Source organism: Salmo salar, chromosome 06 (genome assembly GCF_965601325.2).
Source record: "Salmo salar chromosome 06, fSalSal1, whole genome shotgun sequence".
Lineage (NCBI taxonomy): Eukaryota > Metazoa > Chordata > Actinopteri > Salmoniformes > Salmonidae > Salmo > Salmo salar.
The window spans coordinates 20,274,240-20,346,328 of NC_138296.1; the positions used below are offsets into that span (position 1 = coordinate 20,274,240).

Consider the following 72,089-nt stretch of genomic DNA (forward strand, 5'->3'; position numbering starts at 1 on the left):
TGTTAGATTACTTGTTAGATATTACTGCATGGTCAGAACTAGAAGCACAAGCATTTTGCTACATTCGCATTAACATCTGCTAACCATGTGCATGTGACAAATAACATTTGATTGGATTTGATTTGAACCCAGTTTATAATTCTAATTATGCCACCATGTGGTGCACTTGGATACTGCAGCAGAACACAACTAACTTGACTTGTCCACCACTAACATACCAATGTGCACAGATGTCAATTCAACGTGTATTCAACATTGGTTCAACGTAATTTCATTGAAATTAAGTAGAAACAACGTAGATTCATCCAGTGTGTGCCCAGTATACATATGACTGAATGCCAGATGAGGGAGGATAGAATTACATTTCTCCTTATCAGCAGAATTTCATGTAAACTCACAGACTCAAACACGTCCGCAAGCTGCTTTAATAGAATGTGTTGATTATCTGTGAATAACTTACAACAGCTCCTTAAGTAACTGTTGTACATAATTCATATGTCATCTGAGGGTCTGTTTCTTTTAGGAATCTGGCAATATGGCAATATGGATTCTTTCTACCATGACAACAACCTGGTATTTAGTGTTGCTAACCTGTTTGGTGCTGGTACCGACACCACCGGGACAACGCTGCGCTGGGGTCTGCTGCTAATTGCCAGGTACCCCCATAATTTGGTGTAAGGATTGATATAAACACACACAGTTCTTGCCATACAGTACCTCGGCACAGCACTGTGATCTATCAATCCACTGGGCACACACACTGGTTGAATCAACGTTGTTTCCACGTCATTCATATTTCTACACCCCACTAAAGTGTCAAATGTGAAAGCCCCCAAAATGTGTGCATTTGAGAAAAAAGATTGGAAAAATGTATCTAATAGTTGCTAAATGACATTCAAAAGATAGTCTTTAACACAGTCAAACCTCAAAGGTCTGTAAATGTTTATTTTTGCTCTTGCTTTCAATTGTATCTAGTCTCATAGGACGATGACCTTCGCATAGATAAGATCATTTTTTTCAGAATGTTTAGCCCCTCCCCTGAGGCTGTTCCATGTTCTATAAAAGGTGAGCCTCCATTGGCAGGCAGATCAATGAGCAGGAAGTAGTCACTATTTTTAGCCCTGTGTAGGTATAAGAGCTGTTTGAAGATGTCTCTTTTAGAATGTCTTCTCCAGACATCGAGCACAGTGACACTGCTGGGGGCTCTGCTGTTTCTGCTGGTCCTTTACCGCCTCTCCTCTGGTTCCAACTCTGAGGAACAGGGGAAGGAGCCTCCAGGACCCAGGCCTCTGCCCCTGCTTGGTAACATGCTCCAGCTGGATCTCAAGAGGCCCTACCGCACCCTCTGTGAGGTGAGAGGAAGTTCTGAGATTAAACTATGTTATGGTTGTTGAGATGATATGTGACATTGTTTTATCTGGCTAAATATTTTCAAAATGTTTATTTTAGCAGTTTTAAAACTTCCAGTTAGTTTCAATAGGCATGTATTGTCAAAGCAACATATTAATATATGTTGAGTACATGGTGTTTCAACCAGTTAGCAATAGTTTTTGTCAACACAGGAGCCCTCTAAAATGTTTTTATTTTGATGTGGCCCTACTTACCACACTCGCTCTGAGTTTATGAATGTTTTCAGAGAATGTTCCTCCGTTAATGTTCCATTTCAGTTTTTTTAAATGCCAAGTGTTGTCAAATAATACAGGTGAAATGATGACCACCGTGCATTCACTCACATAATAGAGGCATTTGGCTTGAGAATCGTATCTGTCATAAATGCTTAAAGGGATTGTTTTTTTTTGTGTGTTTTTACCCCAATCTCAATTGTTTTCATTTCACAGACCAAACAACTCACCAAAATAGCTCACACATACTTCAATCCAACTTATATTGCAACGATATCACTCCAGAAGATATGTATCAACAGAATTATACATTATTTGTTACAGAACTGCTTCCAACAACCTTTAGTTCAAGTTTATATTTACATTTCATGCATTGTTAACTTCACAGGGCTTTTTGTAGCACCTGCATTTTATTAAGTCACACACTGATCTCCACAGTCTGTTTGGTTAATTTATTTTGAGTAACTTCTAGATGCTTTGAGAGCTTAGTTAAAGGTACTGTCACGTCCTGACCAATATTTAGGTATTATTTCTATTATATTTGGTCAGGACGTGGCAGAGGTATATTTGTTTTGTATTATGGGGTTTTGTGTGTGTGGTGTAGTGGGGTGTATTAGTTTGGTATAGGTTCTAGGTTTGTTTTTCTATGTGTAGTTTTGGGTGCTGGACTCTCAATTGGAGGCAGGTGTTTCTAGTTGCCTCTGATTGGGAGTCCCATAAGTAGGTGTGTGTTTGTTTGGTTTTCGTGGGTAGTTGTTTTTGCACGGCGTGTTGTGTGCCTGCAAAACTGTTCCTGTCGTGTATATTGTTTTCCAGTGGATGCGTTACTCCTTTTTTTGAATTAAAACATGAGCATCCATATTCCCGCTGCAGTTTGGTCTATTCAACACGGCTCTTTTTGTGACAGAACTACCCACCACCAAAGGACCAAGCAGCGGAGAAGAGGACAGAGGCAAGTGAGGGAGGAATGTTGGAGGCAGCCCCAATAATTTTTTTAGGGGGGGGCACAAGGGCTATTTGGCGGGGCGAGATTACAGCCCCAGGCCAGCTCCCCGTACCCTTGTAGGGCAGACTGGACAGGTCCCGTGCTTTGGGGTTGGGGCTGTGGTGAGGCCTGGGATTTTCAGGCCGGTAGAAAAGGTACCAGCGCCCCGCATGTGCCAGGGCGAAGTAGGCATCGAGCCGGAAGGGGTGATGCCAACCCTGCGCTCAAGACCGCCAGTGCGCCCTTTCGGTCCGGTGTTTCCCGCCAGACGCACTAGCATGGAGGTGCGTGTCTCCAGGCTGGCACGTCCTATACCAGCCCCACGCATCAGGAGTCTAGTGTGTCAACCCAGCCTCGCCAGTCAACAGTCGTCAGTGCTGCCCGCCAGTCAACCATCACCAGAGCTGCCCGCCAGTCAACAGTCGTCAGAGCTGCCCGCCAGTCAACAGTCGTCAGAGCTGCCCGCCAGTCAACAGTCGTCAGAGCTGCCCGCCAGTCAACAGTCGTCAGAGCTGCCCGCCAGTCAACAGTCGTCAGAGCTGCCCGCCAGTCAACAGTCGTCAGAGCTGCCCGCCAGTCAACAGTCGCCAGAGCTGCCCGCCAGTCAACAGTCGCCAGAGAGGTCAGACTGCCCTGAACTGCCGGAGTGGCCAGACTGCCCTGAACTGCCGGAGTGGCCAGACTGCCCTGAACTGCCGGAGTGGCCAGACTGCCCTGAACTGCCGGAGTGGCCAGACTGCCCTGAACTGCCGGGGTGGCCAGACTGCCCTGAACTGCCGGGGTGGCCAGACTGCCCTGAACTGCCGGGGTGGCCAGACTGCCCTGAACTGCCGGGGTGGCCAGACTGCCCTGAACTGCCAGGGTGGCCAGACTGCCCTGAACTGCCAGGGTGGCCAGACTGCCCTGAACTGCCAGGGTGGCCAGACTGCCCTGAACTGCCAGGGTGGCCAGACTGCCCGGTTCTGCCAGAGGTGCCCGCCTGCCCTGATCTGCCCGAGTGGTCCTCCTGCCCTCCGGTCCAGCCCGAGTGGTCCTCCTGCCCTCCGGTCCAGCCCGAGTGGCCCGCATGCCTTCCGGCCCAGCCCGAGTGGCCCGCATGCCTTCCGGCCCAGCCCGAGTGGCCCGCATGCCTTCCGGCCCAGCCCGAGTGGCCCGCATGCCTTCCGGCCCAGCCCGAGTGGCCCGCATGCCTTCCGGCCCAGCCCGAGTGGCCCGCATGCCTTCCGGCCCAGCCCGAGTGGCCCGCATGCCTTCCGGCCCAGCCCGAGTGGCCCGCATGCCTTCCGGCCCAGCCCGAGTGGTCCGCCTGCCCTGATCTGCCAGGGTGCCCGGCCTGTCAGAATCAGCCCGAGTGGCCCTCCTGCCCTCCGGCCCGGCCCGAGGGGCCCTCCTGTCCCCCGGCCCGAGGGGCCCTCCTGTCCCCCGGCCCAGCCCGAGGGGCCCTCCTGTCCTCCGGCCCGGCCCGAGGGGTCCGTCTGCCTGGCGCAGCTATCGGCTCCACCGAAGTGGGCGACGCCGAGGGTGGAGCAGGGTCCACGTCCTGCACCGGAGCCACCTCCAGGATAGGTGGGTTGGGGAGGGAGGGTGTAGCACAGTGCCGTCGTTGACGGCAGCCACCCTCCCTTCCCTCCCTTATTGTTTAGGGGGTATTGCTTTTTGGTTTTGTTGGGGTAATGGGGATTTTTTGTGTTTTCTTTTAAGGTGCATTCCGGGGTCTGCACCTTTAGGGGGGGGTAATGTCACGTCCTGACCAATATTTAGGTATTATTTCTATTATATTTGGTCAGGACGTGGCAGAGGTATATTTGTTTTGTATTATGGGGTTTTGTGTGTGGTGTAGTGGGGTGTATTAGTTTGGTATAGGTTCTAGGTTTGTTTTTCTATGTGTAGTTTTGGGTGCTGGACTCTCAATTGGAGGCAGGTGTTTCTAGTTGCCTCTGATTGGGAGTCCCATAAGTAGGTGTGTGTTTGTTTGGTTTTCGTGGGTAGTTGTTTTTGCACTGCGTGTTGTGTGCCTGCAAAACTGTTCCTGTCGTGTATATTGTTTTCCAGTGGATGCGTTACTCCTTTTTTTGAATTAAAACATGAGCATCCATATTCCCGCTGCAGTTTGGTCTATTCAACACGGCTCTTTTTGTGACAGGTACAATCTGCAGTTCAAACCAAATTCGTCATCTCTCCCATGTCCTATTCAACTAGTAGTTGATCTGAAATGTTTATTACTTGCCTACATTTTACTCCCTCCTCTTCATTCATTCACCTTACCGTGAAATGCTTACTTACAATCCCTTAACCAACAATGCAGTTCAAGAAATAGAGTAAAGACAATATTTATTAAATAAACAAAAGTAAAAAGTAACACAAAATAACAAAAACGAGGCTATATACAGGGGATACTGGTACCGAGGCAATGTGCAGGGGTACAGGTTAGTCGAGGTAATTTCTACATGTAGGAATCGGGTAAAGTGACTATGCATAGATAATAAACAATGAGTAGCAGCAGTGTAAAAACAAGGAGCAGTGGGGGGGGTCAATGTAAATAGAAGCTGTTAATGAGCCTTTTGGACCTAGACTTGGCGCTCCGATACCGCTTGCCGTGCGGTAGCAGAGAGAACAGTCTATGACTTGGGTGACTGGAGTCTTTGACAATTGTTTGGGCTTTCCTCTGACACTGCCTAGTATATAGGTCCTGGATGGCAGGAAGCTTGGCCCCAGTGATGTACTGGGCCGTACGCACTACCCTCTGTAGCACCTTATGGTCAGATGCCGAGCAGTTGCTATATCAGGCGGTGATGCAACCGTTCAGGATGCTCTCGATGGTGCAGCTGTAGAACCTTTTGTGGATCTGGGGACCCATGCCAAATATTTTCAGTCTCCTGAGAGGGAAAAGGTGTTGTCATGCTCTCTTCACTAAAATCTGAGTCCAGTTCGAGGTGAGTAATCGCTGTTCTGATATACTGAAGCTCTTTTCGGTCATAAGAGTCGGTAGCAGGAACATTATGTACAAAATTACCAACAATGCGAAAAAACAAACATTGTCTCTAATGAAAGTATCTGGGGCAGGCACTCTCGAAAATCCCATCTGCCGCTGGTAAAAAAAAATAAAAATTGTCTGTGTCACCACACAGCCAGACTTAATTCTGTCACGTATCTCCCGCCCCCATAGGGAGGGCCAGAGGGGTGTTGAGAGAACACTGCAGTTATTGTCTGAGCGAGAGATAAGAGAGCAGTGCACCTTGTGACAAGTTTTTACCAGTTGTAGGTAGGCTATTTAAATAGTCATTATGGAGACACCTATTTCCAACCCTTTTTCCATAAAATGTGTTAATCTGTTATTTTTTTTATTTTTTATATTTTATTTTTGCATTTTCCAATTAAGAACATTCAAAACAAAAGTGAAAATATGTTAGACAACAAAGGACAAAGTGACGGTAACAGACGAGCGTAATAAAAAATTAAAATTATATATACGGGCATACATAATACATAAAAAACATACATGATACATAAATCATAATAAAATAAATATTAATAATAATAATGAGACATTGATTCATATGGTCACCTGCTGTAAGCTACATATTATACATTACGTGTGAAACATTACATAAGAATTATATAGAGATTCAATCAATGTGGTGTGAGGGGAGATTCTCCATATAGTCAATAAAAGGTTGCCAAATTCTGTAAAATGTCTTTAACTTATTCCTCAAGCAGTAAGTGATTTTCTCCAGTGGGATACAACTATTAACTTCCGATAGCCACATTGCCACTGGTAGGGGGAATCCGATTTCCATTTCAAGGCAATACATTTCTTGGCAATCGCTAGCAATATTTCTGTTAGCTTTATAGTATGACTTTGCCTAAGATTGGTGTTAGTATAGTTACCCAGTAGGCAGACCTCGGGATCTAAAGGGAATGCAACCCCGTGGATTGAGGATATGGTATCGCATACCCCTGCCAGAAACCATGTAGTTTTGAACACTGCCAAGTGGAATGGAGGAATGTTCCTTCATCTGAGCCACATCTAAAACATAGGGAGGAGATATCAGGGTTGAACTTGTGCAGTCTAGATGGGGTGATATAGAGCTGATGGAGGAAATTAAACTGGATCAATCTGTATCTGGAGTTCAATATGGATGTAACACCATCCCTGCATAGGTCACTCCATAGGCCCTCATCAAGATCAATACCCAGATCTTTTTCCCATCTAAGTCGGGGTTTATCTAGCTCAGGCAGTGTTAGTGCTGACATTAGAGCATTGTAAACACGGGAAATGGTCTTGAGTAGTGGTTGGTCTGCATGGCAGAGTTGTTCAATAGGTGACATCTTAGGTAGGTTCCATTGTCCCTTGAGAGTCACCCTAATAAAGTCTCGTAGTTGTAGGTAGCTAAAGAAGTCCCTGTTAGACAAGTGGTATTTCTGTTTCAGCTGTTCAAAAGACATAAGAACTCCCTCCTCATAACAGTGTTCCAGAAGAGTGATCCCCTTAACAGACCATGGTCTAAAGTTACTATTCTGGAAAAACATAGGGATCAATCTATTGTTCCATAGAGGGGTTTTAGGGGAGAGAAATCCCCCTCATCCGAACAGCTCATGCAGTTTACACCATGCCAGGACAGAATGTATGATTAAAGGGTTGTCTGTCCTGGTTTTTATAGATTTTCTGTCCCATTTGTAGAACAATTCTGCCCCCGTGTCATCATTCATCTCAAGCTTTTCAATGTTCAACCATGAGGGGGAGGGACCATTGTCAAACCTCTGAGCCAGAAACCTAGACTGTGCAGCCCAGTAGTACATTCTAAAATTGGGGAGGTTTAAGCCCCCTTGACCGTAATCCAGGGTCAGTTTGTCCAGGCTAACCCTCGGGGTTTTGCCATGCCAGATAAACCGTCTGGTCAACTTGTTGAGAGAGGAAAAGAATGCTGCGGGCACAGGGATAGGGAGAGATTGAAACAAATATAGAAATCTGGGCAGGATATTCATTTTAATCACATTGATTCTACCCAGTAGGGTGAGAGGCAAGTCCATCCACCTACACAGGTCACCCTCCACCTTCTGCAACAAGCCGGCCAGATTGAGTTTATAGAGGTTGTTCAGGTTACCATCCACCATTATGCCCAAATATGTGAAGCCCAGAGGCGACCATCGAAAAGGAAACTTGTGCTTGATGGTATGATGGTTAAAGACAGACAGCGGTACGATTTCGCTTTTATCGAAGTTAACCTTATATCCAGAGAAAGAGCTATAACACTGTAGTAGGATCTGCAAGTGAGAGAGGGAGTGTTCTGGGTTTGTTAGAAATAAGATAAGGTCGTCCGCAAAGAGTGATAGTTTATGGGTATGGGGGCCCACCTCAAAGCCATGTATGTCAGGGCACGATCTAATAGCCTCAGCCAATGGTTCGATGGCGAGGGCAAAGAGGTGGGGGCTAATTGGGCAACCTTGTCTGTTCCCCCTATAGAGAGGGAAAGAGGAGGAGGTAATCCCATTGGTAGCAATCCTAGCTTTAGGAGATTTGTAGAGTGATTTTATCAAATTTACAAAAACGGTACCTAAACCAAACTTTTCCAAGACGCGAAAGAGGTATGGCCATTCAACCCTATCAAAGGCCTTTTCAGCGTCGAGGGAGACTGCGACACTAGGTATTTTGTTTTTGTTAGCAAGGTGAATTATATCGAAGAACCTTCTGAGATTATTGGAGGACAGTCTATTAATTATGAAGCCAGTCTGATCTGGGTTGACCAACAGGGGAAGACATGACTCCAGTCTCTTAGATAGCATCTTGGTGACCAGTTTACAATCTGTGTTAAGGAGAGAGATTGGTCTATAGGAGGCGCACTTTAGCGGGTTTTTCCCTTTCTTGTGGATTACAGTAATCACTGCTTGAGAGAAAGACTCTGGAAAGCAGTTGTCTTCCCCGGCTTTTTTAAGTACCTCCCTAAATTCTTTATAGAACTCTGGAGGGAAACCATCCTCCCCAGGAGATTTATTAGAAGGTAAGGATTTAATGGCTTCCACCAATTCAGGAACAGAGAAGTTTTCACTCAGGCGCTCTCTGTCTTCCTCTGACAGCCATGGGAGGTTGAGAGAGGAGAGAAAGGAGTCGATCTCCGACAGATCATCGCTTGATTGGGAAGTGTAGAGGTCTTCATAGTATTTCTTAAAGGTATTATTAATTTCGGTAGGGTCGAAAGATATCTCATTAGTAAGGGTTTCTATAGCATTAATTGTCCTCTTACTTTCCTCTGCTTTCAGTTGCCATGCCAGTACTTTGTGAGCTTTCTCTCCAAGCTCGTAATAACACTGTTTTGATTTAGTGATGGCCCTCTCAGCTTGATATGTGTTCAGAATATTATATTTCAGTTTTTTATTTACCAAAAGCCTATATAGATCTTTAGTCGGGCCTCTTTGGTAGGTTTTCTCCAGCTCAGAGATTTCAGATTCAAGGACATTCAGTTCCGCACCGTATTTTCTCTTCAACCCTTTAGTATAGGAAATGATCTGTCCCCTCAGATAGGCTTTCAATGTGTCCCAAAGAATGAAACTGTCAGCAGCGGAGGGTTTGTTTGTCAAAGTAAAAATATTGATCTGCTCTTTGATAAATGCACAAAATTCTGGTTGCTTTAGGAGTGTAGGATTTAGTCTCCATCTATATGCTCCGTTTACCTTGTTAGGAATGGAGATTGATAATACCAGAGGAGAATGGTCGCAAAGCAATCTGGGGAGATACTCGATATCTAACACTCTATGAAACAGTTGGGTCGATAGTAAAAAGTTATCTATGCGTGTGTGTGTCTTGTGTGGGTGTGAATAAAAAGAGTAGTCCCTATCCTGTGGGTGCAACTGTCTCCAGATGTCTAGTAAATTAAGATCTTTCATGAATGACATGGTGAGCTTGGCGGCTTTGGTAAGAAGGGAGGGTTTATCAGAGGACCTATCAAGGACTGTATCTAAACAAAAATTTAGATCTCCTCCAACCAGTAGCCATCCTGGTGGTGCTTGAGCGACCTGAAGGAAGACATTCTGTATAAACATATGGTCATCGAAGTTAGGAGCATAAATATTCAGCAGGGTCCAAGACTCTGAAAACATATGCCCCTGCACCAAAACAAACCTGCCCGAGGGATCAGAGATGGTGTTGTTGACGCAGAAGGGGATGTGTCTACTTATCAAAATTGCAGTTCCTCTTGCTTTGGAGTTAAAAGAGGACGCAAAAACTTGTCCTACCCATTCCCTCTTCAATTTCTTGTGTTCGCTGGCTGTAAGATGTGTTTCTTGTAGAAACACAATATCAGCCTTTAATTTCTTAAGGTATGTATAGACTCTTTTCCTTTTTAATCGGGCTGTTAAGGCCTTTTACGTTGAATGTGACATATTTTAGTGGATTAAGCATAGGTTGGGTTTGAAATATGTAACCGAATGGAAATCTCTCATATGGAAATAGTCAGGAAATGTTTCAACTTTGGTTTGAACACAGAAGTGACCTATGTGCCTCTTTAGGAAGGAAACAACAATAAACATGGAAAAAAAGGGGAAAAAAAACCCACCCACCCCGATTGTCAGACTAAAACAACAATCCCAACAATCAAACATGAATATACTTGTAGAGATACGTTGCTGCTCGCTTTCCACCTTACTCTTACTAGCTAAACCTTTGCGTAAACTAAAACCTGCGAGCTCTCTAAATTGAAAACAAACGTTGTGAATAGGCATTTATGGCTGAATAATTACTGCCCACGGTAAGGGCTGTTTGAGTCTCTTTTCGGGAGAGGAGAAACATAAATGGGGGGGAAGCGGTGGGCCTAAACCCACTTATTGCTTCGCCCAGTGGATATTGACTAAACCAAAATATAGTCTCCTGTAAATGTAATAGAACTCACCCCGGGGAAAAACGGTTAGTTGAAAATGTACAAATCAATTATAGCGACCGGATAGCGGGGTAAACGGATCCGATATCAGCAGTTCAGCCCAGATAAGAGAAAACAAACAGATTGGATCTTATCCCCCAGAGAGAGCGTTTTTCAGTCGCGGTTCGGTTCTTTGAGAAAAGTGAATACTTCTCCCGGTGTGTTGAAGATATGGCATCGGCCTTTGTACTGAACTTTCATCCGCGCAGGGTGGATGAGGTAGCCGGTGATGTTCTGCTCCTTCAGTGCATTGGCGGCAGGTCTGAACTGCTTGCGACGTCTGGCGAGATCGGCACTCATATCCGGGAAAAGGCTGACCCTCTTGCCATCGATGGTGATGTCCCCTTTGGCTCTTGCGAGTTGCAGTATCTTCTCTCTGTCTTGGAAACGGAGGAACCTGACCAGAACGGCACGTGGGGGCTCCTCTGGCCGGGGTTTCGGCGCTGATGTTCTGTGGGCGTGTTCGATTTCCAGCGGCTTGGTGAAGTTGATTATGCCTAGGACATCCGGGATCCATTGAGTGAAGAAGCGGACGTGTTAATACGTTTTTAACTAGGCAAGTCAGTTGAATACCTACCAGTATTTAAGAACAAATTCTTATTTACAATGACGGCCTACACTGGCCAAACCCGGGCGACGCTGGACCAATTGTGTGCCGCCCTATGGGACTCCCAATCACAGATGGTTGTGATACAGCCTGGATACATTAAGAAAAAATGGAGATGAAGCACTGGAAAACGACTCAGTGGGGGTTTAAACTGCATTCTAGTGTTGACTGCTTAGAGAAAACGATATCATGTGAAGTGCTTTATGCATGCTTAATTCTTGGGTCTCAGGGGCTGCCCAAGTGGAAATTAAATGGAAGTTTTGGAACTCCCTCGCGTGGTTCTTTTTAATGGAAATCCTCAATGAAACTGACATTAAATATGAAGAATGATACATTTGCCTCTGTTGGCCATCAAGTAGCCTATTCATGTATATGCCATTGTAGGCTACCATTTTGATACAATAAATATGTGGAAATGACGATATCACTGGAGTCATTACAAATCAATGTGTGCCACTTGTGTAGCCTATCTGGTCCTGGAAAACCAATTTATAGAAAAATTGCTCGTAGGCGCGTGACGATGGTGACAGGTGTGAGGGATAATGAGCAGCCTGATGACCTAGAGGCCAGAGAGGGAGCACACTTGACACTGCATCTTGTCTAGGCTACTTTAGATTATCGGAAATGAGATGTAGGCCCATCATAGGCTACCTGCCTTTATCTAAGCAAACCATGGCAAAATTGAATTACAACCATAAACCCAGATTTTAGTCTGGAGCCTATGCCTACTGAAATGACAAGTCAATCTCACAAATGGGCATTTAACAGTTTGTAGTCTTAACATTTGGCACATAGTAACAGCACAATTGCCAGAAAATAGCCTAGCATTCTTTTTTAAATGTTAATCCAAGTATTTCTTGCTTAGAGATTTCAAGATCCTCTGGCAAACTTTCATTACTCAAACTCCTGTCAGATTTATCCATAGTTATGCACATGCCCAAAGGGGATTTATTTCCAATTCTAAACCTGGTTCGAGCCTTGACTGCTGATTGGTTGAAAGCTGTGGTATATCAGACCATGTACCACGGGTATGACAATATTACTTTTTACTGTTCTAATTACATTGGTAACCAGTTTATAATAGCAATAAGGCACTCCGGGGGTTTGTGGTATATGGCCAATATACCACGGCTAACGGCTGTATCCAGGCACTCCGCATGCATAAGAGCAGGGAGACAAATCCAGCTATAGCCTCCTACTTGTCAGGTCTCTCACACTGGGCATATAGGGGTCCTGGGATGGACAGCTCGCACAACTTCCCCACATACGGCGTTGGATCAAGGGTGACCTCGTTGAGGAGATCCAGGAGCCAATCTATGTAGCCTGTAATGTTTTTTTTTTTTTGTGATAAACTTTTTATTGAGTTTATTTATTTTTCAGAGGGTTACAGATAAAAAAATAAATGCATATAAAGATGGCCACGACACATTCCCCCTTTAGTCACATCCGCCCGCCCGTGTACCCCCACCCCCTAATATTAAGCACACTGCTTACCTTTACAACAGGAGTATAGACTACCTGATTGGCATGAAAATGAATCATGGGAAAAGTGCTCTCCATCCGCTCTAAGTGCATAGATGAAATGTATTTTTTCCGCTGACCCTTGTTTCGAGACAGGTGTATGATAATGGTCCATTCTAAATCAAAACAAATTTCTAACATACATATTATTTGGTATATCTAAAGACAATATTCAATCAAGAATAGTCTGATAGGTCACAATATTAGCCTATCACTTGTGAGTTATGTATTATCACTTGTGAATGATGCCCAGCAATAGAAACAGCCTTTTTGTGCGACTTTTTCGAATCATAGTTGCACACCTCATGTAGCCGAGCTCATAGGCCTATATGTTTTGATAAGTATTGTATCACAACTAAAGTTGCCAAATAACTTCTTAAATTTTGAGCCCATTAATCCACTTTACAACGGGTGTAGAGCCTAAATGGCATACATAAGCAGCGCGTAAGTTTGAAGTTTGGGGAAGATCATTTTCTCCAAAGAAATGCAAATGTATAATAAAAGCATTACATGCATAATCGCATTTGCGGTCACTTTTGATAATGGTGTTTTCCTGCTAATGGAACATTCCAGCTTATAGCCTGCTGCCATGAGCGCATTTTGTTTTAGAATTTTTGTTTTATTTAACCAGGTAGGTCAGTTGAGAACAGGTTCTCATTTACAACTGCGACCTGGCCAAGATAAAGCAAAGCTGTGCAACAAAAACAACAACACAGTTACACATCGGATAAACAAAAGTACAGTCAATGATACAATAGAAAAATCTTTATACAGTGTGTGCAAATGGAGTAAGGAGGTAAGGCAATAAATAGGCCATAGTAGCGAAGCAATTACAATTTAGCAAATTAACAGTGAAGCGATAGATGTGCAGATGATGATGTGCAAGTAGAAATACTGGTGTGCAAAAAAGTTAATTAAAATAATGTGGGGATGAGGTAGGTAGATTGGGTGGGCTATTTACAGATGGGCTATGTACAGCTGCAGCGATCGGTAAGCTGCTCAGATAGCTGATGCTTAAAGTTAGTGAGGGAGATATAAGTCCCCAACTTCAGCGATTTTTGCAATTCGTTCCAGTCATTGGCAGCAGAGACCTGGAAGGAAAGACGGCCAAAGTGGGTGTTGGCTTTGGGGTGACCAGTGAGATATACTTGCTGGAGCGCGTGCTACGGGTGGGTGTTGTTATGGTGACCAGTGAGCTGAGATAAGGTGGAGCTTTACCTAGCAAAGACTTATAGATGACCTGGAGCCAGTGGGTCTGGCGACGAATATGTGGCGAGGGCCAGCCGACTAGAGCATACAGGTCGCAGTGGTGGGTGGTATATGGGGCTTTGGTGACAAAACGGATGGCACTGTGATAGACTGCATCTAGTTTGCTGAGTAGAGTGTTGGAGGTTATTTTGTAAATGACATCGCCGAAGGCGAGGATCGGTAGAATAATCAGTTTTACGAGGGTATGTTTGGCAGCGTGAGTGAAGGAGACACAGCATTGCTGTGCTTATAATGTGAAGAAATAGCCTAATGGTTTAACATTTTAAGCTAAACGTTCTGACCTGTTGCGTCAGCCACATTGCGTAAAAAAATTATTTTGTTAGTGGTTGTATTAATTTGGGATCTATTGCATCCCACAACTGTCCGGAATATTTATTTCTAGAATAGAATAGGTTGACTTTTGTACTATGGGGAAAGTAGATTGACATAGGCTAGTGCTTTTGCCGTTCGTTAGGCCTACTCATCTTGTTGGCTGATGAAAAGTAAATGTTGACTGTTCTTCCAACATCTTCAATATGCATCACGGAATTGGATAAGGACGCAAGCAGTTGCGTCCCCGATGTCTGTCTTCACTTGTAACCTGTGAGAAAGACCCGATCACGTGATGGAGAGCATGCAGCACTCAGAAGGGCACAACAAACGCATTAATTTTTTTTAGGGTGCATACCGGCCACAAAGGGGATGCTGCTGTGAAATTCAAGACGTTATCAAGTGCTTGTCAAATTGTGAATGAGAGCCTAATGAAGTGTGTACAAAGCAGAGCTCATGCCTTTCAAGCACCTTTGTTCAAATAAGTCTCATCATGCAGCCTTAGTGTATTAAAAATCAAAACATATAGCTCGTGTTTTGTAGAACAACTAAAGAATATCTAAATGAAGCATATAGGAGTACCTATTTCTTTGTTAACCGCTCAACACAGAATATCCATGTGTGCACTACCTCAAATTGTTTGGAGAAAATATTTATATTCAGCTTTGTTCCGTTGTATTCGTCATACTATAACATATTATAAAATAATGCCATGGAATTCTAAGCAAATCTTGTCTGCTAAATGAACTAGTGCAGCCCACAGCCATATGGCATAGCCATATCAGGGCCTAACATAAGGACAACTCAGAGTATGCTATTCTGTTTTTCTGAAATAGACTACATTTTCTTCATATCATGCTTCTTTAGACCTGTCTAAAATAAATAATGGATTTATTGTGATGGTGTAGGCTGTATTACATGGATTTATTAGACTTTTTAAAATGTAGATGTTCCAAAGGTCTGCATCAGTGGCTTATAGGCTGTGTGGAAGCCAGGAGATGCTAAATGTGTTTATGTTAATTAACCACCATTACCATTACTACATTTACTTGTGTGACAATCACCGGCTAAAGCCTACTCTATTTAATTGATACCAGGTGTGCACCTGATCTCGCTGGTATGGCTACTGAACTGGAAGCAGCAACAATGACGGCTACACTTGCTACGTTTTGCATAGTCTTATAGGTTACAGTCTACCTTTTTAGGAGAACAATTTGCAGGCAGAGACAAATGAGTAATCGATACTTATTGAAAATGAAAAGGCGCAACGCTCGCTCACCATAGTAGCCTAACCTATGTGCACATTGTGCCTTTTCAATTACATTTTTTTTTTTAAATGTTGTGTCCCTCTCACTACTTAAACTCAAGTTGCACTCCTGACTATACTCCGTGTGGACAACATTCCTTCATGTCAGCTATATGTTGGCAGTTCTCAGTCTCAATGCAGGGGGCTTAGTCTATGGTTTTTGTTCTTCCATCGCTATCAGGTGTGTTACAGAAAATATACCGTTCACAAGTCAAAACAGTTACAGCAACCGCATCAGACTACATTATGGACAGCACTTGAAAGATCCACTGTCAATGATGGTACAGCATCTGTCTTCAGGAGTAGCATCCTGACAAGACCCATTGAATGTTCTCCCCAATTGATAAAGCAACCTCGCTCGAAATATGCACTGCACTCACGTGACATGATTGTAACTTTCAGTGCAGCCAATGCTGTTGGATGTCTTCATTATTTGGAAATCAGTGTAGTTAAAATGAACACTGACATGTGGAATTCTGGTAAGTAGCTTACTAGCTAAAAGCCACATCGCAGATGAAAAGGGGTTAGTTACCAGTTTAGTTCTACCAAGTTCCGCTTAAGCTATGTTACGGTTTGTAAACAAAGCCGTATGATGCATACATGTGATGATGGTTTTAAGGTGTTACATATTTAAATTACTTAAGATTATAAGACTCTACCATTGGTGTATAACATCTCCGGCTTTATGTGACATGGCATAAAGCCAGAAGTAATGCCTGCCTCATTAATCCAAGTGTTTGACATGAGGGAAGGGACCAGTAACTTTATGATCAACTTTGTCAATGTACCAGCTACAGTAATTCTTTCATACTTGGGTCAACCTACTATGAACTAGTTACATTCAAATATCATCCAATTTGACGAACAACATGATTTTCACTGTCCGGGACCTTTAATAAACCATGCATTTAGTCTTATTTTATGTTCTACAGCTGTCCAAGAAATATGGGTCTGTTTTCACGGTTCACCTTGGACCCACAAAAGTGGTCATCCTGGCAGGATACAAGACGGTCAAGCAGGCGCTGGTCAACCATGCAGAGGAGTTTGGGGACAGGGGCATGCTCCCTGTGTTGTATGATTTCACCAATGGACATGGTAATGTAGGATATGTGAAACTTGTAATCCCGGTTAACTGTTGCATTCGACAATATTCTGTCAAGCAAGCATATTTGGGGCTGTAACAACAGCCCCAAATATTTGACAAATTTGTTATTTTCTCCTGACATGATTAATTCCTGACACCTGCACAATATTACTTTTCAACAGGGATTCTGTTTGGCAATGGAGACTCATGGAAAGAGATGAGGCGCTTTGCCCTGACAAACCTTAGAGACTTTGGGATGGGCAAGAAAAGGATTGAAGAGAAAATCTTAGAGGAAATTCACTACCTGATTGAAGTGTTTGAAAATCACAAGGGTAAGAATTTGTAGTTCTGATTTGAAAACCAAAAAACAGGTTACATAATTTTTTCCCCTTAGGTTTGCTAATTCAATATCTGATGTCCTTTGTAACAGGTAAAGCATTCGACACAACCCAGCCATTGCATTATGCTGTCTCCAACATAATCTCCAACGTTGTGTACGGCAGCAGGTTTGAATACTCTGACCCCAAGTTCAAAGCCTCTATAAAACGAGTCGATGACAACCTCCAAATTAGCGGCTCCGTTTCAATACAGGTACATTATGTTTCATTTGTTTCTCACTCAGAGAATAATGGAAAACTGGTCACACTTGACTAAACCAGGAAAATTTGATAATTATTCAAATTTGTACTAGGCTACTGGAATAATAGAGGGTAATTCATGCTTTACTTTTTGTTTATGGGGAGATAGTTGTACAACATGTTCCCCTGGCTGGGCCCTTGGCTGAAAAGCAGGAAGCTTTTGTTGAAGAATATTGAGAAAAGCAAGAAGGAGATGGAGGAGCTGGTGAGGGGGCTGAAGGAGACTCTCAACCCTCAGATGTGTAGAGGCTTTGTGGACTCGTTCCTTGTCCAACAGCAGACCCTGGAGGTATGAAATCTCACTACAGTTAAAAACATCTCAATTAAAAACAAGATAACTAATGTAAAATATACTGTGTTGGTAAAATGTATATAGGTTCAGAACTTTTGTGAAACAGCACAGTTATAAATATATGGCAAATAGAGATCAAACAATGGTCTTCAGAGATAGATGAGTTGGGTTGAGGATAGCTGAAGGATGGGATTAAAAACAAACAAAATATTACTATTTTAAAATACATTGTGTCCATAAAATGTATATAGTATGTACTGTATAAACTGGAAGTAGAAGCCTAAGTGTTGTTGTCCATTAGTTGACTCCAATTAGGGGAGGGGTGGTAGGGTTAGGGGAAATAATAAAGGAAAATGTATTTCAAAAAGCTCTCTCGCTCACTTGCTCTCTCGCGCTCTCTCTCATATAAACTACTTGTCAAAAGTTTTAGTCCTACTCATTCAAGGGTTTTCTTCATTTTTACTATTTTCTACATTGTAAAAATGATAGTGAAGAGATCAAAACTATGAAATAACACATATGGAATCATGTAGTAACCAAAAGTGTTAAACAAATCAAAATATATTTTATATTTGAGATTCTTCAAATAGCCACCCTTTGCCTTGATGATAGCTTTGCACACTCTTGGCATTTTCTCAACCAGCTTCTGTCACACCCTGATCTTTCACCTGTCTTTGTGCTTGTCTCCACCCCCCCTCCAGGTGTCACCCATCTTCCCTAATATCCCCTGTGTATTTATACCTGTGTTCTCTGTTTGTCTATTGCCAGTTTGTTTTATTAATTCATACCTACCAGAGTTTTCCCCCTTGCTCCTATCCTGTCTATAGTGCCTGTTATCTAGTTTTCCCGGTTTTCACCTTTCTACCTGCCCTGGCCCTGTCTGCCATCCTGTACCTTTGCCCCGCTACTCTGGATTACCAACCTCTGCCTGACCTGACTCTGATCCTGCCTGCCGTCCTGTACCTTTTCATGCTCGTGTTCGAATTAATAAACTTTTGTTACTTCGACATTGTTTGCACCTGGGTCTTACCTTCAAACGTGATAGTACGAACTGGCCATGACTGACCCAGCAGCCCCGGGCCAGCTGTGCAACGCCATCTCCTCCCAAGGAGCCACCATCGATAGGCACAAGGAATTGCTTGGTGGCCTTATGGAGGGGGTCCAAATGCTGTCTGAACGCCATGACAGGGCGTTGGACATGTTGCTGGAGAAATTACACGGGTTGTCTGGGAGGCAGCCTACTACGGCGGTAACCCCACAGCACCTCAGTAACTCAGCTGGGAGTAGCGCCGTCTCATCGGTCACTCCACCTTCTCGGGAGCCCCGCTTACCTCCTCCAGAACGCTTTTAATGGAGAGCCGAGCACCTGTCGGGGGTCTCTGGCTCAGTGTGCCCTCATTTTCCAGCTTCAGCCCTCCTCCTTCCCCTCGGACCGCTCCAAGATAGCCTACCTCATCAAGCTGTTGTCCGGGAGGGCTCTCACCTGGGCTACTGCTGTATGGGAACAACAGCCGGCCATATTCGCTAGTCTGGAGGGGTTCATGGGAGAAGTGAAAAAGGTTTTTGATTCACCGTTTTCCGAAAGAGAGGCTGCCCGGAAGTTAATTCAGCTTCGGCATGACTCCCGCAGTGTGGCAGATTATGCGGTGAATTTCCGCACATTGGCTGCGGAGAGTGCTTGGAACCAGGAAGCACTGTTCGATATGTTCCTGCACGGTGTCTCGGAGGAGGTCAAGGACGAGCTTGCTGCTCAGGAGTTACCTACGGATCTCGATTCCCTCATCGCTTTGACCACCCGAATCGATGGGTGATTACGGGAATGACGGAGGGAGAGAGAATTTGAGCCTCCGAGTCATCCTGGAAGCCCCCGACGGTCTCGTTGCCAAGAGAACCCGAGGCTTACCTACCGACCTACCCCGGGAGTTGCCGAAGACGGCTGATTCGCCGCATCCCGAGCATAGGCAATTAGGCAGAGCTGGGCTTGCCTTGCTCACACCCCTTTTCATGCCATTCTGCTGTGGGGAGACCAGTCCAAATCTCTCCGGGTCCTCATCATCACTGACCATTTCGAATCCCACCGTACCTTCTCCGCTGTGCAATCCGGTTTCCGAGCCGGTCACGGGTGCACCTCAGCCAGGCTCAAGGTACTAAATGATATCATAACTGGCATCGATAAAAGACAGTACTGTGCAGCCGTCTTCATCGACCTGGCCAAGGCTTTCGACTTTGTCAATCACCGTATTCTTATCGGCAGACTCAATAGCCTTGGTTTTTCTAACAACTGCCTCGCCTGGTTCACCAACTACTTTGCAGACAGAGTTCAGTGTGTCAAATTGGAGGGCATGTTGTCCGGACCTCTGGCAGTCTCTATGGGGGTACCACAGGGTTCAATTCTCGGGCCGACTGTTTTGTCTGTATATATCAATGATGTCGCTATTGCTGCGGGCGATTCCCTGATCCACCTCTACGCAGACGACACCATTCTGTATACTTCTGGCCCTTCCTTGGACACTGTGCTAACTAACCTCCAAACGAGCTTCAATGCCATACAACACTCCTTCCGTGGCCTCCAACTGCTCTTAAACACTAGTAAAACCAAATGCATGCTTTTCAACCGTTCGCTGCCCGCACCCGCCCGCCCGACTAGCATCACCACCCTGGACGGTTCCGACCTAGAATATGTGGAACACTACAAATACCTAGGTGTATGGTTAGACTGTAAACTCTCCTTCCAGACTCATATTAAACATCTCCAATCCAAAATCAAATCTAGAATCGGCTTTCTATTTCGCAACAAAGCCTCCTTCACTCACGCCGCAAAACTTACACTAGTAAAACTGACTATCCTACCGATCCTCGACTTCGGCGATATCATCAACAAAATAGCTCCCAATACTCTACTCAGCAAACTGGATGCAGTCTATCACAATGCCATCCGTTTTGTTACCAAATCACCTTATACCACCCACCACTGCGACCTGTATGCTCTAGTCGGCTGGCCCTCGCTACATATTCGTTGCCAGACCCACTGGCTCCAGGTCATCTATAAGTCTATGCTTGGTAAAGCTCCACCTTATCTCAGTTCACTGGTCATGATAACAACACTCACCCGTAGCACACGTTCCAGCAGGTATATCTCACTGATCATCCCCAAAGCCAACACCTCATTTGGCCGCCTTTCATTCCAGTTCTCTGCTGCCAGTGACTGGAACGAATTGCAAAAATTGCTGAAGTTGGAGACTTATTTACCTCACCAACTTTAAACATCAGCTATCTGAGCAGCTAACCGATCGCTGCAGCTGTACATAGTCCATCTGTACATTGCCCACCCTATCTACCTACCTCATCCCCTTACTGTTTTTATTTTATTTACTTTTCTGCTCTTTTGCACACCTGTATCTCTACATGCACATCATCATATGCTCATTTATCACCCCAGTGTTAATCTGCTAAATTGTAAATATTTGCTCCTATGGCCTATTTATTGCCTACCTCCTCATGCCTTTTGCACACACTGTATATAGACTTTCTTTTTTCTACTGTATCATTGACTTGTTTATTGTGTTATTGGCCTGTTTATTGTTTACTCCATGTGTAACTCTGTGTTGTTGTCTGTGTCACACTACTTTGCTTTATCTTGGCCAGGTCGCAGTTGTAAATGAGAACTTGTTCTCAACTTGCTTACCTGGTTAAATAAAGGTGAAAGAAAAAAAAGAAAAAAAAATTGACTCTGGGGCCAATGAGAGATTTTTGGACGCTATCCTGGCTTCCGAGCTGAACATCCCCACTCAGCCCCTCTTCATTCCCATGGATGTTAGAGCCCTGGACGGGTGCTCTATAGGCCAGGTCACACACAATACCATTCCCATCCACCTACAGGTGACAGGGAATCACAGCGACAAGATGCAATTTCTGCTCATCAAGTCTCCTCAGATTCCCATAGTTTTGGGATTCTCCTGGCTCCAGCGACACAATCCCCTCATCAACTGGTATACTGGTGCCATCATGGGCTGGAGTCCATTCTGCCACACACATTTCCTGAAGTCAGCGCAACCTGCCATGGGACGTCTTCCTGGGGGCTCGGAAGGTGCCCCGGACCACTCCACTATTCCCGCGGAGTACCAGGACCTCCGGGAGGTGTTCAGCAAGGCCCGGGCCACTTCGCTTCCGCCGCACCGACCCTATGACTGTGGGATTGACCTTCTCCCGAGCACCACACCGCTCCGGGGATGGCTGTACTCTCTGTCGGGACCAGAGACCAAGGCTATGGAGACTTACATTGGGGACTCCCTAGCTACAGTATTCATCCGTCCCGCTTCATCTCACACCGGCACAGGGTTCTTCGTCGTGGAGAAAAAGGAAAAGACCCTGCGCCCATGCATTGACTACCAGAGACTTAATTACATTACTGTGAAGAACAGTTACCTGCTACCACTCATTTCCTCTGCCTTCGAGCCCCTCCAGAGGGCCACTGTTCTTTCCAAGCTGGATCTACGGAATGCCTACCACCTGGTGCGGGTACGAGAGGGGGACGGGTGGAAGACCGCCTTCAACACGGCCAGCGGCCACTATGAGTGTTCCAGGCACTGGTAAATGATGATCTCAGCGACATGTTGAACTGGTTTGTCTTCGTCTACATTGATGACATCCTCGTCTTCCCCCGCTCCCCCCAAGAACACGTACTCCACGTCAGACAGCTTCTTCAACGCTTTCTGGAGAATCAGCTGTTTGTGAAGGCGGAAAAGTGCGAATTCCATCATTCCACCATCCCCTTTCTGGGTTACATCATCGCTGCTGGGAGTGTCCAGATGGATCCCAGGAAGGTGAGAGTGATGGTGGATTGGCCTCAGCCTACGTCCAGGGTGCAGCTGCAATGGGTCTTACCTTCAAACGTGATAGCTTCACCTGGAATGCTTTTCCAACAGTCTTGGAGGTCCCACATATGCTGAGCACTTGTTAGCTGCTTTTCCTTAACTCTGTGGTCCGACTCATCCCAAACCATCTCAATTTGGTTGAGGCTGGGTGACTGTGGAGGCCAGGTCATCTGATGCAGCACTCCATCACTCTCCTTCTTGGTAAAATAGCCCTTACACAGCTTGGAGGTGTGCTGGGTCATTGTCCTGTTGAAAAACAAATGATAGTCCCACTAAGCCAAAACCAGATGGGATGGTGTATCGCTGCAGAATGCTGTGGTAGCCATGCTGGTTGTGTGCCTTGAATTCGAAATAAATCAGTGTCACCAGCAAAGTTCGCCCACACCATAACATATTCTCCTCCATGCTTTACAGTGGGAAATACACATGCGGAGATCAACCGTTCATCCACACCGTGTCTCACAAAGACACGGCGGTTGGAACCAAAAATCTACAATTTGGACTCCAGACCAAAGGACAAAGTTCCAACTTTATTGCTTGTGTTTCTTGGCCCAAACAAGTCTCTTATTCATGTCCTTTAGTAGTGGTTTCTTTGCAGCAATTTGACCATGAAGGCTTCATTCACAGTCTTCTCTGAACAGTTCATGTTGAGATGTGTCTGTTACTTGAACTCTGTGAAGCATTTATTTGGGCTGCAATTTCTGAGGCTAGTAACTCTAATGAACTTATCCTCTGCAGTAGAGGTAACTCTGGGTCTTCCATTCCTGTGGGCATCCTCATGAGAGCCTGTTTCATCATAGCGCTTGATGTTTTTGCGACTGCACTGAAATTTTCCGTATTGACTGACCTTCATGTCTTAAAGTAATGATGGACTGTAGTTTCTTTGCTTTTTTGAGCTGTTCTTGCATAATATGGACTTGGTCTTTTACCAAATAGGGCTATCTTCTGTATACCCCCTACCTTGTCACAACACAACTGTTCAAACGCATTAAGAAGGAAATTAATTCCACAAATGAACTTTTAAGAAGGCACACCAGTTAATTGAAATACATTTCAGGTGACTACCTCCATGAAGCCGGTTGAGAAAATGCCAAGAGTATGCAAAGCTGTCATCCAGGCAAAGGGTGGCTATTTGAAGAATCTCAAATATAAAATATATTTTGATTTGTTTAATACTTTTTTGGTTACTACAGTTGTGGCCAAAAGTTTTGAGAATGACACAAATATAAATTTTCACAAAGTCTGCTGCCTCAGTTTGTATGATGGCAATTTGCATATACTCCAGAGTGTTATGAAGAGTGATCAGATGAATTGCAATTAAATGCAAAGTCCCTCTTTGCCATGCAAATGAACTGAATCCCCCAAAAAACATTTCCACTGCATTTCAGCCCTGCCACAAAAGGACCAGCTGACATCATGTCAGTGATTCTCTCATTAACACAGGTGTGAGTGTTGACGAGGACAAGGCTGGAGATTCCTCTGTCATGCTGATTGAGTTCAAATAACAGACTGGAAGCTTCAAAAGGAGGGTGGTGCTTGGAATCATTGTTCTTCCTCTGTCAACCACGGTTACCTGCAAGGAAACATGTACCATCATCATTGCTTTGCACAAAAAGGGCTTCATAGGCAAGGATATTGCTGTCAGTAAGATTGCACCTAAATCAACCTAATAACACAGCCATGAATAAAGAATGGTACCAACACATCCTCCAAGAGCAACTTCTCCCAACCATCCAGGAACAGTTTGGTGACGAACAATACCTTTTCCAGCATGATGGAGCACCTTCCCATAAGGTAAAAGTGATAACTAAGTGGCTCAGGGAACAAAACATCGATATTTTGGGTCCATGGCCAGGAAACTCCCCAGACCTTAATCCCATTGAGAACTTGTGGTCATTCCTCAAGAGGCAGGTGGACAAATAAAAATCCACAAATTCTGACAAACTCCAAGCATTGATTATGCAAGAATGGGCTGCCATCAGGCAGGATGTGGCCCAGAAGTTAATTGACAGCATTCCAGGGAGGATTGCAGAGGTCTTGAAAAAGAATGGTCAACACTGCAAATATTGACTCTTTGCATCAACTTCATGTAATTGTCAATAAAAGCCTTTGACACTTATGAAATGCTTCTAATTATACTTCAGTAGTCCATAGTAACAACTGACAAAAATATCTAAATACACTGAAGCAGCAAACTTTGAAAATTAATATTTGTGTCATTCTCAAAACCTTTGACCACGACTGTACAGGATTTCATGTGTTATTTCATCGATTTGATGTCTTCACGATTAAAATAGTAAAAATAAAGAAAAACCCTTGAATGAGTATGTGTTGTAAAACTTTTGAGGGGTGTGTGTGTGTGTGTGTATATATAAACAGTTGAAGTCGGAAGTTTACATACACTTAGGTTGAAGTCATTAAACCACTCCACAAATTTCTTGTTAACAAACTATAGTTTTGCATGACACAAGTAATTTTTCCAACAATTGTTTACAGACAGATTATTTCACTTATAAATACCTGCATCACAATTCAAGTGGGTCAGAAGTTTACATACACTAAGTTGACTGTGCCTTTAAACAGCTTGGAAAATTCCAGAAAATTATGTCATTGCTTTAGAAGCTTCTGATAGGCTAATTGACATCATTTGAGTCAATTGGAGGTGTACCTGTGGATGTATTTTAAGGCCTACCTTCAAACTCAGTGCCTCTTTGCTTGACATCATGGGAAAATCAAAAGAAATCAGCCAAGTTGTCAGAAAAAAAATTGTAGACCTCCACAAGTCTGGTTCATCCTTGGGAGCAATTTCCAAACGCCTGAAGGTACCACGTTCATCTGTACAAACAATAGTACGTAAGTATAAACACCATGGGACCACGCAGCCGTCATTCTGCTCAGGAAAGAGACGCGTTCTGTGTCCTAGAGATGAACGTACTTTGGCGTGAAAAGTGCAATTCAATCCCAGAACAATAGCAAAGGACCTTGTGAATAAGCTGGTGGAAACAGATACAAAAGTATCTATATCCACAGTAAAACGATTCCTATATCGACATAACCTGACAGGCCGCTCAGCAAGGAAGAAGGCACTGCTCCAAAACTGCCATAAAAAAGCCAGACTACGGTTTGCAACTGCACATGGGGACAAAGATTGTGCTTTTTGGAGAAATGTCCTCTGGTCTGATGAAACAAAAATAGAACTGTTTGGCCATAATGACCATCGTTATGTTTGGAGGAAAAAGAGGGGGGCTTGCAAGCCAAAGAACACCATCCCAACCATGAAGCACGTGGGTGGCAGCATCGTGTTGTGGGGGTGCTTTCTTGCAGGAGGGTCTGATGTACTTCGCAAAATAGATGGCATCATGAGGAAGGAAAATGATGTGGCTATATTGAAGCAACATCTCAAGACATCAGTCAGGAAGTTAAAGCTTTGTCGCAAATGGGTCTTCCAAATGGACAATGACCCCAAACATACTTCCAAAGTTGTGTCAAAATGGCTTAAGGACAACAAAGTCAAGATATTGGAGTGGCCATCACAAAGCCCTGACCTCAATCCCGTAGAACATTTGTTGGCAGAACTGAAAAGCATGTGCGAGCAAGGAGGCCTACAAACCTGATTCAGTTACACCAGCTCTGTCAGGAGGAATGGGCCAAAATTCACCCAACTTATTGTGGGAAGCTTGTGGAAGGCTACCCAAAACTTTTGACCCAAGTTAAACAATTTAAAGGCAGTGCTACCAAATACTAATTGAGTGTATGTAAACTTCTGACCCACTGGGAATGTGATGAAAGAAATTAAAAGTTGAAATAAATCATTATCTCTAGTATTATTCTGACATTTCACATTCTTAAAATAAAGTGGTGATCATAACTGACCTAAGACAGGGAATTTTTACTCGGATTAAATGTCAGGAATTTTGAAAAACTGAGTTTAAATGTATTTGGCTAAGGTGTATGTAAACTTCTGACTTCAACTGTGTGTGTGTGTGTGTGTGTGTGTGTGTGTGTGTGTGTGTGTATAATATATACTGCTCAAAAAAGTAAAGGGAACACTTAAACAACACATCCTAGATCTGAATGAAAGATATAATCTTATTAAATACTTTTTTCTTTACATAGTTGAATGTGCTGACAACAAAATCACACAAAAATAATCAATGGAAATCCAATTTATCAACCCATGGAGGTTTGGATTTGGAGTCACACTCAAAAGTAAAGTGGAAAACCACACTACAGGCTGATCCAACTTTGATGTAATGTCCTTAAAACAAGTCAAATTGAGGCTCAGTAGTGTGTGTGGCCTCCACGTGCCTGTATGACCTCCCTAAAACGCCTGGGCATGCTCCTGATGAGGTGGCGGATGGTCTCCTGAGGGATCTCCTCCCAGACCTGGACTAAAGCATCCGCCAACTCCTGGACAGTCTGTGGTGCAACGTGGCGATGGTGGATGGAGCGAGACATGATGTCCCAGATGTGCTCAATTGGATTCAGGTCTGGGGAACGGGCGGGCCAGTCCATAGCATCAATGCCTTCCTCTTGCAGGAACTACTGACACACTCCAGCCACATGAGGTCTAGCATTGTCTTGCATTAGGAGGAACCCAGGGCCAACCGCACCAGCATATGGTCTCACAAGGGGTCTGAGGATCTCATCTCGGTACCTAATGGCAGTCAGGCTACCTCTGGCGAGCACATGGAGGGCTGTGTGGACCCCCAAAGAAATGCCACCCCACACCATGACTGACCCACCGCCAAACCGGTCATGCTGGACGATGTTGCAGGCAGGAGAACGTTCTCCACGGCGTCTCCAGACTCTGTCACGTCTGTCACGTGCTCAGTGTGAACCTGCTTTCATCTGTGAAGAGCACAGGGAGCCAGTGGCGAATTTGCCAATCTTGGTGTTCTCTGGCAAATGCCAAACGTCCTGCACGGTGTTGGGCTGTAAGCACAACCCCCACCTGTGGACGTCGGGCCCTTATACCACCCTCATGGAGTCTGTTTCTGACCGTTTGAGCAGACACATGCACATTTGTGGCCTGCTGGAGGTCATTTTGCAGGGCTCTGGCAGTACTTCTCCTGCTCCTCCTTGCACAAAGGCGGAGGTAGCGGTCCTGCTGCTGGGTTGTTGCCCTCCTACGGCCTCCTCCACGTCTCCTGATGTACTGGCCTGTCTCCTGGTAGCGCCTCCATGCTCTGGACACTACGCTGACAGACACAGCAAACCTTCTTGCCACAGCTCACATTGATGTGCCATCCTGGATGAGCTTCACTACCTGAGCCACTTGTATGGGTTGTAGACTCCGTCTCATGCTACCACTAGAGTGAAAGCACCGCCAGCATTCAAAAGTGACCAAAACATCAGCCAGGAAGCATAGGAACTGAGAAGTGGTCTGTCGTCCCCACCTGCAGAACCACTCCTTTATTGGGGGTGTCTTGTTAATTGCCTATAATTTCCACCTGTTGTCTATTCCATTTGCACAACAGCATGTGAATTTTATTGTCAATCAGTGTTGCTTTCTAAGTGGACTTCTTGATTTCACAGAAGTGTGATTGACTTGGAGTTACATTGTGTTGTTAAAGTGTTCCCTTTATTTTTTTGAGCAGTGTATATATATATATATATATATATATATATATATATATATATATCTCAATCAGTGCATTCGGAAAGTATTCCCCTCCCCTTTATCACATTTTGTGACGTTACAGCCTTATTCTAAAATGGATTACATGTATTTTTTCCCCTGATCAATCTACACACAATACCCCACAATGACAAAGTGAAAACAGGTTTTTAGAAATGTTAACAAGTGTATTAAGATTTTAAAACAGATACCTTATTTACATAAGTATTTAGACCCTTACTAAGTCCACCTGTGGTAAATTCAATTGATTTGACATGATTTGGGGAGCCACACACCTGTCTATATAAGGTCCCACAGCTGACAGTTCATGTCAGAGCAAAAACCAAGCCATGAGGTCAAAGGAATTGTCCGTAGAGCTCCGAGACAGGATTGTGTCGAGGCACATATCTGGGGAAGGGTACTAAAACATTTGTAAAGCATTGAAGGTTCCCAAGAACACAGTGGCCTCCATCATTCTTAAATGGAAGAAGTTTGAAACCACCAAGACTCTTCCTAGAGCTGGCCGCCCAGACAAACTGAGCATTCTGGGGAGAAGGGCCTTGGTCAGGGAGGTGACCAAGAACCCGATGGTTACTGACGGAGCTCCAGAGTTTCTCTGTGGAGATGGGAGAATCTTCCAGAAGGACAATTATCTTTGCAGCACTCTACCAATTAGGCCTTTATGGTAGAGTGGCCAGATGGAAGCCACTCCTCAATAAAAGGCACAATAGCCCTCTCGGAGTTTGCCAAAAGGCACCTAAAGGACCGTCAGACCATGAGAAACAAGATTCTCTGGTCTGATGATACCAAGATTTAACTCTTTGGCCTGAATGCCAAGCATCACATCTGGACGAAACCTGGCACCATCCCTATGGTGAAGCGTGGTGGCAGCATCATGCTGTGGGGATCAAATCAAATCAAATTTATTTATATAGCCCTTCTTACATCAGCTGATATCTCAAAGTGCTGTACAGAAACCCAGCCTAAAACCCCAAACAGCAAGCAATGCAGGTGTAGAAGCACGGTGGCTAGGAAAAACTCCCTAGAAAGGCCAAAACCTAGGAAGAAACCTAGAGATGAACCAGGCTATGAGGGGTGGCCAGTCCTCTTCTGGCTGTGCCGGGTGGAGATTATAACAGAACATGGCCAAGATGTTCATAAATAACCAGCATGGTCAAATAATAATAATCATAGTAGTTGTCGAGGGTGCAACAAGTCAGCAACTCAAGGGTAAGTGTCAGTTGGCTTTTTCATAGCCCATCTTTGAGAGTATCTCTACCGCTCTACAGCAGGTCTGGGACAGGTAGCACGTCCGGTGAACAGGTCAGGGTTCCATAGCCGCAGGCAGAACAGTTGAAACTGGAGCAGCAGCACGGCTAGGTGGACTGGGGACAGCAAGGAGTCATCATGCCAGGTAGTCCTGAGGCATGGTCCTAGGGCTCAGGTCCTCCAAGAGAGAGAAAGAGAGAAAGAAAGAAAGAAAGAAAGAAAGAATTAGAGGGAGCATATTTAAATTCACACAGGACACCGGATAAGACAAGAGAAATACTCCAGATGTAACAGACTGACCCTAGCCCCCCGACACATAAACTACTGCAGCATAAATACTGGAGGGGTCAGGAGACACTGTGGCCCCATCCGATGATACTCCCGGACAGGGCCAAACAGGCAGGATATAACCCCACCCACGTTGCCAAAGCACAGCCCCCACACCACTAGAGGGATATCTCCAACCACCAACTTACCATCCTGAGACAAGGCTGAGTATAGCCCACAAAGATCTCCGACACGGCACAACCCAAGGGGGGGCGCCAACCCAGACAGGATGACCACGTCAGTGACTCAACCCACTCAAGTGACGCACCCCTCCTAGGGAAGGCATGGAAGAACACCAGTAAGCCAGTGACTCAGCCCCTGTAATAGGGTTAGAGGCAGAGAATCCCAGTGGAGAGAGGGGAACCGGCCAGGCAGAGACAGCAAGGGCGGTTCGTTGCTCCAGAGCCTTTCCGTTCACCTTCAAACTCCTGGGCCAGACTACACTTAATCATAGGACCTACTGAAGAGATGAGTCTTCAGTAAAGACTTAAAGGTTGAGACTGAGTCAGCGTCTCTCACATGAGTAGGCAGACCATTCCATAAAAATGGAGCTCTATAGGAGAAAGCCCTGTCTCCAGCTGTTTGCTTAGAAATTCTAGGGACAATTAGGAGGCCTGCGTCTTGTGACCGTAGCGTACGTGTAGATACGTACGGCAGGACCAAATCGGAAAGATAGGTATGAGCAAGCCCATGTAATGCTTTGTAGGTTAGCAGTAAAACCTTGAAATCAGCCCTTGCCTTAACCTGTTAGGGCTAGGGGGCAGTATTGACACGGCTGGATAAAAAACGTACCCGATTTAATCTGGTTACTACTCCTGCCCAGTAACTAGAATATGCATATAATTATTGGCTTTGGATAGAAAACACTCCAAAGTTTCTAAAACTGTTTGAATGGTGTCTGTGAGTATAACAGAACTCAAATGGCAGGTCAAAACCTGAGAAGATTCTGTACAGGAAGTACCCTGTCTGACCATTTCTTGGCCTTCTTTGCCATCTCTATCCATTACAAAGGATCTCTGCTGTTACATGACACTTCCTACGGCTGCCATAGGCTCTCAGAAGGCGGCAAAATGCTGAATCGTGGCTTTGCAGGCTCTGGCTGAAAAAAAGTAGCGCGTTTGGGTAGTGGCTGGTTACAGTACTGTGAGACTCAGGCTCGTGCCCGCGTCGACCGAAAGCTTTGTTTTCTTTCCTCTGTTTACCTAAACGGAGATTCCCGGTCAGAATATTATCGCTTTTTTACGAGAAAAATGGCATAAAAATGGATTTTAAACAGTGGTTGACATGCTTCGAAGTACGGTAATGGAATATTTAGAATTCTTTTGTCACGAATTGCGCCATGCTCGTAACCCTGATTTACCATTTCGGATAGTGTCTGGAACGCACGAACAAAACGCCGCTATTTGGATATAACGATGGATTATTTTGGACCAAACCAACATTTGTTATTGAAGTAGCAGGCCTGGGAGTGCATTCTGACGAAGACAACAAAGGTAATCAAACTTTTGTAATAGTAAATCTGACTTAGGTCAGGGCTAAACTTGGTCAGTGTCTAAATGGCTAGCCGTGATGGCTGGGCTATCTACTGAGAATATTGCAAAATGTGCTTTCACCGAAAAGCTATTTTAAAATCGGACACCTCGATTGCACAAAGGAGTTCTGTATCTATAATTCTTAAAATAATTGTTGTGTTTTTTGTGAACGTTTATCGTGAGTAATTTAGTAAATTGTTAGTAAATTCCCCAGAAGTTTGCGGGGGGTATGCTAGTTCTGAACGTCACATGCTAATGTAAAAAGCTGGTTTTTGATATAAATATGAACTTGATTGAACAAAACATGCATGTATTGTATAACATAATGTCCTAGGATTGTCATCTGATGAAGATCATCAAAGGTTAGTGCTGCATTTAGCTGTCTTCTGGGTTTATGTGACATTATATGCTAGCTTGAAAAATGGGTGTCTGATTATTTCTGGCTGTGTACTCTGCTGACATAATCTAATGTTTTGCTTTCGTTGTAAAGCCTTTTTGAAATCGGACAGTGTGGTTAGATTAACGAGAGTCTTGTCTTTAAAATGCTGTAAAATAGTCATATGTTTGAGAAATTGAAGTAATAGCATTTCTAAGGTATTTGAAAATCGCGCCACGGGATTCAACTGGCTGTTACGTAGGTGGGACGAATTCATCCCGCCTAGCCCAGAGAGGTTAACTTCCCTGGGCTAGCTTGCCTCCCACCTAGTCAACAGCCAGTGGAATCGCGTGGCGCGAAATACAAATACAGTACGGCAAAAAAGTATTTAGTCAGCCACCAATTGTGCAAGTTCTCCCACTTAAAACGATGAGAGCGACCTGTAATTTTCATCATAGGTACACTTCAACTATGACAGACAAAATGAGAAAAAAAAACAGAAAATCACATTGTAGGATTTTTAATGAATTTATTTGCAAATTATGGTGGAAAATAAGTATTTGGTCAATAACAAAAGTTTCTCAATACTTTGTTATATACCCTTTGTTGGCAATGACACAGGTCAAACCTTTTCTGTAAGTCTTCACAAGGTTTTCACACACTGTTGCTGGTATTTTGGCCCATTCCTCCATGCAGATCTCCTCTAGAGCAGTGATGTTTTGGGGCTGTCGCTGGGCAACACGGACTTTCAACTCCCTCCAAAGATTTTCTATGGGGTTGAGATCTGGAGACTGGCTAGGCCACTCCAGGACCTTGAAATGCTTCTTACGAAACCACTCCTTTGTTGCCCAGGCGGTGTGTTTGGGATCATTGTCATGCTGAAAGACCCAGTCACATTTCATCTTCAATGCCCTTGCTGATGGAAGGAGGTTTTCACTCAAAATCTCACGATACATGGCCCCATTCATTCTTTCCTTCACACGGATCAGTCGTCCTGGTCCCTTTGCAGAAAAACAGCCCCAAAGCATGATGTTTCCACCCCCATGCTTCACAGTAGGTATGGTGTTCTTTGGATGTAACTCAGCATTCTTTGTCCTCCAAACACGACGAGTTGAGTTTTTACCAAAAAGTTCTATTTTGGTTTCATCTGACCATATGACATTCTCCCAATCCTCTTCTGGATCATCCAAATGCTCTCTAGCAAACTTCAGACGGGCCTGGACATGTACTGGCTTAAGCAGGGGGACACGTCTGGCACTGCAGGATTTGAGTCCCTGGCGGCGTAGTGTGTTACTGATGGTAGGCTTTGTTACTTTGGTCCCAGCTCTCTGCAGGTCATTCACTAGGTCCCCCCGTGTGGTTCTGGGATTTTTGCTCACCGTTCTTGTGATCATTTTGACCCCACGGGGTGAGATCTTGCGTGGAGCCCCAGATCGAGGGAGATTATCAATGGTCTTGTATGTCTTCCATTTCCTAATAATTGCTCCCACAGTTGATTTCTTCAAACCAAGCTGCTTACCTATTGCAGATTCAGTCTTCCCAGCCTGGTGCAGGTCTACAATTTTGTTTCTGGTGTCCTTTGACAGCTCTTTGGTCTTGGCCATAGTGGAGTTTGGAGTGTGACTGTTTGATGTTGTGGACAGGTGTCTTTTATACTGTTAACAAGTTCAAACAGGTGCCATTAATACAGGTAACGAGTGGAGGACAGAGGAGCCTCTTAAAGAAGAAGTTACAGGTCTGTGAGAGCCAGAAATCTTGTTTGTTTGTAGGTGACCAAATACTTATTTTCCACCATAATTTGCAAATAAATTCATTAAAAATCCTACAATGTGATTTTCAGGATTTTTTTTTCAGGCCTCTCTCATCTTTTTAAGTGGGAGAACTTGCACAATTGGTGGCTGACTAAATACTTTTTTGCCCCACTGTACCTCAAAAATGCTATAACTTCTCAAATTTCTCAAACATATGATTATTTTACACCATTTTAAAGACAAGACTCTCGTTAATCTAACCACATTGTCCGATTTCAAAAAGGCTTTACAGCGAAAGCAAAACATTAGATTATGTCACACAGCCATTTTCAAAGCAAGCATATATGTCACAAAAACCAAAACCACAGCTAAAGGCAGCACTAACCTTTGATGATCTTCATCAGATGACACTCCTAGGACATTATGCTATACAATACATGCATGTTTTGTTCAATCAAGTTCATATTTATATCAAAAAACAGCTTTTTACATTAGCATGTGATGTTCAGAACTAGCATACCCACCGCAAACCTCCGGTGAATTTACTAAATTACTCACGATAAACGTTCACAAAATACATAACAATTATTTTAAGAATTATAGATACAGAACTCCTTTATGCAATCGCGGTGTCAGATTTTAAAATAGATTTTTGGCAAAGCACATTTTGCAATATTCTGAGAACATAGCCCGGCCATCACGGCTAGCTAATTTGACACCCACCAAGTTTGGCCCTCACCAATCTCAGATTTACTATAAGAAAAATTGGATTAGCTTTGCTGTTCTTTGTCAGAATGCACTCCCAGGACTTCTACTTCAACAACAAATGTTGTTTTGGTTCCAAATAATCCATAGTTATATCCAAATAGCTCCGTTTTGTTCGTGCGTTCAAGTCACTATCCGAAGGGTGACACGCGAGCGCATTTCTGGACAAAAAAATTCAAAATATTCCATTACCGTACTTCGAAGCATGTCAAACGCTGTTTAAAATCAGCTAATTTTCTCGTAAAATAGCGATAATATTCCAACCGGGCGACGTTGTATTCATTCAAAGGCTGAAAGAAAAAAATTGAGAATTCTCATGAACGCGCATCTCCAGTGTCACTGTTTCCAGCCTGACCACTAATAAATACTCCTGCTGTTCTTCGCCCAGAGACAGGAGACACGTCATTCCACTTTCTGGCGCCTTCTGAGAGCCAATGGAAGCCTTAGAAAATGGCACGTTACAGCAGAGATGCTGTATTTTTGATAGAGATGCAACAGAAGGATAACAAATTGTCAGACAGGGCACTTCCTGTATGGAATCTTCTCAGGTTTTGGCCTGCCATATGAGTTCTGTTATACTCACAGACACTATTCAAACAGTTTTAGAAACTTTAGAGTGTTTTCTATCAAAATCTACTAATTATATGCATATTCTCGTTTCTGGGCAAGAGTAGTAACCAGTTTAAATCGCATTCGTTTTTTTATCCGGCCGTGCAAATACTGCCCCCAAGAGGTAAAGTACGGTAATGGAATATTTAGATTTTTTTTGTCACAAAATGCGCTCGCGCGTTACCCTTCGGATAGTGACCTGAATGCACGAACAAAATGGAGGTATTTGTATATACCTATGGATTATTTGGAACCAAAACAACATTTGTTGTTGAAGTAGAAGTCCTGGGAGTGCATTCTGACAAAGAACAGCAAAGCTAATCCAATTTTTCTAATAGTAATTCTGAGTTTAGGTTGCCCCAAACTTGGTGGGTGTCAAATTAGCTAGCCTGTGATGGCCGAGCTATGTACTCAGAATATTGCAAAATGTGCTTTCGCCGAAAAGCTATTTTAAAATCTGACATAGCGTTTGCATAAAGGAGTTCTGTATCTATAATTCTTAAAATAATTGTTATGTATTTTGTCAACGTTTATCATGAGTAATTTAGTAAATTCACCGGAAGTTTTCGGTGGGTATGTTAGTTCTGAACATCACATGCTAATGTAAAAAGCTGTTTTTTGATATAAATATGAACTTGATTGAACAAAACATGCATGTATTGTATAACATAATGTCCTAGGACTGTCATCTGATGAAGATCATCAAAGGTTAGTGCTGCATTTAGCTGTGGTTTTGGTTTTTGTGACATATATGCTTGCTTTGAAAATGGCTGTGTGATTATTTTTGGCAGTGTACTCTCCTGACATAATCTAATGTTTTGTTTTCGCTGTAAAGCCTTATTGAAATCGGACAACGTGGTTAGATTAACGAGAGTCTTATCTTTAAAATGGTGTAAAATAGTCATATGTTTGAGAAATTGAAGTTATAGCATTTTTGAGGTATTTGTATTTCGCGCCACGCGATTCCACTGGCTGTTGACTAGGGTGGGACGCAAACATCCCACTGGCCCAGAGAGGTTAAAGAAAAAAATAAGCAAACACGTTTGGTGGTCGCCAAAAGGCATGTGGGAGACTCCCCAAATATATGGAAGAAGGTACTCTGGTCAGATAAAATGTAGCTTTTTGGCCATCAAGGAAAACGCTATGTCTGGCGCAAACCCAACATCTCTCATCACCCCGAGAACACCATCCCCACAGTGAAGCATGGTGGTGGCAGCATCATGCTGTTGGGATGTTTTTCATCGGCAGGGACTTTGAATCTGGTCAGAATGGAAGGAATGATAGATGGCGCTAAATACAGGGAAATTCTTGAGGGAAACCTTTTTCAGGCTTCCAGAGATTTGAGACTGGGATGGAGGTTCACCTTCCAGCAGCACAATGACCCTAAGCATACGGCTAAAGCAACACTCGAGTGGTTTAAGGGGAAACATTTAAATGTTTTGGAATGGCCTAGTCAAAGCTCAGACCTCAATCCAATTGTGAATCTGTGGTATGACTTAAAGATTGCTGTACACCAGCGGAACCCATCCAACTTGAAGGAGCTGGAGCAGTTTTGCCCTGAAGAATGGGAAAAAATCCCAGTTGCTAGATGTGCCAAGCTTATAGAGACATACCCCAAGAGATTTGCAGCTGTAATTGCTGCAAAAGGTGGCTGTACAAAGTATTGACTTTGGGGGGGTGAATAGTTATGCACACTCAAGTTCAGTTTTTTTATCTTAATTCTTGTTTGTTTCACGAAAAATATTTTGCATCTTCAAAGCGGTAGACGTTGTGTAAATTAAATTATACAGACCCGCCCAAAATCTATTTTAATCCCAGGTTTTAAGGCAACAAAATAGGAAATATATCAAGAGGGTGAATACTTTCGCAAGCCACTGTAAATCAAATCAAAGTTTATTTGTCACGTGTGCCGAATACAACAGGTGTAGACCTTACAGTGAAATGCTTACTTACAGGCTCCAACCAACAGTGCAATTTCTAAGTAAAAAATGGTATTCGGTGAACAATAGATAAGTAAAGAAATAAAAAAACAACAGAAAAAAACAACAATATAAAAGACAGTGAAAAATAACAGTTGCGAGGCAATATACAGTAGCGAGGCAATATACAGGCACCGGTTAGTCGGGCTGATTGAGGTAGTATGTACATGTAGGTATGGTTAAATTGACTATGCATATGATAAACAGAGAGTAGCAGTAGCGTAAAAGAGGGGTTGGCGGGTGATGGGTGGCGGGACACAATGCAGATAGTTCGGGTAGCCAATGTGAGGGGGCACTGGTTCGTCGGGCTAATTGAGGTAGTATGTACATGAATGTATAGTTAAAGTGACTGTGCATATATGATAAACAGAGAGTAGCAGCAGCGTAAAAGAGGGGTTGAGGGTGCGGGGTACACAATGCAAATAGTCCGGGTAGCCATTTGATTACCTGTTCAGAAGTCTTATAGCTTGGGGATAAAAAACTGTTGAGAAGCATTTTGGTCCTAGACTTGGCACGCCGGTACAGCTTGCCATGCGGTAGTAGAGAGAACAGTCTATGACTGGGGTGGCTGGGGTCTTTGACAATTTTTAGGGCCCTCTGACACCGCCTGGTGTAGAGGTCCTGGATGGCAGGCAGCTTAGCCCCAGTGATGTACTGGGCAGTATGCATTACCCTCTGTAGTGCCTTGCGGTCGGAGGCCAAGCAGTTTCCGTACCAGGCAGTGATGCAACCTGTCAGGATGCTCTCGATGTTGCAGCTGTAGAAACCTTTTGAGGATCTGAGGACCCATGCCAAATCTTTTTAGTTTCCTGAGGGGGGGAATAGGCTTTGTTGTGCCCTCTTCACGACTGTCTTGGTGTGTGTGGACCATTCTAGTTTGTTGGTGATGTGGACACCAAGGAACTTGAAGCTCTCAACCTGTTCCACTACAGCCCCGTCGATGAGAATGGGGGCATGCTCGGTCCTCCTTTTCCTGTAGTCCGCAATAATCTCCTTAGTCTTGGTTACGTTGAGGGATAGGTTGTTATTCTGGCACCACCCGGCCAAGTCTCTGACCTCCTCTCTGTAGGCTGTCTCGTCATTGTCGGTGATCAGGCCTACCATTGTTTCGTCATCTGCAAACTTAATGATGGTGTTGGAGTCGTGCCAGGCCACGCAGTCGTGGGTGAACAGAGAGTACAGGAGGGGACTGAGCACACACCCCTGAGGGGCTCCAGTGTTGAGGATCAGCGTGGCCTGGATGTGTTGCTACCTACCCTCACCACCTGGGGGTGGCCCAACAGTAAGTCCAGGATCCAGTTGCGGAGGGAGGTATTTAGTCCCAGGATCCTTAGCTTAGTGATGATCTTTGAGGGTACTATGGTGTTGAACGCTGAGCTGTAGTCAATGAATAGCATTCTCACGTAGGTGTTCCTTTTGTCCAGGTGGGAAAGGGCTACGTGTCTGTAGTCATTTAGGCAGGTTGCCTTAGTGTTCTTGGGCACAGGGACTATGGTGGTCTGCTTGAAACATGTTGGTATTACAGACTCAATCAGGGACATGTTGAAAATGTCAGTGAAAACATCTGCCAGTTGGTCAGCACATGCCCGGAGCACACGTCTTGGTAATCCCTCTGGCCCTGCAGCCTTGTGAATGTTGACGTGTTTAAAGGTCTTACTCACGTCAGCTACAGAGAGCGTGATCACACAGTCGTCCGGAACAGCTGATGCTATCATGCATGCCTCAGTGTTGCTTGCCTCGAAACAAGCATAGAAGTAATTTAGCTCGTCTGGTAGGCTCGTGTCACTGGGCAGCTCGCGGCTGTGCTTCCCTTTGTAGTCTGTAATAGTTTGCAAGCCCTGCCAAATAAGACGCGCAGCGGAGCCGGTGTAGTACGAATGAATCTCAGCCCTGCAAATGTGATATTTCCATTTTCTATTTTATTATAAATGTGTAAAAATGTCTAAACCTGTTTTTGCTTTGTCATTATGGGGTATTGTTTGTAGATTGAGGAAGAAAATGAATGTAATCAATTTTACAATTATGCTGTAAAAAAAAACAAAATGAGGAAAAAGTCAAGGGATCTGAATACTTTCCGAATGCACTGTACATTTTTACAAAAACAATATGGGGGTTTGGAAATGATGCTGACATTTACATTGATAGATTGTAGCTTCCATCTGCAATATTAAAGCTGATCTACCCCCCAGAAATAAAACATGTTAATTCTTTGAATGAATAACATCTAGGGATTTAGTGGACATTGAGAAATGCGTAAATGGCCCATGTGATAGAGAATGGAGAAAATATAGGAGAGATTGTTCTGAAATCGCATTGGGCCCAGGCTGCAATACATTGACTGTACAAAACACTAGGAACATCTTCCTAATATTGAGTTGCACCCCTTTTTGCCATCAGAACAGCCTCAATTCGTTGGGGGTATGGACTCTACAAGGTGTCAAGTATTCCACAGGGATGCTGGCCCATGTTGACTAGAATGCTTCCCACAGTTGTGTCAAGTTGCCTGGATGTCCTTTGGGTCGTGGACCATTCTTGATACACATGGAAAAATGTTGAGTGTGGAAAAACCCAGCAGCGTTGCAGTTCTTGACACTCAAACTGGTGCGCCTGGCACCTATTATCATACCCGATTCAAAGACACTTACATCTTTTGTCTTGCCCATTCACCCTCTGAATGGTACACATACACAATCCATGTCTCAAGGCTTAAAATGTTTTATTTAACCTGTCTCCTCCCCTTCTACACTGATTTTGAAGTGGATTTAACAAGTGACATCAATAAGGGATCATAGCTTTCAACTGGATTTATCTGGTCAGTCTATGTACGGCTTCCCCAACTGGCAGCCCGCAGACCGAATTTGGCCCGCGGGTGGTTTTATTTGGTTAGAACTATTATTATTATAATTTTTTTTTTTTACAAAAGGCTGTAAACACTAGGAAATCTGCTCCAACTGATTTTTAATTTTGTAAATCTGTTCCCAAGTATTCCCATGCATAATAGAGAGACCCGTGTGATCGTCTACAAATGTAAGAAAGGTTTGAGAGAAAAAAATTGGCCCGCGGGTGAAACTAGTTGATGATCCCTGGTCTAATCCATGGAAACAGCATTTGTTCCTAATGTTTTGTATACTCAGTGTATGTGTTCTGGAGGCTGCAGCTAAGACTGCTACATCATGTATGTAAAATGTGTGTAGAAGTTACATGTAAAAACACATTTTTGAAAGCAAATTTTTGACCTTCGAAAAAGAATGCAAAGACTGCTAGACCATGACTTTTGAGGGGAAAACAAATCATTTCTCCCCTTTAAAATGCTTTTTCTGTATGTTTAAGGAATCTGGCAACAAGAACTCTCACTACCATGACAAAAACCTGATATCCTCTGTGGGCAACCTGTTTTCTGCTGGTACAGACACCACAGGGACAACCCTAAGCTGGATTTTGATGCTAATGGCCAAGTACCCCTTTATACAGGGTAAGCATCAATGAGCACACAGACACACACCTTTGTACAGACATTGCAAGTGATTGTAGTAATGCAAGACAATCAAGGTGTTACTTGCTGTAAACATTTCCAAATTGCCCACTTGAACCACAGACCAGTTTATAGTTTGTTTCAAATGCTTAAACACTGTGAATGAAGCTGTAATCTACATGAATGTAACTAAATGTGTTGAAGTGACGACATTTCAACCAGATTTTCTCATTGGGATAACCTACATGTGTAAGGCAGCCAAGTGATTGATTGATAGATAGATAGATAGATAGATAGATAGATAGATAGATAGATAGATAGATAGATAGATAGATAGAATGGTGTTGTACTATCTATCTATGGTGTGGTATTTATGTGGTAATAAAGTTTACCGTAGCCATAGAGGACAACAGGTTCTTAACTTGGGAGGGAGAGCAGTGGAGCAAATACCTGGAAGGAGACAGTGATTGGAGTAGAATACACAATTATAATATGTATTATTAGAACAGAAAGATAAATAAAAAAAGAGTCCCATATATTGTCTGCAAAAAGTCTAAAGAAAGATTCTCAGAAAATTACACTTGCAAAAACATCCTTCAATGTTGAACAGATAATGCACTTTCCCCATCCTCCAACTTGACCTCCCCACCCTCCAGCTTGGACAGGTGTATATTGTTTGTGTGCAGCTTTTCCTTATTTGCGTATAATAATTTTTTGGAACATCGTTTTAGATTTTCAAGACACAGAACTCAGTGCCATTTTTCAGAACACTAAATGCATTTTTAAAATGTACACTGACCAAAAATATAAACGCAACAATTTCACAGAGTTTACTGAAGTTCAGTTCATTTTCGGAAATAAGTACATTTAAATAAATTCATTAGGGCCTAATCTATGGATTTCACATGACTGGGAATACAGTTATGCATCTGTTGGTCAGAGAGACCTTTAGAAAAAGGTAGCGGTGTGGATCAGAATACCAGTCAGTATCTGGTGAGACCACTATTTGCCTCATGCAGTGCGACACTTCTCATTCGCAGAGAGTTGATCAGGCTGTTGATTGTGGAATGTTGTCCTACTCCTCTTCAATGACTGTGCGAAGTTTCTGGATATTGGCAGGAACTGGAACACGCTGTCGTACACGTCGATCCAGAGCATCCCAAACATGCTCAAAGTGTGACATGTCTGGTGAGTATGCAGGCCATGGAAGAACTGGGACATTTTCAGCTTCCTGGAATTGTGTACAGATCCTTGCGACATGGGGCCGTGCATTGTCATGCTGAAACGTGAGGTGATGGCGGCAGATGAATGGCACGACAATGGTCTCAGGATCTCGTCATGGTATCTCTGTGCATTCAAATTGACATCAATAAAATGCAATTGTGTTCGTTGTCCGTAGCTTATACCTGTCCATACCATTGCCCCATGGTGGCGGTGGGGTTCTCTGTTCACAATGTTGACATCAGCAAACTGCTCACCCACACAAAGCCCACACTGTCTGCCATCTGACCGGTACAGTTGAAACCGGATTCACCCGTGAAGAGCAAACTTCTCCAGGGTACCAGTGGCCATCGAAAGTGAGCATTTGGATTTTTGTTCAGTGTAGTTGCCTTCTCAAAACAGCCAATACATTAATTCAAATCAAATTTTATTGGTCACATACACGTGTTTAGCAGATGTTATTGCGGGTGTAGCGAAATGCTTGTGCTTCTAGCTCTGACAGTGCAGTAATCTCTAACAAGTGATATCTAACAGTTTCACAACATACATTTGAAGTCAGAAGTTTACATACACTTAGGTTGGAGTCATTAAAACTCGTTTTCAACCACTCCACAAATGTCTTAACAAAATATAGTTTTGGCAAGTCGGTTAGGACATCTACTTTGTGCATGACACAAGTCATTTTTCCAACAACACTTTACAGAAATTATTTCACTTAGAATTCACTGTATCACAATTCCAGTGGGTCAGAAGTTTACATACACTAAGTTGACTGTGCCTTTAAACAGCTTGGAAAATTCCAGAAAATGTCATTGCTTTAGAAACTTCTGATAGGCTAACTGACATCATTTGAGTCAATTGGAGGTGCATTTGTGGATGTATTTCAAGGCCTACCTTCAAACTCAGTGCCTACCTTCAAACTCAGTGCCTCCTTGCTTGTCATCATGGGAAAATCAAAAGAAATCAGCCAAGACCTCAGAAAAAGAATTGTAGACCTCCACAAGTCTGGTTCATCCTTGGGAGCAATTTCCAAACGCCTGAAGGTACCACGTTCATCTGTACAAACAATAGTACGCAAGTTAACACCATAGGACCACTCAGCCGTCATACCGCTTAGCAAGGAGACGCGTTCTGTCTCCTAGAGGTGAATGTACTTTTGGTGTGAAACGAGCAAATCAATCCCAGAACAACAGCAAAGGACCTTGTGAAGATGCTGGAGGAAACAGGTACAAAAGTATCTATATCCACAGTAAAACAAGTCCTATATTGACATAACCTGACAGGCCGCTCAGCAAGAAAGAAGCCACTGCTCCAAAACCGCCATTAAAAAAGCCAGACTATGGTTTGCAACTACACATGGGGACAAAGATCGTACTTTTTGGAGAAATGTCCTCTGGTCTGATGAAACAAAAATAGAACTGTTTGGCCATAATTACCATTGTTATATTTTAGAGGGAAAATGGGGAGGCTTGCGAGAAGAACACCATCCCAACCGTGAAGCACGGGGGTGGCAGCATCATGTTGTGGGGGTGCTTTGCTGCAGGAGGGACTGGTACACTTCACAAAATAGATGGCATCATGAGAAGGAAAATTATGTGGATATATTGAAGCAACATCTCTAGACATCAATCATGAAGTTAAAGCTTGGTCGCAAATGGGTCTTTCAAATGGACAATGGCCCCAAGCATACTTCCAAAGTTATAGCAAAATGGCTTATGGACAACAAAGTCAAGATATTGGAGAGGCCATCACAAAGCCCTGACCTCAATCCTATAGAAAATCTGTGGGCAGAACTGAAAAGCATGTGCGAGCAAGGAGGCCTACAAACCTGATTCAGTTACACCAGCTCTGTCAGGCGGAATGGGCAAAAATTCACCCAACTTATTGTGGGAAGCTTGTAGAAGGCTACCCAAAACGTTTGACCCAAGTTAAACAATTTAAAGGCAATGCTTCCAAATACTAATTGAGTGTATGTGAACTTCTGACCCACTGGGAATGTGATGAAAGAAATAAAAGTTGAAATAAATCATTATCTCTACTATTATTCTGACATTTCACATTCTTAAAATAATGTGGTGATCCTAACTTACCTAAGACAGGGAATTTTTACTAGGATTAAATGTCAGGAATTGTGAAACACCGTAGCCAAATACATTTGAACTCAGTTTATGTAAACTTCCAACTTCAACTGTGTACCCAAATACACACACACCTAAGTAAGGAATGGATTAAGAATATATACATACATGTCAGAGTGGCATTGGACTAAGATACAGTGGCATAGTATATAATACAGTATATACATATGTTATGAACCGGCTCAGAGTTCGCAACAAAAGGGAGACAACGTGGAGACAAGGAATATCAAAATATATATTTATTAACTAAAGTAAACTAAGAACAATAAACAATGGTGTGTGTAGTCAGTAATCAGTAGTGTAAGTGGAGTGTTTTGCATGCATAAATGTAATAATGCAGGGTGTTGAAGGGTGCCAAAGCAAACAACCAAAAAGCCACAAAACTACCACAACAGAAATCAACAAAAGTGTCTGCATGGAGAGAGTCTCCCCAATGACTGTGGAAGAGGTCTATTTATCCTGGGACACACCCGGGCCCAGGTGTTTCCCATGTAGCTGACGACCCTCCCAACTCCGCCCACCGGCATCCTAATAAGGAAACAAGAGCAAAGAGAGAGAATACGGCCGACAGAGTGGGAGGGTCGTCACACATATGAGCTGGGTGATGCAATATGTAAACACAAAGTGGCTAAGATACAGTAGAATAGTGTAGAGTGCAGTTTATGCATATGAGATGAGTAATGCAAGATACGGAAACATTATTAAAGTGGCTAGTGTTCCATTCCTAAAAGTGGCCAGTGATTTCAAATTTATGTCTATAGGCAGACGTCTCTGATGTGCTAGTGATGGCTGTTTAGCAGTCTGATGGCCTTGAGATAGAAGCTGTTTTTCCAGTCTCTCCATCCCAGCTTTGATGCACCTGTACTAACCTCGCCTTTTGGATGATAGCGGGGTGAACAGGCAGTGGCTCGGGTGGTTGATGTCCTTGATGATATTTTTGGCATTCTTGTGACATCGGGTGCTGTAGGTGTCCAGGAGGGCGGGAAGTTTGCCCCCAGTAATGCGTTGGGCAGACAGCACCACCTCTCTGGAGCGGTTGTGGGCGGTGCAGTTGCCGGTCCAGGCGGTGATACAGCCCGACAGGATGCTCGCAATTGTCAAAGGCTTTAGGTGTTAAGTCAAATTTCTTTAGCCTCCCTGAGGTTGAAGAGGTGCTGTTGCACCGCCTTCACCACACTGTCTGTGTGGGTGGACCATTTCAGTTTGTCAGTGATGTGTATGCCGAGGAACTTAAAACTTTCCACCTTCTCCACTGAGGTCCCATCGATGTGGATAGGGGGTTGCTCCCTCTGCTGTTTCCTGAAGTCCATGATCATCTCAGTTTTGTTGACGTTGAGTGAGAGGTTATTTTCCTGGCACCACACTCCCAGAGCCCTCACCTCCTCCCTGTAGGCTGTCTCATCATTGTTGATAATCAAGCCAACCACTGTTGTGTCATCTGCAAACTTGATGATTGAGTTGGAGGCATGCTTGGCCACGCAGTCATGGGTGAACAAGGAGTACAGGAGAGGGCTGAGCACACACCCTTGTGGGGCTCCAGTGTTGAGGATCAGCGAAGGGGTGTTGTTTCCTACCTTTACCACCTGGGGGCGGCCCGTCAGGAAGTCCAGGACCCAGTTGTACAGGGCAGGATTCAGACCCAGGGCCTTGAGCTTGATGATAAGCTTGGAGGGTAATATGGTGTTGAATGCTGAGCTATAGTCAATGAACAGCATTTTTACATAGGTATGCCTCTTGTCCAGATGAGTTAGGGCAGTGTGCAGTGTGGTGGCGATTGCATCGTCTGTGGATCTATTGGGGCGGGAAGCAAATTGAAGTGGGTCTAAGGTGGCCGGTAGGGTGGAGGTGATATGATCCTTGACTAGTGTCTCAAAGTACTTCATGATGACAGAGGTGAGTGCTACGCTGCAATAGTAATTTAGTTCAATTACCTTTGTCCCTGTACCTAAGAAAGAGATGGTGGTCATCTTAAAGCATGTGGGGACAACAGACTGGGATAGGGATTGATTGAATATATCTGTGTACACAGCAGCCAGCTGGTCTGTGCACGCTCTGAGGACGCGGCTAGGGATACCATCCGGGCCGGCAGCTTTGCGAGGGTTAACACGCTTAAATCTCTTACTCACATCAGCAACGGAGAAGGAGAGCCCACAGTCCTTGGTAGTGGGCCGTGTCAGTGGCACTGTATTATCCTCAAAGCGAGCGAAGGTGTTCAGCCTGTCCGGAAGCAAGACGTCGGTGTCCGCGATGTGGCTGGTTTTCCTTTTATAATCCGTGATTGTCTGTAGACCCTGCCACATACGTCTCGTGTCTGAGCTGTTGAACTGAGACTCAACTTTGTCCCAATACCGACGTTTAGCCTGCTTGATTGCTTTGCGGAGGGAATAACTACACTGTTTATATTCTTCCATTTTCCCAGTCTTGCCCTGGTTAAATGCGGTGGTTCGCGCTTTCAGTTTTGAGCGAATGCTCCCATCTATCCACGGTTTCTGGTTGGGGTCGGTTTTAATAGTCAGTGGGTACAACCTCTCCTATGCACTTCCTGATAGACACATTTACTGATACGGTGAATGAGTTTATTATTTTCTGAAGCTACTCTGAACATATCCCAGTCCGCGTGATCAAAACAATCTGGAAGCAGGGATACCGATTGAATAGTCCTTACCACGGGTGCTTCCTGTTTGAGTTTCTGCCTATAGAAAGAGAGGAGCAAGATGGAATCATGGTCTGATTTGCCGAATGGAGGGCGGGGGAGGGCCTTATATGCATTCCGGAAGGTAGTGTAACAGTGGTCGAGAGTTTTAGCCGTGCGAGTACATAGAGTTGATAGACTTTCGGGAGCCTTTTCTTCAAGTTTGCTTTGTTAAAATCCACAGCTACAAAAAAATGCAGCCTCAGGATATGTCGTTTCCAGTTTGCATGAAGTCCATTGAAGTTCTTTAAGGGCCGTTGTGGTATTGGCTTGAGTGGGGGATATAGAAGGCTGTGGCTATTATTGATGTAAATTCCTTTGGGAGATAGTACGGTCGGCATTTGATTGTGAGATATTCTAGGTTGGGTGAACAGAAGGACTTGAGTTCCTGTATGTTATCACAGTTACACCATAAGTCGTTAGTCATAAAATATATACCTCCACCCTTCTGCTTCCCGGAGAGATGTTTATTCCTGTCGGCATGATGCTTTGAGAATCCAACTGGCTTTATGGAGTCAGACAGAATATCTTGAGAGCCATCTTTCCGTGAAGCAGAGTATGTTACAATCCCTGGTGTCTCTCTGAAAAGCAACTCTCGCCTTGAGCTTGTCAACTTTATTGACATTAACGAGTAAAATACTCGGGAGCGGTGGGTGGTGTGCACGCTTCCTAAGTCGGACCAGAAGACCACCCCGAGTACCTCTCCTCCACCGGCGTTGTTTTGGGTCAGCCTCTGGAATAAGTTCAACTGCTCTGGGGAGAGCAAACAAAGGATCTGCTCCAGGTTGTAATCCTGGTCGTGATGCTGGTAGTTCTGGTGAGTTACCGCCGCTATAATATCCAATAGTTCTTCCTGGCTGTATGTAATGGCACAAAACAATTCTAGAGCTAATTCCGTAAAAAAAAATAGTACATAAACAAACAAAATACTGCAGTTTCCTAAGAGCTAGTTGCGATGCTGCCATCTCTGTTGGCGCCATCAAAACTAAAGATACCCTAAAAATGCAAATACATCCATCAAAATAACAAGACTACCTGCAAAAACTGGGATCCACGTGGCCAAAACAATCGCCTTTTATGCACAACAGTATGTAATTTCTCATTGTTTTCACATTAAATGCAAATGATAAGCACTGTTTGGCAAAACACTAGACAATTCTCTACACAGGACACAAACCTATTGTGTACAGAATGTCAAACAAAACTAAATTAATATCACAGTCAATAACAAGTACTCCCATGTCTTTTACCATTAATATGTAAACTGTCTTTGTACAGTGACTGGTTTTACAGTACTAAAGTCACAATTGCACTTTCAACATCTCTTTGATTTATCTTCAATGCATTGTAAACATTTACATCGTTACAATATACAGCACCGGACACTTTTGCAATTCTAAACAGTATCAATTTAGGTTTAGTGAAATTCTTCCTGCTTTAGAATTAGATGCTAATTCAGAGAACAAGAATACAGCTGTCTATGAAATAGTTGATTACAATCTCGTACCATTTACTCTATTTAATAGAAAAATATATGTTATTGATGGTCATAGTATCACACCTACTTCTGCTCTCTCCCTCCAGCACTCGACATCACCGGTCTACTATCCACCGGTCCTGGCCACCCACATTGCTCACACCTGGCAACCATCATTGCACACAGCTGCTCCCATCGTTAAGCTCACCTGGACTTCATCACCACCCTGATTACTCTCCCTTCTTATAGCCCTCACCAACCCCAGTCATCAGGCAGAATTTGTTCTGTTTTCATGTCCTGACGCGGCGCTTGTTTTGTACTTGCTATGGTCGTTATTATTAAACTCACCATCTGCACCTGCTTCCTGACTCAATGTTACAGATAGTATTTGTTGAGCCATTATAGAATGACAAGGTCATCTCACCATTCATTCTATGACAAATGATACTGTTTGCGTGGGCTGCGTTATCCCTGTTTTGAGGAAAGTGTTCAAGCAATTGAGAAACTAACAGTTGTTGGACATGCTTTATACAATTTACTTTGTCTTGTGTAGCTGTTGTCTACTGTTTTGCAGAAAGTGTCTTGTGTACAAGTGGGACCACTGTTTTACAAAAAGGTGTTATGCATTAAGTGGGAACATTGAACTATGCAGAAAAGGTGACTGTTTTGGTACGTAGGTTAAGATATTGTTCACATGGAGCCCCGTTTAAGTTATCAAGCCATCTTGTAAAAATTATAAAATGTCCAGGGAAAAGATTAAGATGACATTTTCTGAGGGTAGTAACTTTGGTCCTCCCTCCTTTCTGTCTCAGACCGGGTCCAAGAGGAGATCAGCAGCGTCATAGGAAGTCGTCAGCCCTTGGTAGAGGACAGGAAGAACCTACCCTACACTGATGCAGTGATCCATGAGACCCAGAGACTGGCCAACATTTTACCCATGGCCATCCCTCACACCACCAGCCGAGATGTCACCTTCCAGGGATATTTCATCAAGAAGGGGACACTTGTTTCCTCTACTGACATCTGTCCTACAAGACGGAAGCGAATGGGAGAGCCCACACACCTTTAACCCTGCCCACTTTCTGGATGAGGAAGGTCGATTCACCAAGAGGGATGCCTTCATGCCCTTCTCTGCAGGTGAGTTCCACTGTTTCTGTATCCATACTGACTGGGTAAGTGAATCCTTCTATGGTACTCTAAACTTAAGAGTTTGGGAAATTGCTTTGACCCAGGGAGAGTTTATGGTATGGAAATGTGTGTACAATTTATGTCAACTATAGAAATCTATGTAGACCTAATTGTCATATGTTGTCTCCCTCATTTTATCATGTTCCAGGTCGTAGGGTGTGTCTGGGGGAGGGTATGGCCAAGATGGAGCTCTTCCTCTTCTTCACCTCCCTCCTGCAGCGCTTTCGTTTCTCTCCTCCTCCTGGAGTAACAGAGGATGATCTGGACCTCACACCATCCGTGGGGTTCACCCTTCATCCTTTACCTCACCAGCTGTGTGCTGTGAGCCGGATCTGAGATGAGTCTGGGCCTAATGTATATTATACATGAATAAATACTCCACTTTAGACAAACATGCTGAAATGGGTTCCCTCACCGGCTGTGCTGTGAGCCAGGTCTGAGATGAAACCAGTCCCTCAATGGTTTTGGTTTAATTTGATTGCTCTACATTCCGACAATGTAATTGATTGATTCAAAGCACTGCTATTATGTATGTACAGAATGCTTGTTGTTTTTGCTTGCTGTCCTGCCTTGTCTGGGACTGGACAGCTGTTGCCAAGCTTAGCAAAGTCAATCAGTTTTCTAGCTAATGTTATCAGTTGTGAGCATCTGCTAAATGATGAAAATGTAATGTAAATGTTGACACTAATATAAAAACATGCCCACAAGGGTATATATATGACTAGCAAGCATACTTAAGCATATTTGCTAGCTAGAACAAATAACTACCACTAACTAGCTAGCTCCAGCAGGAGTGGAAGTTCGACTGCCTACTTTCCCTCCATTAGCAGTTCCAGTTGTTGAAGGAGACTTGAAACAAAAAGACTACATTTACATAGGAAACCCAATTTCGATCTTTTTCCACTGTTTAGTCTTTTGACCTACCAGATCAGCTCTTTTGCCTACAATTGGACAAAAGACCAGAATTGGGCTGCCTGTGTAAAAGCAGCCAAAAGGTCTCACTTAAAGTGAAGTTTACAAACTGTTCGCTAGCTGGTGGCTAGTTTAAGCTACTCCTTGTCCATTGACCTTAGCTAGTGGTTAGCTTGAGCCACATTAGATACTTGTGACTATTTACATATAATATATTGGAAAACTTGGGCACGAAAATCGAACTTATTGCACCTTTAAGCTTTCTTGTTCTGTTCAAACGGGCTAACCAAAGGTACATAACACTAACCATGTGAGTTAATGATAACCGCTAGATGATTGACTCATGCTAAGCTTGGATACACCCCAAAGATAAATAAGCTAAGACGTAGGCTTCTGATTAACCTTTGACTATTTGATTAGTAGCGTGTCAGACGGCTCCATATGTATTGCTAATCAATAAACCCGTTGATGAGTGTGCTTGACATCGGCACCAGTCCGTCAAATTTTGGTGCATTTTGTCAACTTGGAGTCGGGGTTTGGAATAGAATAGAATTTGAATTACTGTCTGTGCTCAGAGGGAACCGATCACTGTGCAGCAATGTAAAATGTTCAACTAGTAGATTTCACCAAAACTTTTAATAAAGGCTTAAAGTGGAACTGACAGTATTTTAGCATCATGAAATGGTATTAAAATCTGTTCATATACACCCCCAGGAAGAATGACACCTTTTCGTGTATTTCTTCTGCCAACTGAGAACCTGAAAATGACCATATCTAAGTGATCATAAAATGTTTGGGAATGACGTATAGTAAGGCATTTGTGAAAATTCTATAGCAATATAAAGCGGCAATGCATTTGGACAATGAATAGACACTGCATTAACAGAGCCAATTGAATGTAACCATACTTTAAAAGTAATATATTTAAGCAATAAGGCACGAGGGGGTGTGGTATACCACGGCTAAGGGCTGTTCTTAGGCACGACGCATCGCAGAGTGCATGGACACAGTCCTTAACCGTGGTATATTGGCCATATACCACAAATCCCCAAGGTGCCTTATTGCTATTATAAACTGGTTACCAACGTAATTAGAGCAGTAAAAATAAATGTTTTGTCATACCCATGGTATACGGTCTGATATACCACGGCTGTCAGACAATCGGCATTCAGGGCTCGAACCACCCAGTTTATAACATCAATTATACTATTTATTGGCTGCACGTGATTCTTTGATCCACCTCTACACAGATGACACCATTCTGTATACATCTGTCCCTTTGGACACTGTTAACAATCCTCCAAACAAGCTTCAATGCCATACAACACTCCTTCCGTGGCCTCTAACTGCTCTTAAATGCTAGTAAAACAGAATGCATGCTCTTCAACCGACCGCTAACTGCACCCGCCCGCCTGACTAGCATTTAGTTTAGTATATTAATTCGACCATTTTAAAAAACAAGCACACATAAAACTTAAAAGCCATACATGCACATTAATAAAATCATCGAGGATAACACACAAAGTCTGGGACTTATTTCCATTGTGGTCCTCTTGAGACAAGATGGCTAGACAAGATCGAACACAGTATGGCAGTGAAATAATAAAACAAAAACATAGAAGAAAAACATCTATCTCATTCCAGTTACATCATAGGGGTTATTCATATGGGCACAGAGGACATCAAACATATTTTTACTTTATTTCTAAAGCTGTCCGGAGAGGACATTGTTTTTATAGGCAGAGGCAACTCATTCCATTCTGAGGCTCCAGTACAAGAAAGTACATTTCCCAGCATTACTCCTGAACCTGTATAAGCACACATCAGCAACACCTGATCTGGTGCTGTGATTGTGTGCATCCCTAACAGGAGGAAAGTAATCACTTAGATATCTGGGCGCAGGACCATAAATACTCCTGTAAACCAAACCCAGTCTAATCTGGGACACCCTAGCCTCAACAGGCAGCCAGTTTAGTTCCTGAAAGCAGCTTCTGCCTATGTGAGTGCGTGGACTCACCTTCAATACTACCCTGATCAACTTCTGGGCTATGTGTAGCTTCCCCTTCATAAGTTTCGATAAGCCCCCAAACCAGGAAGTACTAGCATAGTCAAAATGGCATTGAAGGAGGGCAGTAGCTAGCACTTTCATGGAGTCCTTATCAAGCAGCTTGGATTTTCTAGCCAAAAACTTAGTCCTGGCATTAACCTTCCCTAGCACCTTATTGGCCAGCATCACTTCTCTGGATGGTTCTGACTTAGAATATGTGGACACCTATAAATACCTAGGTGTCTGGCTAGACTGTAAACTCTCCTTCCAGACTCACATTAAGCATCTCCAATCCAAAGTTAAATCTGGAATCGGTTTCCTTTTTCGCAACAAAGCCTCCTTCACTCATGCTGCTCAACATACCCTCGTAAAACTGACTATCCTACCGATCCTTGACTTCGGCGATGTCATTTACAAAATAGCCTCCAACACTCTACTCAGACTACATCCAGTTTGCTATCACAGTGCCATCCATTTTGTCACCAAAGCCCCATATACTACCCACCACTGCGACCTGTATGCTCTCATTGGCTGGTCCTCGCTACATATTCGTAGCCAAACCCACTGGCTCCAGGTCATCTACAAATCTTTGATAGGTAAAGATTCGCCTTATCTATGGTCACCATAGCAACACCCACTCGTAGCACGCACTCCAGTAGGTATATTTCACTGGTCATCCCCAAAGCAAACACTGGCTGCACTTGAACTGCATTTGAAAAATCAATCTAATTTAATTCATTTTGATACCTCCTTTGCTTTCTCATTTTTGGCCTTCCTCTTTTGGGCTCCACTTTTGTGTTGATACGTTGCTGATTTCTAAATCTGTAATTTTCTATTCTCGACTTTCTCTCAAAATGTTTGGGGGGCTGTTGTCTCTTGTTAGCTAGCTCAACTGTTGCTTAAAACGATGACAGAAACAACAACGCTTTGGAGAGTATTTGCACAATGAATCCCAGAATGCATTTCATTATCTTAACATGGTATTGAAACTATTGAATAATATGATTTATTTAGCAAATTAATTCGATTTATTGTCATGAATACACTAAAATATCATACTGACTTGTGTAGTGGCAAAAAAACATTTGTTGGCGAAACCATCAGTGGGATAATTTATCATATAGCCTACATTAAAGAAAGATCTTCAAATCAAATTGTAGACATGATAGACCTGCGTCAACAGTTAATACTTGTGCATGGTGGGGAGGTATTCAGATCCGGGCCCATCACGGGGCCCATGTATGTTGTGGGCCCTGGTGCGACCGCACCAGCTGCACCGGCTGAAGCTATGCCACTGGCCACCAGTCTGCTTTCAGTTGTCGGTTACCGTCAGGTATGTGGATGATCAGGGCTTTATTCAGGAACGTTTGTTGGGCTACTTTGAAGTGTCAAGTGCGCGAGATGCCCAGTCTGTGTTTGACTTTATGAATGTTGAGATGTCTGAGTTTAACTTCATAGAGAAACTCATCCAAACCTACGATGGCGCAGCTGTAATGGAACATATCTGCTATTTGTATTTACAGCCAAGTCCCCTCATGTTCCCTGATTTAAGAGGTGATGACCACTCCACTCCACTACCATTGTCAACTTTCTCCTGACATGAAGTGAAGCCACAACGTCTCATGTGCCCTCTCATCCACTGAACATTGAATGTTTCCCTTCCAAGCACTGTGAGTACCCCTATCAATTTTCTCTCATTACTGTATGTAGAGTCAATCGCATACACAAACACATTATTACACAAAGATTTTACTCCTTGCTTGGACTAACTCATTCTTAGCTCTTTTGTCTAACTGTGTAGTGTCTTGTGTTATTGTTTTTGTCTTCCCAGTAAAATTCTGTCCTGCACTGGTCAAACCTCTGAACACCTCAACTCATGCCACATACCCTCATTCAATCACTGGTGTGATCCCTTTCCAACACTGTGTAAGTAGCCCTCTCATTCCCCGTAATATTGTACGTCTTTTATTAAATGCTTTAGGTTAAAATAATTCGTCATTGATGATTTTTGAAACACACTTTGTGGTCTCCATGCATTCCGCACCTACACCATGGGTCTCCCATCCTCCTCAATTTTTCAAGTCACCAGCCTCCACTGGTGCCATGGGATCTTTAGTGACCACAGAGAGTCAGGACACACGTTTAACATCCCATCCAAAAGACTGCACCCTACACAGGGCACCATCCCCAATCACTAGCCTGTGACATTGGGATGTTTTGTTAGACCAGAGGAAAGGGTGCCCCTTACTGGCCCTCTAACACCACTTCCAGCAGCATCTGGTCTCCCATCCAGGTCCAACCCTGCTTAGCTTCAGAAGCAAGCCAGCAGTGGGATGCAGGGTGGTGTGCTGCTCCTATGACTGAACCTTTTCCGCCATAGACCTATGTGATTTCATAGGCCTACAAACAGTAAGTATGTTGTCACCCAATCTATCTTGAATAAGAACATTATCAATGAGATCACCAGGTATCATTGGGCTGTATTGCTAAAATGGCAAATTCTTCAACCGGGCCTGGTCAAGAATCCACTTTTCTAGTTTGAATCACATGGCTTATGGAATCCAGGCAGTAGGCCTCATGTTTATTTTCCTTTTTCATTTTCATTTTTTTTAAATCACAGGTACAGCATTTGACACCACCCAGCCTCTGAATTACGCCATCTACAACATAATCTCGGCCATTGTCTATGGCAGCAGGTTTGAATACACTGACCCCGTATTTACAGGTATGGCGGTTAGGGCCAATGAGACTTCACGCCTTACAGGCTATGCATCAATTCAGGTACATTCTGCTCATTCAGTCCACTCTGTTTTTACTCTACTTTCTCAATAGATAATGACAGTCTTGGTGCAATCAATACAACTAGGAAATAAAACACTATTCAGACTGAGATGTTTCTAACCAAAACATCAAGCTCCATTTGGAAAATACATGAGAGTCAACCATTGGATAGAGGGCTCTTCTTTGGCATAATGGCTTGCCACAAAGCCTGTTTTAGCATGGGCAATGCCATTGAGGACATTCACCCTTTTGAAGTAGTCATGTGGGTGGGACTTGCTATGGGTTAGGAGGGATCACAGAATTGAGATGTACTTGTGATGCCTCTGCTTTCCTTGACAAATTTGAAGGTTGGGTTTAGATTTCAAGTAATGCCCACTAACACACGCATGATTGATGTTTAATGTAAACAATATCTGATTTATTTTCATTTTCTCCTGACTAGGGTTGCAAAGCAACCGATAAATTACCAAAGTTACCTGAATCTTCAGTAATGTTGGTAATAAACAAGTAATCTTTGGTAATTTATACTTGAAAATATATATTTATATATAGTGATAATTTTTCACATCTGTGTCCATATTGTACGCCAGGGGTGTCAAACTCAATCAGTGCAAGGGCCATACTGAAAAAACACAAATAATTTGCGGCCCAGACATTAGCCTATTATATTTGTTTTTACAAAGCAAACTCGCATACATCTGTGGCCCAAACTGGCCATGGTTTTATTCTAAAAAATATGTCATTTTATAGTGTCCACTTGTGTACATAGGTTGCTGTATATAGGCCTATCATCAACCAATATTTCTCAAATCCTTTCGGGCTAAATTCCAGCTAAACTTGAGAGACCAAACTTGGATGTTAGGATCCTATTCTTTATTGGATGTGGCCTTACCCCCACAGAGATCCAATGAAGTTATCCCCCCACCCCCCACTCAAAGGATCATATTCATGGTTTGTCAATCAAGAATACTGTCCCAGGATCAGTTTCTTGGTTTGTCATTCAAGATTAAATCAAATCAAATTGTATTTGTCATATGTGCCAAATACAACTGGTGTAGACTTTACGTAGAAATGCTTGCTTACGAGCCCTTCCCAATGATAGAGTTTAATAAGAATAATAGAACAGTAACACAAGAATGGATCGACAGTATTTCCTCCATAGAGATCCTGTTAGTATTCTAATTCTTTGAACACCTCCTGGCTTTTTGCCCACTATCACATTCTCAGTATAGAATTAGAACAGGTATTATATTTCCATGATTCCAACAGTTCAACCAAGTGTTTGATCTAAATCGCAAGTCAAATCACAAATGCAATATTTTGAAAAAAAAGAAGGCCTTGATTTTTCGCCTATATCGTGCAGCACTATGTGGCAGTGTGGAAATGATCTCAAATGAGATGAACTTCTGGTTGAAGTTTAGTTGAAGAGTATAAAATAATCCAAATGGAAAAGCCCCACTGAAATCAACTAGATTGTATGTGGCCATGCACAACTCATACAGCAAATGTAGAACTTTTATTCTAATAATAAATAATAATATATATTTTGGCCATATCACCCAGCCCATGGTTGTTGATGTGATCTGTAAGATTGTTTTATCCGGCTAATGTTTTCAGTTTTCAAACATTCAGTAAGTCAAATTATAGAATGGACTTCAGCACACTATGCCTGCTTTTAGCTGGTTAATGTTTTCTTCCCGAAGGACTTCATGACTCAAGCGTTGCATTTGTTAATAAATGTTGAAGTGGCAAAATACATAGTATTCTGTTTGCAACAGTTTAAATAAATGTTTGTCGACAGAAGAGACCTTTGACACATTTTATCCACAAAACATGACTTGTGTTCTTCTTCCTCAAAAGTAAACCGACTTCAGGTTGTCTTTATCAGTATCGTGTCACGTAGTTTCTGTGGACCCCACCTCCCTTAAATAAAAATAATAGATCGTGTCAGCAAAACAATACCCATACTTACATCCTAAATATACTGAACAAAAATATAAACGCAACATGTAAAATGTTGGTCCCATGTTTCATGAGCTGAAATAAAAGATGCCAGAAATGTTCCATACACAGAACAATCTATCCACCTGACAGGTGTGGCATATCAAGAAGCTGATTAAACAGCCTGATCATTACACAGGTGCACCTTCTGCTGGGGACAACAAAAAAACACTGTAAAATGTACAGTTTTGTTACACAACACAATCCCATAGATGCCTGAAGCTTCTGCGGTGGTGTTCAAATGTTGGCTAAGTAGTTTTTGTTCTCCTTAAAATGATCACAAGTATTGCAGCGTAGAGCTTTTAAACTAAATAGTAAACCATCTTCTGATTCCTGAATGTGTTGGCACCGGGGACTCTGGATGTGGCTGCGTTAATTATGTCATGTTAATCAGGCCTTTGAATTTGAACTGATTGATTTAGTTTTGTAGGCGTGGCTACCTATTTAATTCATGTATCAAGCCTTAGCACTCATTCTGATCTTTTTCCCGATGATCAGTGCTTTAGTTTATTATCTTTCTGTCCAGTGGTACTGAATTTGCGATGCACCCGACTGTCAACGTTGTTCTGTGCAGTAGCCTTTTGATTTGAAAAGTTTTTGTGTGTACTAGGCTATTTGATTTAATGTATATACACTATATATATTAAAATATGTAGACACTCCAAATTAGTGGATTCGGCTATTTCTGCCACACCCGTTGCTTACAGGGAAATAAAATCGAGAACACAGCCATGCGATCTCCATAGACAAACATTGGTTCTTACTGAAGAGCTCAGTAACTGTAAACGTGGCACGTGTCATAGGATGCCACCTTTCCAACAAGTCAGTTTGTCAAATTTCTGCCCTGCCAGAGCTGCCCCGGTCAACTGTAAGTGCTGTTATTGTTAAGTGGAAACGCCTAGAAGCAACAACGTCTCAGCCGCGGAGTGGCTCACAGAACGGGACCGCTGAAGTGCAGAGCATGTAAAAATCCGCTGTCCTCGGTTGCAACACTCACTACCGAGTCCCAAACTGCCTCTGGAAGCAACGTCAGCACAATAACTGTTAGTCAGGAGCTTCACGAAATGGGTTTCCATGGCCGAGTAGTCGCACACAAGCCTAAGATCACCATGCACAATGCCAATGCTAGAGTGGTGTAAAGCTCACCGCCATTAGACCGGAGCATTGGAAACGCGTTATCTGGATTGATGAATCACGTTTCACCCTCTGGCAGTCCGATGGATGAATCTGAGTATGGCGGATACCAGGAAAACACTACCTGTCCCAATGCATAGTGCCAACTGTAAAGTTTGGTGGAGGAGGAATAATAGTCTGGGGCTGTTTTTGATGGTTCAGGCTAGGCTCCTTAGTTCCAGTGAAGGAAAATCTTAACACTACAGCATTCTAGACAATTCTGTGCTTCCAACTTTGTGGCAAAAGTTTGGGGAAGGCTCTGTCCTGTTTCAGCATGACAATGCCCCCATGCACAAAGTGAGGTCCATATAGAAATTGTTTGTCGAGATCGGTGTGGAAGAACTTGACTGGCCTGCAAAGAGCTCTGACATCAACCCCATTGAACACCTTTGGGATGAATTTGAATGCCGACTGCGAGCTAGGCCTAATTGCCCAACATCAGTGCCCGACCTCACTAATGCTCTTTGGCTGAATGGAAGCAAGTCCCCGCAGCAATGTTCCAACATCTAGTGGAAAGCCTTCACAGAAGAGTGGAAGCTGTTATAGCAGCAAAGGGGGTACCAACTCCATATTAATACCTACCATTTTGGAATGAGATGTTCGACGACAGTTGTCCACATACTTTTGGTCATGTAGTGTATGTTTCACTAATAAATATGTTAAAATGTAACCAAATCTGTTTCTGTCTTCAGTCCTATTTAAATAGGCTAGATGGGCTATATTGTCTACTACTATCACGTCCTGACCATAGTGTGCTCTTATTTTTCTATGGTAGAGTAGGTCAGGGCGTGACTGGAGGGGGTTTATCTAGTTTATTTAGTTCTATGTTGTGTTCTAGTTTCTTTTTTCTATGTTGGGGTTTTTGTATGATTCCCAATCATCGTTGTCTCTAATTGGGGATCATATTTAAGTAGTTGTTTTTCCCACCTGTGCTTGTGGGAGATTATTTTGAGTTAGTGCATGTTGCACCTCTGTCGTCACGGTTTGTTGTTTTGTTTATAGTTTATTGTATGTCTTGCATAGTTTCACATATTAATAAAGATGTGGAACGATACTTACCCTGCGCCTTGGTCTCATCCTACACACAAGCGTGACAACTACGGTATAGGTCGAATGTGATAGCCTGTCTATAACCAGCCTGAGTAGGCCTGTAACTCCATTCCTATTCTATTCAGAGTTTAAAGAAATTAATCAACTTGGAAATTAGTTATTATCAGGCTGGTTAATGCAGTTCATGTCTGTTGAATATGGAAAAATCCTCCCGCATTCGGCCCCACCCCACCTACTCAGCCAATTAGGAGCCACTACGGCGTGGCGGCTGTGGCATATTTTTTTACTAAACAGTACATGATAAATAGTATGCAACGATGAGTAAATAGTATGCCGTTTAAGTATGTAGTACACTAGTATGGGTATTCGGATGCCACCTGCCACTCAAAGTATAGAATGCATATCACTGTCCATGGTTCTGAAAATGAGATATGTCTATAAATGCTATCAAAAATATTTTCTCAAGCAATCCGAGTTGGGGCAGTTGGACATTTGAAAGTTGGTTTCGTTTTAATAGCTTAAATCGTTTAAGCTCAAACTGGCTCGATGGCTAAATGTGCAGCCAGATGTAAGTTTCAGCACAAACACTGATAGCTAGTCTACATTTCCTCAACCAAGATCAACCCCTCACAACACAAACTGTAGATAATAAAACTCGTCTTGCTAAGAAACAGTTGGTCATGTTGAATCTAAACCCGGCCAATACGCATGCAAGTAGCACATTGGCTGTGATTATATTGGTCTCACACGTCTTTGCACTACCACAGAGTATTACAGTTTTCGTTAAATGGTAGTAGCGCTGTGTATATATTGTATAGTGTTGCTTGAGGTCTACCTTTCTGAACAGCTATCAGAGAGAGCGAGTGCAGGATATATTGGCGTGTTATACCATACGATGTGTTATTACCTAGTATACGTGTTTATGTTTACACTTTTGCACTAACACTGTTTTTTGTATTTTCCTACTATGGAACGCTATATTTTCTACTATACAAAATAAAAGGTGCCTGGCGCATACATACATCTTGGCTCTGTCTATTATATCACAGATGACTGTAAATAACCCTTAAAAGTGTAACACTCGTCGTAAGGAGTAGACCAAAGCGCAGTATTTTCACAGCCGGATAAAAAACGTACCCGATTTAATCTGGTTATTACTCCTGCCCAGAAACTAGAATATGCATATAATTAGTAGCTTTGGATAGAAAACACTCCAAAGTTTCTAAAACTGTTTGAATGGTGTCTGTGAGTATAACATAACTCAAATGGCAGGCCAAAACCTGAGAAGATTCTGTACAGGAAGTACCCTGTCTGACCATTTCTTGGCCTTCTTTGTCATCTCTATCCAAAACAAAGGATCTCTGCTGTAACGTGACACTTTCTAAGGCTCCCATAGGCTCTCAGAAGGCGCCAGAACGTTGAATGATGACTCTGCAGTTACTGGCTGAAAAACAGTAGCGCATTTGGTAAGTGGTCGATCTGAGAACAATGAGACGGGTGCACGTGAAGAGTCCATTTTACTTTTTCAGTCTTTGAACGAAAACAACGACTCCCGGTCGGAATATTATCGCTATTTTATGAGAAAAATCGCATAAAAATTGATTTTAAACAGCGTTTGACATGCTTCGAAGTACGGTAATGGAATATTTTGAATTTTTTTGTCACGATACGCGTCCGCGCATCACCCTTCGTTACCCTTCGGATAGTGTCTTGAACGCACGAACAAAACGCCGCTATTTGGATATAACTATGGATTATTTGGAACCAAACCAATATTTGTTGTTGAAGTAGAAGTCCTGGGAGTGCATTCTGACGAAGAACAGCAAAGGTAATCCAATTTTTCTTGTAGTAAATCTGAGTTTGGTGAGTACCAAACTTGGTGGGTGTCAAATTAGCTAGCCCGTGATGGCGAGCTATCTACTCAGAATATTGCAAAATGTGCTTTCACCGAAAAGCTATTTTAAAATCGGACACCGCGATTGCATAAAGGAGTTCTGTATCTATAATTCTTAAAATAATTGTTATGTTTTTTGTGAACGTTTATCGTGAGTAATTTAGTAAATTCACCGGAATTGTTCGGTGGGAATGCTAGTTCTGAACGTCACATGCTAATGTAAAAAGCTGGTTTTTGATATAAATATGAACTTGATTGAACAAAACATGCATGTATTGTATAACATAATGTCCTAGGCGTGTCATCTGATGAAGATCATCAAAGGTTAGTGCTGCATTTAGCTGTGGTTTTGTTTTTTGTGACATTATATGCTAGCTTGAAAAATGGGTGTCTGATTATTTCTGGCTGGGTACTCTGCTGACATAATCTAATGTTTTGCTTTTGCTGTAAAGCCTTTTTGAAATCGGACAGTGTGGTTAGATAAAGGAGAGTCTTGTCTTTAAAATGGTGTAAAATAGTCATATGTTTGAAAAATTGAAGTTTTTGTATTTTTGAGGAATTTGTCATTCGCGCCACGCCTATCATTGGATATTGGAGCAGGTGTTCCGCTAGCGGAACGTCTAGATGTAAGAGGTTAAAGGAACGTCAAATAGGCCCCCGATGTTTATCTCTAGCCACTCTTCCCCGTGATACGGCGAGTCTATTCAACACTGGAGGAGACGAGAGTACCGTGTGCTCTCGAATATCCTGCTAAAGATGGGGTTGATTAAATGACAGGTTGTCTGGATGGGGTTGCAGGCAAATATACCAGTTCCCCTGATTCGAGGCGCTAGCCTATCAATCAGCGTCTCCCGGGTCACATCGTTGACGCACATGAGCTTCTTGTCAGATGTCAGCCCTATACTGTAAGTACCGCAGAAGGCCACTCCCAGCATTGGCTTCATTATGTCTGTGGTACGCTTATCTCCGCTGACTCTCTCGACTGTATCCTTATAGGATAGCTTATTACTTTCCTCGTTGTGTCGGTGTCTGCCGGTGTGCTTGTTTCTAACCCTGAGAGCGGAGCTGAACAGCTGGAGTAGAGTTGTCATACAAGTGTACGCTTGGGCCCGCATCATAGGGTCCCACGTGACGGACCCGTGGAGTCTTTCGGAGCGGCCGGTTGTGAAGATGTAAGGTCTGCGGTAGCCGCTTGCGCTGTCGGACTCTGGGCAGAATCCGTTGAATGCGTCTGCTACCACCATGTCGAAGGGACCGCCCGTGTTTATGTGCACGTCTCCTCCTCATACATCTTTCATGTACAGGTTGGGGATGTACACCCCGGGAGATTCTAGGGTCTCTGGTATCACGACAGACTCGCAGTATTGGTTGACGGTGTGCACCTGGTGCGCATTGTGAGCCGTGGGTTTAGGTAGGACATGCCCGAGTAATATTTTGTGTCGAAGTGATCCCGTATGACATTGTGCGTCAACAGGGTGCTGTAATGCATCCCCAGCAACACCTTGGCTATGTTGTTGCTGATACCCGCCAGCTTTTGCAGTCTGATCGCCCACATGTAGGTTACGACTGATGTATTGCTAAATCCGGTGTTGGTACAACGCTTGTGTGTCAACGCGGTAGGCTCAAACAGTTTGCTGATGTCCAATCCGCCCCGCGGGGCTACCTTGGAGAAAGCGCAGTGGCCATTCAAACGCACCACCGTGGGAGTGCTCTCGTTGGTCAAGTTTAACTCGTTGGTTAGATCGAGTTCGTGCTCTCTGTATCGGATAACGGTGCGGACAGTGTCGCCTCCGTTGCCATTATTATCAAAGCAGTACACTCGAGCTCCTAGGACTGGGAGGATGATCCAGTACATGAGATTACAGTAGTCCACATCATCCAAGGTGAAGTTCCTTGGGTAGCCATATTCTGCAATTGCACTTCCATTGACATTGAAACACATAGGCATGGAGGCTATCACGGAGTTGTTTCTGCTCCCAACTATGCCCTTAAACAGTGCGATCAGGCTGTTCATCAATCCCTCCAATTGTACCAATACGGTACGTTCCTCGATGGTAATTGTCAAGGCGGTCTCCTTGTCCGTGAGGACATGCCGTATGTGAACGGCGCAGATGGGGTCGGTTAACCTCTATGGGCTAGGTGGGCTTGCGTCCCACCTACTCAACAGCCAGTGTAATCCCGTGGCGCGTTATTCAAATTCCTCAAAAATGCAAAAACTTCAATTTTTCAAACATATGATTATTTTACACCATTTTAAAGATAAGACTCTCGTTAATCTAACCACACTGTCCGATTTCAAAAAGGCTTTACAACGAAAGCAAAACATTAGATTATGTCAGCAGAGTACCCAGCCAGAAATAATCAGACACCCATTTTTCAAGCTAGCATATAATGTCACATAAACCCAAACCACAGCTAAATGTAGCACTAACCTTTGATGATCTTCATCAGATGACAACCCTAGGACATTATGTTATACAATACATGCATGTTTTGTTCAATCAAGTTCATATTTATATCAAAAACCAGCTTTTTACATTAGCATGTGACTAGCATGTAACTAGCATTCCCACCGAACACTGCCGGTGAATTTACTAAATTACTCACGATAAACGTTCACAAAAAACATAACAATTATTTTAAGAATTATAGATACAGAACTCCTTTATGCAATCGCTATGTCCGATTTTAAAATAGCTTTTCGGTGAAAGCACATTTTGCAATATTCTGAGTAGATAGCCCGGCCATCACAGGCTAGCTATTTTGACACCCACCAAGTTTGGCCCTCACCAAACTCAGATTTACTATAAGAACAATTGGATTACCTTTGCTGTTCTTCGTCAGAATGCACTCCCAGGACTTCTACTTCAATAACAAATGTTGGTTTGGTACCAAATAATCCATAGTTATATCCAAATAGCGGCATTTTGTTCATGCGTTCAAGACACTATCCGAAGGGTAAAGAAGGGTTACGCGCCCGGCACGTTGCTTGACAAAAAAATTCAAAATATTCCATTACCGTACTTCGAAGCATGTCAAATGCTGTTTAAAATCCATTTTTATGCGATTTTTCTCGCAAAAAAAGCATTAATATTCCGACCGGGAAACCCTGTTTTCGTTCAAAGACGAAAAAAAAAAAACATGGTGTCTCCTCGTGCACGCGCCCCAGTCTCATTGTTCTCAGATCGACCACTATCCAAATGCGCTACTGTTTTTCAGCCATGGCCTGCAAAGTCACCATTCATCGTTCTGGCGCCTTCTGAGAGCCTATGGGAGCGTTAGAAAATGTCACGTTACAGCAGAGATCCCCTGTTTTGGATAGAGATGATCAAGAAGGCCAAGAAATAGTCAGAGAGGGCGCTTCCTGTTTGGAATCTTCTCAGGTTTTGGCCTGCCAAATGAGTTCTGTTATACTCACAGACACCATTCAAACAGTTTTAGAGACTTTGGAGTGTTTTCTATCCAAAGCTAATAATGATATGCATATTCTAGTTTCTGGGCAGGAGTAATAATCAGATTAAATCGGGTACGTTTTTTATCCGGCCGTGAAAATACTGCCCCCTATCCATAACAAGTTAACCAAGACCAAAATAATCTTCCCTTGGTCCAGTCGGCATCATTGAATATGGTAGTGTCACTTCCATCCAGGATAGACCGTCTCAATGTAATCATTAACGCTATACCCTGTTCGTAATGGAGCGCCCGTTCGAGGAACAACAAGTTATCCCCCACCTGTTTGGCGTGCTCTGTATTGCCAAAGTGAGTGAGTAACTCGCTGCCGATCTGAGCTATTTCATTGTCGATGCTGTTCATGGGCGACGAGTTGAAAAGAGCCACCCTAGGCCTGACAACCCAGCACTCGGGCACCACGTTTTCTCTGTCACCATTGTCCGGTGGGCGAGGTACCACCATGTTGCGGGTGTCGAACTCGAGTATGGACGCGGGGTTCCCTATCTTACTGTACCAGTCTCTACTGTGCCCGAGACAGGCCAGTTTTTCTACAGGAATGGTGTTGGGATCGCCTCTCATCAACGCGTTCACATCATTTTGCAGTCTCAGCCTACGCACTTGAGTGAACAGCTCTTTCTGGTTACACATGGGGAGTAGGCTACGAAGACTGACTCAGGCGATCACTCCGTCATACTGGTGGAGGTACGAAGCCGAGGGAGATCGCTGGGCAAGCTGCTTGTAGTTGATGTGGTCGGAGTCTGTGGTGGAGAGGACATGTGAGGGGTTGATCTGATTCATAGCAGGCACCATGCAGCCGACCGTGAAGTACTCCCATTTGAACCCTTCGGAGTTAAAGAAGGCCTTGTGTTCAGTGGAAGTGTCTCTGTTGTTACCGTGCTCCATCTGCACCCCATCCACCTGCACAATGGGGATCTTATCGGTGGGCCCTCCGACTCGAATGTAGTTTACCTTCATGTCAATGGAGCTGTCCTGGAAGCACGATTCGTTGGTGAAGGGTAGGTCCTTGTCACCCAGAGTGTGCTGGGTGACCTGTTGCATGGTGAACTCGTAGCCTACTCCGATTCTACCGTTCTCGTTGGCCATGGTGTACACAGAGAACTCGGGGGTGATCTTGGTGTCCTCGCTGACGATCTGAGACCATATCATGCCATTGGAGCTTCTCTGGGAGATGACGCGGAACAGAGTGTTCACAATCATGACTTCGGGCTTATCACTCCCCAGTATCCTCTGTACGTTTTCCAGAGTGCAGATGACAGAGTGGGGCTGTATGTTGAGCATACCGCACATGAGTTCCGCCATTACCAATATAGAGTCCAATTTCTCGGCACGACTGGAGGTCTTGGTCCTTTGCGCGACTCTGTCTGTCAAGGTGGGTTGAGCGGCGCAATATCTGAGCACCTCAAATGGTCCTAGTTAGCTCCCAGGGAGTGCTGACCCTGTCCAACTCTCTTCTGATCAGCTCCATCGCCACCGAGGGCACTGTAACGCTCAGGAGGCTCCCAAAATGCATGGTGACAACCTTGGACGTATGCTGGAACACTTGACTGTACTCTTTGGTCTGCACTCCGTTGCTGATTGTGTCCTAGGTGCCCTGCTGAGCCTCGCACTGGTCCGTGATCCTGTAGTGCCTGCAGAATCTCGTACCCGTGGGAACCGCTTCGTCGGGGACCAGCATCTTGTACACAAAGCCAGCAAGTAGGCGACTCGTGTCTCTCTGTTGTCTGAACAGGGTAACTCCCATGTGGGCCTGCGATATCACGACAGTGGCGTCGGCTGAGATGGAACTGTTGGTAGCTGAGGCTCTGATTATATTATCGGTCATGTACTTAGTGAATGTGCTGTTCGGAGCGACCAGTTGGGAGCTTTCTCCAAACGCGAGATCGTCTCCAGTGGTTTCAGCGTGTAGCTGCTCGGGTCCATGGTTACCACACTCATGATGCGGGCAATCTCGTCCGTCTTCTAGTCGAGTGAATTATACAGAATCCCGGGCGATCTGTCTGAGCTAAAGCAGAGATAGAGAGAATCTCAAGACGAACCTAGGAGACGGACAGCGTGCATTGTTAAGGTTTATATTTTTCAGTTAGATGATGTCGTGAGCGTAACACATATGGTTGAGAGGTAGCTTATAAGTCCTCTTGACTTGCGCTCCATGTGATGTACTGGGGAGCTTATCGAGTGCTCGATACATCTCTTGTCATGGTGCATTAGAGCACTTGTCATGGTGCATTAGTAAACTGGAATCGTCATCGTGTCGTCTCAGCAGGTTTTCCGCAGCAATGACGTCTGTGGTCACGTCGATGGCATTGCGTTTGAGTTTGGAGAGCTCAACGACACGTGCCTGGACCTTTCTATCTGTGTCTTTGTCATCGTTGCTGTCGTCGTCTCTGTCATCCTGGTAGTAGTGGTAATAACCACCACCGCCTCGGTTTAGGTTACTTAGGCTCTGCCTGTTACTACACAGACAACAGAAGGCTCTAAACAGCATCCAGAACATCTTGGAGACTCAGCTCCTAGGCTGGGAACTTTGTAAGTATACGAGAAAGCATGTTGCTATCGTTAACCTGACATCAACGACTGATAGGATAGAGACGCTACGCTACACGATCGGACCATGAAGGGAGATGGCGAGAGCTGCGACGAGCGCCTCCAGAGAGCAGCTGGTCCGTTGTGAGAAGGAGCTGGCTGAGGCCGCTTTGGAAGACAGAGCGAGTTCCTACGGATTAGACATCTTCAGGAAAAGAGAGTTTGGTCAACGTGAAAGGGGTCAGTCTGACATTGTCAACTACGAGCGTTACGGGTTGATCCCTATCCATCGGGACGTTGACTCCTGGCTTTACGTAAGTGAGGATCCACAGCAATAGAGGAAGTTGTCAACACATTCAGCCCGGCTCTCTCTGTGGAGTTGCTGCTTTACAACGCCTTGGGGAGCAACAGCGAGAGCTCCACTTGCTTGGTGTGGTACCTCATCAACTACTACTCCTCCAACCATGTGCACGACCACATCAAGACCACCCTGAGGAACAAGATCCGCTGGACTATCTTGGCGGGCTTTGTGCCCTGCATTTTCTTGCCCTGGAAGAAACTCAGAGCTCTCGGCCTAGGTTTGTCGGGGAAAGCTACCATAACCAATCTAGTCTCGTCCAACCCGGCAGTCCACAGGGAGGCCTACAGGAAGCCGGGGGATAATGATGATGATGATAGGTATATCCGAAGTAAACAGAGGAGAACAGAGGCCTGAGAGACAGTGGAAGTCTGGCCACTCAGCCCTAGCCGACCATGTCGGTAGGGGCAGACGCAAACAGCACGAACCTTGCTTCAGAGACGGCCTCAGTCCCCCGGATGCCGCGTCGGAAGCCGTGCAGGAACGAGAGGCTCACGAGCGTGCTCTGCCTTCGGTGTTGGACGTGCCGCTTGATCAACTTGCAGACACCCTGAAACTGCTGATGAGCCATTCGGTCACTGAGACGCAGGTCTCCGTGGTGTGCAAGATCATCCGAGACTGGGTCGAACGGGACATCGCGCTCAAGCGAGACCCAATCAAGGAAACAGAGCTGAAGATGGCAATCATGGCCCTGTGGGGTGTGATGAAGACCTTCGAGCACGGCCGGTTTCCAGTCATACCCGAATGCAGGGCTTCGACCTGTCTGGCCTTCTACGACATGGAGACGGACCTTTTTACGACCACCGTGGACGGGGTCCTCTATAGGCACATCTCCATGTGGGATAGTTGCTGGTCAGGGGGTTCCACTCTGTCCTCGTTGGCCAAGAGAGCGCACCTAATGGTCAAGAGCTGGGCTACTCTCTTTCACAAGATCATACAGGGGCTGACCATGGCCTCAACCAGACACACCTGGCTGACGTGATGCTTTCATCCCGCGGAGAGCAGCAGCGTGCGGGGCTTTCGGCCGTGGGCAACGCGTTCGGCAAACCTTTACTCGACAACCTGTCCCAATTCCTGGCCTTCAACCAGCAACCCGATATGTTTGGGCTAAACACAGCCGAGCTCCCAGATGTGTTTCTGAGATCCGGGGTTGGGACTATGGTTTCCGAGCACAAGTCTGCCAGCGTCTCGCATAGCCTGAGTAAAATGATGGCTTCGATGATCTCCGAAGGCAAGGAGGTTCTGCTGGTGAGACAGCTTCTCGGTGAGGTGACCAGGCACCCTCGCCTGGCCTTGGAATGGCTCAAGGGTGATTGTAAGGATTGGGGGCTGCTGCAGATGGCTGAGAGCATCACGAAGCAGCTGGAACAGGCAATCAGCAAGGGAGGTGACACCAAATCCGATCAGCCTGTCACAGAACTCAGATCTGACGTTAAACTCGTGCAACGACCTGTCGTCTGTCAGCGTCACCCACCTGGAGGAGACCTTGAGCATGCGGATCAATTTCTGGAGAAGTGCTCTGTCCGGCTTCAGCCAGTTCAACAGGAGATACAATACCATCCAGTACAACAACAGGAATACGGTGAGAGAGCTAGAATCTGGGTCACCGGTGCACGTTCTCCCCTGTATGCTGGAGACACAGATTCAGATTGACACAATCTGAGTAATTCCTCCACCCAGTTTCTGTTGGGTTGAGAGAAGAGCAGCTGAGACTGAGGGTCCAGGAAGCAGTGCTCAAGCAACTGGTCGTCAATTGTAATCGTGGCCCACTGCTATTTCGAGTACAGCTGGACTCTCCCCTTGATCATCCACAGAGGTTCCAAGCTGAGCTCTTATCCAGAAATACTTTTTGGCTGAAGGCATTCATGTATGTAATGGTTCTACCTTATTGAGAAAAGGACTGTCAATATGAACACTGCGCACTGATACCCCTTTAGTCAACCGGAATATCCGTGTTTGTATGTGGTTGAACATGCAATGTGTAGTTGCCTGCAGTCAATGAATGAATATGTCTGAGAGGTAGAACAGTTTGTGCCTAATGTCACGGATTATGAAGCCACATAAAAGTAAGTGAAGCGAAACACTTGTCTGACCTGTGATATATTCCCGTAATTCCGACCCCTGATCTTTCCCAGACCCAGTCCCAATCTGTCATACACACAACACCCCATTTGTCAAACCAGGTCGCCCAGGGTGATAAATGACACAAACCACTATACACTAACTAGTCTTCATTGTTGAAGGTACACTTTTATTGTAATTATTGTAGAGTTATTTCGACATGGCACACACCAAACAAAGATTGTCTATGGCCACCAACAACATAACAACAGAGCTCACATTAGTGTCGTCTGTTTTCTATATTCTCAACCTTGGCACGTTTTCTCTTTTTTACTCTCAGCGCGTGAACTGAGTCACTAGACTGCTGAGCATTAGTCATTTTGCATCCCTGGCTACTTGTCATGGTTAACTCTCCCAGAGGTTGCCTTTGAGTCCTACGCTCTTGCGTGTCACTACCAGGCGTCATACCCTTTCTCATGGCGAGCGCTGCGCGTCCGTCTGACTGGCGCAGAGCTCTTATCATGTTTCTGAGTTTGGTCGAATGTCGAGGCTTCGCAGTTATCTACTCTCCCTTTACGGCCATCATGGTCGCAGCGTAGTCCAGTTTTAACCTGTTGGGGGTAGGGGGCAGTATTGACACGGCCGGATAAAAAACGTACCCGATTTAGTCTGGTTACTACTCCTGCCCAGTAACTAGAATATGCATATAATTATTGGCTTTGGATAGAAAACCCCCTAAAGTTTCTAAAACTGTTTGAATGGTGTCTGTGAGTATAACAGAACTCATATGGCAGGCAAAAACCTGAGAAGATTCCTTACAGGAAGTGCCCTCTCTGACAAGATCTTGTTCTTCTTGTCTCTGTTTATTGAAGACTGAGGATCTTTGCTGTAACGTGACACTTCCTACGGCTCCCATAGGCTCTCAGAGCCCGGGAAAAAGCTGAATGATATCGAGGCAGCCCCAGGCTGAAACACATTAGCGCGTTTGGATAGTGGCCTGTCAGAGGACCATTAGACTGGGGCTCGTGCACGAGGGCACGAGATGTTTTTATTTTCCCTCTCTTTGAACGAAAACCACCACTCCTGGTCGGAATATTATCGCTTTTTTACGAGAAAAATGGCATAAAAATTGATTTTAAAAAGCGGTTGACATGCTTCGAAGTACAGTAATGGAATATTTAGAATTTTTTTGTCACGAAATGCGCCGTGCTCGTCACCCTTCTTTACCATTCGGATAGTGTCTTGAACGCACGAACAAAACGCCGCTGTTTGGATATAACAATGGATTATTTGGGACCAAACCAACATTTGTTATTGAAGTAGAAGTCCTGGGAGTGCATTCTGACGAAGAACAGCAAAGGTAATAACATTTTTCTTATAGTAAATCTGACTTTGGTGAGTGCTAAACTTGCTGGGTGTCTAAATAGCTAGCCCTGTGATGCCGGGCTATCTACTGAGAATATTGCAAAATGTGCTTTCACCGAAAAGCTATTTTAAAATCGGACATAGCGAGTGCATAGAGGAGTTCTGTATCTATAATTCTTAATTGTTATGCTTTTTGTGAACGTTTATCGTGAGTAATTTAGTAAATATTTTGTAAATTCACCGGAAGTTTGCGGGGGGTATGCTAGTTCTGAACGTCACATGCTAATGTAAAAAGCTGGTTTTTGATATAAATATGAACTTGATTGAACAAAACATGCATGTATTGTATAACATAATGTCCTAGGTGTGTCATCTGATGAAGATCATCAAAGGTTAGTGCTGCATTTAGCTGTCTTCTGGGTTTTTGTGACATTATAAGCTAGCTTGAAAAATGGGTGTCTGATTATTTCTGGCTGGGTACTCTGCTGACATAATCTAATGTTTTGCTTTCGTTGTAAAGCCTTTTTGAAATCGGACAGTGTGGTTAGATTAACGAGAGTCTTGTCTTTAAACTGTTAGGGCTAGGGGGCAGTATTGACACGGCTGGATAAAAAACATACCCGATTTAATCGGGTTACCACTCCTACCCAGTAACTAGAATATGCATATACTTATTACATATGGATAGAAAACACCCTAAATTTTCTAAAACTGTTTGAATGGTGTCTGTGAGTATAACAGAACTCAAATGGCAGGTCAAAACCTGAGAGATTCCTTTACAGGAAGTGGCCTGTCTGACCATTTCTTGAACTTCTTTTCCATCTCTATCTTTTACTAAGGATCTCTGCTCTAACGTGACACTTCCTACGTCGTCCATAGGCGCTCAGAGCCCGGGAAAAAACAGAATGTCGTCATCCCAGCCCCAGGCTGAAACACATTATCGCCTTTCTCAAGTGGCCGATCAAGGGACTCTGGGCTTAGGCGCGTGACCCGACCGCCCCCGCCTTTGTGATTTTTTCCTCTGTTTGCCGAAAAGGAGATTCCCTGTCGGAATATTATCGCTTTTCTACGAGAAAAATGGCGTAAAAATTGATTTTAAACAGCGGTTGACATGCTTCGAAGTACGGTAATGGAATATTTAGAATTTTTTTGTCACGAATTGCGCCATGCGCACGACCCTTCTTTACCATTTCGGATAGTGTCTGGAACGCACGAACAAAACGCCGCTATTCGGATATAACGATGGATTATTTTGGACCAAACCAACATTTGTTATTGAAGTAGCAGTCCTGGGAGTGCATTCTGACGAAGACAACAAAAGGTAATCAAACTTTTATAATAGTAAATATGAGATTGGTGAGTGCTAAACTTGCCGGGTGTCTAAATAGCTAGCCCGTGATGCCTGGGCTATGTACTTAGAATATTGCAAAATGTGCTTTCACCAAAAAGCTATTTTAAAATCGGACATATCGAGTGCATAGAGGAGGTCTGTATCTATAATTCTTAAAATAATTGTTATGCTTTTTGTGAACGTTTATCGTGAGTAATTTAGTAAAATTTAAGCGAATTCCCCGGAAGTTTGCGGGGGGTATGCTAGTTCTGAACGTCACATGCTAATAT

The 72,089-nt window shown here is 43.8% G+C and overlaps 1 pseudogene across 1 annotated transcript; it reads left to right on the forward strand.

Annotated features, from left to right (window-relative positions):
- Positions 1-1,148: 1,148 nt before the first annotated feature.
- On the forward strand, positions 1,149-50,411 carry LOC106593315 (cytochrome P450 2K1-like; annotated as a pseudogene). The gene is made up of 8 exons (XR_014392609.1): positions 1,149-1,352; positions 16,462-16,624; positions 16,796-16,945; positions 17,044-17,204; positions 17,361-17,540; positions 39,976-40,117; positions 48,458-48,782; positions 48,982-50,411. The product of XR_014392609.1 is annotated as a cytochrome P450 2K1-like (transcript).
- Positions 50,412-72,089: the final 21,678 nt, after the last annotated feature.